The sequence below is a fragment of the Chiloscyllium plagiosum genome, unplaced genomic scaffold (assembly GCF_037043375.1).
Source record: "Chiloscyllium plagiosum isolate Xiang-an unplaced genomic scaffold, Cpla_swu_hap1 HiC_scaffold_4, whole genome shotgun sequence".
Taxonomy (NCBI): Eukaryota; Metazoa; Chordata; class Chondrichthyes; order Orectolobiformes; family Hemiscylliidae; genus Chiloscyllium; species Chiloscyllium plagiosum.
Window position 1 is genome coordinate 28,798,606 of NW_028270142.1, and position 71,905 is coordinate 28,870,510.

General features: G+C 42.2%; 1 protein-coding gene across 1 annotated transcript; it reads left to right on the forward strand.

The window, feature by feature from the left end:
* The first annotated feature begins 49,228 nt into the window (after positions 1–49,228).
* On the forward strand, positions 49,229–60,621 carry LOC122549514 (CCN family member 3-like). Its single transcript, XM_087985816.1, has 5 exons — positions 49,229–49,408; positions 49,604–49,823; positions 53,213–53,464; positions 57,143–57,339; positions 59,941–60,621. The coding sequence occupies exons 1-5, from the start codon at positions 49,229–49,231 to the stop codon at positions 60,220–60,222; spliced, it is 1,131 nt and encodes a 376-aa protein (XP_087841942.1). The 3' UTR covers positions 60,223–60,621.
* The last annotated feature ends 11,284 nt before the right edge of the window (positions 60,622–71,905 follow it).

Genomic DNA, 71,905 nt, shown 5'->3' on the forward strand with positions numbered 1-71,905 from the left:
TGTTATGCATATTTCAGCCTTATCTTTTGCACTGTGCCAGCGTCTCCCATCATTGGGGATGAGATATTTGTGGACCCTCCTCCCACTTCAGTCCTTGCACAGAGGGATGACAGTACAATGGGAATATTATTGGCTTAATAATCAAAACAGCCAGCTAAATGTTCGGCATACATGAATTGAAACCAGCCATGGGTGTTGGGGAGATTAAGTTCATGAATCTGGAGTAATTAGTCTCATTGATGATTATCACTAAACTATTAGATTGTTGTAAAATATCCCTCAGGGGAAAAAACCTGTCATCCTTATTTCACTGCAAGCTATCCAGTATAATGATCCAGAAATTGCAATCTATTCCTTAAAATAAGTAGGATATGTTAAGGGACGCAAGATTTCAAATTAAAGAGAGGTGATGACCTAGTGATAATGTCATTGGGCTAGGAATCTAGAACCCTGGGCTAATGTCCCTGGACATGGGTTTGAATCATAGCATTGCAGATGGTGAAATAAGAATACAATAAAATCTGGAATGAAAGTGCCAGGGAACCAGGTTCAATTCCAGCCTTGGGCAACTGTCTGTGTAGAGTTTGCACATTCTCCCTGTGCCTGCATGGGTATCCTCCAGGTGCTCCGGTTTCCTCCCACAGTCCAAAGATGTGCAGGCCAGGTGAATTGGCCATGCTAAATTGCCCATAGTGGTAGGTATATTAGTCAGAGAGAAATGGGTCTGGGTGGGTTACTCTTTGGAGAGTCGGTGTGGACTTGTTGGACCAAAGGGCCTGTTTTCACACTGCAGGAAATCTAATCTAATTTAATTAAATAAAACTGGATGAATTACCTAACCTTGACTGAGGCATGAACATGACAAAAGCAATCCCTGCCCAGTCGATGGTGCAAATTCTTACTAATAAACATCTTGGGGTCTATTCAAAAATTGGGAGAGCTATTCCACAAACTAGTCAAGTAACTGCCTGACTTAGCTGTCCTCACACATTCATACCTTAGAGCTGAAGTCCCATACTGCTCCACCTCTTGATATGTCAGAAATGATGACATGGTAATATAAAAACAGTAAAACCCCAACATTGGCTTATAGAGTCATAGAGTCATAGAGATGTACAGCATGGAAACAGACCCTTCGGTCCAACCCTTCCATGCCGACCAGATATCCCAACCCAATCTAGACCCACCTGCCAGCACCCGGCCCATATCCCTCCCAACCCTTCCTATTCATATACCCATCCAAGTGCCTCTTAAATGTTGCAATTGTATCAGCCTTCACCACATCCTCTGGCAGCTCATTCCATACACGTACCACCCTCTGTGTGAAAAAGCTGCCCCTTAGGTCTCTTTTATATCTTTCCCCTCTCACCCTAAGCCCTCTAGTTCTGGACTCACCGACCCCAGGGAAAAGACTTTGTCTATTTATCCTATCAATGCCCCTCATAATTTTGTAAACCTCTAAAAGGTCACCCTCAGCCTCCGACACTCCAGGGAAAACAGCCCCAGCCTGTTCAGCCTCTCCCTATAGCTCTAATCCTCCAACCCTGGCAACATCCTTGTAAATCTTTTCTGAACCCTTTCAAGTTTCACAACATCTTTCCGATAGGAAGGAGACCAGCATTGCACGCAATATTCCAACAGTGGCCTAACCAATGTCCTGTACAGCTGCAACATGATCTCCCAACCTCTGTACTCAATACTCTGACCAATAAAGGAAAGCATACCAAACACCTTCTTCACTATCCTATCTACCTGCAACTCCACTTTCAAGGAGCTATGAACCTGCACTCCAAGGTCTCTCTGTTCAGCAACACTCCCTAGGACCTTACCATTAAGTGTATAAGTCCTGCTAAGATTTGCTTTCCCAAAATGCAGCATCTCGCATTTATCTGAATTAAACTCCATCTGACACTTCTCAGCATTGGCCCATCTGGTCCAGATCCTGTTGTAATCTGAGATAACCCTCTTCGCTGTCCACTACACCTCCAATTTTGGTGTCATCTGCAAACTTACTAACTGTCCCTCTTATGCTCACATCCAAATCATTTATGTAAATGACAAAAAGTAGAGGACCGAGCACCGATCCTTGTGGCAATCCACTGGTCACAGGCCTCCAGTCTGAAAAACAACCCTCCACCACCACCCTCTGTCTTCTACCTTTGAGCCAGTTCTGTATCCAAATGGCTAGTTCTCCCTGTATTCCATGAGATCTAACCTTGCTAATCAATCTCCCAAGGGGAACCTTGTCGAACGCCTTACTGAAGTCCATATAGATCACATCTACTGCTCTGCCCTCATCAATCTTCTTTGTTACTTCTTCAAAAAACTCAATCAAGTTTAAGAGACATGATTTCCCACGCACAAAGCCATGTTGACTATCCCTAATCAGTCCTTGCCTTTCCAAATACATGTACATCCTGTCCCTCAGGATTCCCTCCAACAACTTGCCCACCACTGAGGTCAGGCTCACTGGTCTATAGTTCCCTGGCTTGTCTTTACCGCCCTACTTAAATAGTGGCACCATGTCTGCCAGCGTCCAGTCTTCCGGCACCTCCCCTGTGACTATCAATGTTACAAATATCTCAGCAAGAGGCTCAGCAATCACTTCTCTAATTTCCCACAGAGTTCTCGGGTACACCTGATCAGGTCCCAGGGATTTATCCACCTTTAACTGTTTCCGGACATCCAACACTTCCTCCTCTGTAATCTGGACATTTTGCAAGATGTCACTATTTCCCTACAGTCTATATCTTCCATATCCTTTTCCACAGTAAATACTGATGCAAAATATTCATTTAGTATCTCCCCCATTTTCTGTGGCTCCACACAAAGGCTGCCTTGCTGATCTTTGAGGAGCCCTATTCTCTCCCTAGTTACCCTTTTGTCCTTAATATATTTGTAAAAACCCTTTGGATTCTCCTTAATTCTATTTGCCAAAGCTATCTCAAGTCCCCGTTTTGCCCTCCTGATTTCCCTCTTAAGTATACTCCTATTTCCTTTATACTCTTCTAAGAGTTCACTCGATCTATCCTGTCTATACCTGACATATGCTTCCTTCTTTTTCTTAACCAAACCCTCAATTTCTTTAGTCATCCAGTATTCCCTATACCTACCAGCCTTCCCTTTCACCCTGACAGGAATATAGTTTCTCTGGATTCTTGTTATCTCATTTCTGAAGGCTTCCCATTTTCCAGCCGTTCCTTTATCTGCGAACATCTGTCTCCAATCAGCTTTTGAAAGTTCTTGCCTAACACCGTCAAAATTGCCTTTCTCCAATTTAAAACTTCAACTTTTAGATCTGGTCTATCCTTTTCCATCACTATTTTAAAACGAATAGAATTATGGTCGATGGCCCCAAAGTGCTCCACCACTGACACCTCAGTCACCTGCCCTGCCTTATTTCCCAAGAGTAGGTCAAGTTTTGCACCCATGTCGTTTCATGGCATCAAGTCAAACATGAGCAAAGAAAGCTCTTGCTGATTAAACTAAACCTTCTTCCTTTGATCTCATCTTTGTTATTCTAATTGTTACAGATGCTTTGTCCATGACAGTACTTGGTAGAAATAATTACCACATCTCCTGGTTGACATAAACTCTCTTTTTCACACCGAGAATACCATCAAGAGTAGGTCAAACCAGATAAGATTGGTAGTTTTCTTTCCCTAAAGGACCTTTATGAAACAAATGTGTTTTATGACAATTGACAGTAGTTTCACAGCTTTCATTCCAGATTTTATTGTATTCTTATTTCACCATCTGCAATGCTAAGAATCAAATCCATATCCACGGACATTAGCCCAGGGTTCTAGATTCCTAGTCCAATGACATTATCACTAGGTCATCACCTCTCTCCAATTTGAAATCTTGTGTACTTTTAGCATATCCTACTTATTTTAAGGAATAGACCACAATTTATTAAAACAAAATAAAAATTAATTAAGCCACCTTTGACTGGGGTATGCAGTGGAAAACCACAGAAATTAAAGACAGTAAGTTTGTTGAATGCACATGGAGCAAAATGCATTCGTTCTGTTTGCTACTGTAATGGTATATTTATTCCTAAATTTTAAAGATCATCTATACCTTCAAATTACCAGGAAACTGCAGTTACAGTGCAGATTCTGGAAAAATATTTGGAAATGCATTTGCCTGCTCATTTTGTTTGTTTTTAGTTGGTGTTTTGCAGGCATTTAGTGACATCTTTGTCATTATATATGTTATGAATGGAAATGTTTTCAAGAATTGAAATGTGTTTTAAGATATCACACAATTCTGTATTCATAGAAAAATCTTTATAAGCAGTTTTGAGGAGAATAAAGGACTGTTCCGATGATAATTATGTTTCTATGTCTGGTGTGACCATCCTTCTGAAGTTTAAAATGCAGATACATAAATCTTATCCTGACAGTGAGTTCAATGTTCTACTTGTATCAGACTAACTAATATTTTTCTGCAATTCTAAAGTCAACAAAAAATGGTGAACCCCAGGGCCCAGTTTTCAGTCCTGGGCTGGCTGCAGTGTGGGAGAAATCTTGACTGCATACAGCAAACAAAGTGCCTGCCTACACTTCCCCTTTTTGGGCCCAGGGAGATAGGCTGGATTGGGACTCAGACTGAGTGGTCCAGGAAGACCAAAGATATAGATTTAGATTTTCTTGTTACATGTACTGAAACAGTGAAAGGTGTACAAAATCACCACTCTCAGGTGTCATCTTGGGATACAAAAGACAGGATTAAAAACAGAAGCAGAAATGAAAGGAACAACCAAAAGAAAAAGAAACATCCAGATCAGTCCCCCGCCTCCACCATGAATCCTCACCACCAGAAAAACATAACCAAAAAGTCCATCACTCAGTCTGTAAATACTCAGGTGCCCTGAGTTCCCACATACCACTGCAACTGGAATGCCACCATCTCCTCTGTCAGGTACCCAGGCCCAGCCATACCCTGGTGCCATGCCACCACCACTCGAACTAGGTCGCCATTTGTCAGAAAGATTAGCCCAATAAAGCAGAGATCACAAAACACAGATCAAAGTGATATTAACTCGAGCTGAAAATCAAGGTTCTATCGGAATCTTGTACAATGATGTTAATTAAAAATAAGGAAACTGCAATGTATTAGATAATTAAGTAATCCAGTTATGATGGTGATAACTGCAAAGCTGTTATCAGAAGAATGTCCTGATTGTAGATACAATGTAGCATCCTGGCAGCATCAAACAGTTTTTAATGGGATCAGGAGATTCCAGCTCTCTTCAAGGGTAGGTGAGAATGTCCCTTTTAAAGCAGTAAGGTATTTCCAATGTTTCTCTCCTGTGAGTGAGGTATTCTGGTGCCTCTCCATCTGACCTGTCCTTCGTGTGGCTTTGGTATAACTTGGGTATGAGACAGCCCTTAGGGCTTTGGGACAGCTGTGTTGATCGGGTCCAGGAAGCTTATTGTTAGTTTGTCTTGGGAAGTGTATTCCCTGGTCTGCGAGTGACTATGGTCATGTCTGGTTTCTCTTGTCAGCCTGTTTGGTCAATGCTGAGGCATTCTGAGTTTTCCTTGTATGGTTTGAACAGGTTTGATTTCATGTTTTCCCTGTGGCCATGCTGTGGGTAGGCAGGGTGGCAGATCTTTTCCCACACCATTGTTCAGCGCCATCTTGCCTCCACCAATGTCATCACTGCCATGAGACCGCTGAACCTGTTGGTCCCAAACTCAAACCCAACACTTCGCACTGCGCAAGGAAAGCATGTCTGGAGACTCCAGCATATTTTTAATGTTTAAAAATAAAAATATAAACATAAAATGACCCTTTTGCTTGTACTCTTTAATCTCCAGGTCCCATCCATGTCAATCCCTGTCAATCTATGAGCCCCATAGCCCCTCATACCTATGTGACAGCTACTCTTATAACCTTCTATCCTCTGCCGCTATCTATACTATTCTACACCATTACCATGTCCTATCATGCCCACCCCCTTGTCATCTTAGTGCCTACTTCCACCAACCACCCTTTTCTGCTTCACCTACCATGCCAACTCATCCACAAGTCGCAGGTAGATAGGATAATGAAGAAGGCATTTGGTATGCTTTCCTTTCTTGGTCAGCGTATTGAGTATAGGAATTGGGAGGTCATGTTGTGACTGTACAGATCATAGGTTTGGCCATTTTTAGAATATTGTGCGCAATTCTGTCTCCCTCCTATCAGAAGGATGTTGTGAAATAGGGTTCAGAAAAGCTTTACAAGGATGCTGCCAGATTTGGAGGATTTGAGCCACAGGGAGAGGCTAAATAGGCTGGTGCTGTTTTCCATGGAGCATTGGAGGCTGAGGTTTTAAAATCATGAGGGGCATGGATAGGGTAAATAGACAAGGTCTTTTTCCTGGGGTGGGGGAGTCCAGAACTAGAGGGCATAGGTTTAAGGTGAGAGGGGAAAATTTTAAAAGGGACCTAACAAGTGACTTTTTCACGTAGAGTATGGTGCATGTATGGAATGAGCTGCCAGAGGAAGTGGTGGGGGCTGGTACAATTACAACATTTAAAAGACATCTGGATGGGTATATCAATAGGAAGGGTTTAGAGGGATTTGGGCCAAGTGCTAGCAAATGGGATTAGATTAGGATGGGATATCTAGTCAGCATGGACTAGTTGGACCGAAGGGTCTGTTTCCATGTTGTACATCTCTATAACTCTATGACTCTGCACAATAGGAGAAAAAATAGAGTTCAATTACTTAAACGTCTACATTGTAGTCTACACTGTGTTGAAAACAGCACTCTCATTCATATAAAACACATATTGCCACTTCCTAACATCTTTTGACAAATCAATACTTGTTAAGGCTTACAGGCATTCCTTGACAAGTCTTGACAAGTTAGACTGTTCCTAGAGGTTTATGTGTCTTTTACACACAATCTCCTCCTAGATTAAAAGTCCCAAAGATTACCTGACCCCTTTCAAAGGATCACTGGCCCTGGTACATGATACTCGCTGATGCCCCACTCCGAAAATATCCTGGTGCCACAGTGCAGGTCTACGTCAGCTCTTGAAACCAGTACCTTGGCTATCACATGAAAATGCACTGTGAATAGACCTGGTCTTACCTGCTCTAAATTCCACACTCTGGGTTCCAGATCCAAGGGACTCCAAAATTTGATTTGAACAGAAGTAACTAGTCTTTAAATAGCTGACTGCCTCTACAAGTCACGGATAAATAGCCTATGGACTGCTCACAATTCTGCTCCAGCAAAAATGAGAAATGTCAAGTTGAGTGTGGAATTTCAGATGCCATGCTTCTTCCAGCATTTTTGCCACAGCAAAGACACTCCTAATTTTAATTTCAATCTAAATTGACATATTTTGTTTCAACTATTTTCTTGAAAAATTGCACTTACCAATTCTTCTTTCATTTCCTTCTCCCTCTTATTTTTCCTCTTTCTCATTAATTTTTTGACAATGCTGCTCCTTTAACAAGGTTATGTTGTCCTTGGTTTTTTTTTCAGAGAGGTCATAAAAGACACAGACTCCACAGTTTGGATGGGCTTTAGGACCAGTTTGATTATAAGTAACAGATACTGCCTCAGACAAAAGGCTTTCAAGGTTTAAAAAAACACTTTTACAATGAAAGGGGAATAACCAGGTCTCCCAGCTCAGCTTTTCTCTGGTTTGGTTTGTTTTTAGCACAGCAGTGTTTTTGAACCTATTAGACCCAAAGAAGCAGGTCCATGATGGTACTCTCTCTCTCTCTGACATCTCTCCTATAAGACCCTGTGTTTGATTTTACCTTTTGTGCCAAGGGGTGTTTATGGCGATTGTTGCAAGCATTAGAACAGCATTGTTAAGTTGGGATGATCTGTTGGGTTTTCCGATGGGTTAAGTTATTTTAGATTCTGTTCTCTTTTGTTTGTGTTTCATTTGGTAACCTTGGAAATAAAATCTATTTTGTTTAAAGCTACGTGGTTTGACCCTCCTGAAATATCGCATTACACCTGCTTAAAACAAATAGCAAAGTTACAGTCTGGGCGTTTTCTTGAAATGTTTTGAGGGGGTCTGGTCTGGTCCATCACAACTTGATATACAAATCCTTCTCTCATTCCGTCTCTTTCTTTGAATCCCATTTCTATATACTCACATAATAGTGAATTAGTGTCATAGAGTTGTACAGCGTAGAAACAGACCCTTTGGTCCAAATTGTCCATGCTGACCAGATATCCTAAATTAATCATTTGTCAGCATTTAGCCCATATCCCTCTTCACTCTTCCTATTCAGGGACCCATCCAGATGCCTTTTAAATGTTGTAATTTTACCAACCTCCACCATTTCATTATTTGTGAACAATGCCTTGACTCCAGTACCATTTGATTTCTTTTCCATTGATGAGGGCTCACAGTATTTCCTCAATGTTTGTTACTTAAATGTTACGTTTAAAATTTCAATACAGATACCTCTTGGCATACAGAAGAATATTTACAATAAAAGAACTTATCATTGTGATAACTCAAAATAAAATGCGGCTGGGTCGGAACCGAAAGACTAGGTGCCGCGCCTCTCATGTTGAGAGTGAAAGGTAGACAAGTGCAAAGAACTGCACTTCAAGCACAAAAAAGCACATGCAGCTCCAACAATGCCTGTTATAAAGCCTTGCACAAAATTATTCATTTAATAATTCAAATAAATCACTTAAATATTAATACTGATTTTCACAAGTTTTGTATTCTTGTTTGAGGCTTTCATGGTTAAAGTAACCTATGATTTTGATATGTTGAAAGGTATATCAATTTATCAGGTTTTGTCTTAATATTTATATTTATGTACATTGTCTGCAAGATGGAGCTACAAAGGTAACGATAATTACTGAAAGATAATTGATTGGATTCATATTGACACTCTCAATTTGTCATTTTTTAAAATCAGACTAATGGTAATAGTTATGTAAAAACTGAAAGAACATCTCACAGTTACAGAGCAGACTTTAGGACTGTGCGGTTTATTATGTAACGTCTGTATTATACAGAATGGCACACATTAGTTCTGCAGTTGTTTTCCCAGTAGTTTCACTGGTAATACTATACTCCAGTTATGTTACACTTTTGAGACTGGAATGGCTCTGACAACTGCCAAAACACATTCCCAAAAGTCTATTGGAACAACCTTGGCAATGGAACAAATAAAACTGTTGGTTCTCTACCAATCTCCCACTGATGAAATGCAGTTTGCAGGCCAATTTCTGAACTGGATCCATCTACTGTGATCTATTATGCAGTAGTGTGCATGATGTCATCACGCTGTTCAATGTAATATGGATAGGATCATTGATTTACAGTACTTGAATAAGTCAAATACCACATTTATTGCATGCATTCAGGAGTTTTGCACTCTTTTGGGATCACGTTCCTTAATTCCATCTGTTTATAATTAAGGTCATTACTTTCTGGTGAATGAATGGAAAATTAGATAGGTGGTATAATGGCTAGACAATCACCTTGCACTGAAAACCCATGGAGACAATTTCTAATTTTATTTTGCAAGTGTCTCAGGTTCAAATTCTCTGATTTTGTCCACTTACCCTGAAAAACACAAACTACCTGTATCCTTGACAATAAAGTAATCCATTGGCATCTTAGTTGTTCATTATATTTGCCAAATGTGATTACTTTCAAGCCCAGAAGTGACTAACAAATTGCATTCTTGAACATGTAATCTTTAATACATATTGACCATGCATTTGGATGTGAATTCCAGTCTTGTTTGTGCCCTTGATCAGCTCTTGAAAGTGTGCTTGTAGTGTATTCAACACACAGACTGCCATTTTGGTTATCCTAGCACGAATTTCAATACCGTTAATGTAATTGTTGCATGACTGGCTGCCTTACGTCATATCAGATGTGCCTTGTATCATACCAGTTGAAAGGACTGATTTTTTTTATTGTTGGTGCTGTTAAAAACTGTGGACTCAAATGACAAAGAAATGTTTTAAAACAAATGTTTTGAAACGGTGCAACATGTTTTGGAAAGCAAGCAACATGACAACCATAGCAAGCATCATAAATGATTCAACAAAGCTGAATTGGAGCTTGAGTTGCAGATGACTTTGAGCTGAGGAATGTATACAGGTGTCACTTTCTGCTGGTAACAAGAAATTGATTTGGTCTATGGACCATGGGCCAGTTATCAGTGACAAAGATGCTTTTCTACCTGAAACAACTGTGTGATTGGTTCTCAGGTAACGGAACAGTTTGGAGCTAGGAACAAGCTGCAGAGACATGCGTTTTCAGTTCATCCCCACCTCAGGATAGGTTTCTCTGCACTCTATAGTCAAACCTCATTGTAAAACCTGAAGCAAATCAATTTATCTGTTCTACAACAGTTGTTGTAAGCTGTGACATTTAACTAATAAGAGACTTATTACTGAGCGAACCAGTTACCTTGCATCTCTTAGTATCTGGAGAAAGATGACTGAAGCAAGGTGCTAGCCACTAGTAGAGTCATTAGGATCATCTCAGCAATAGAACCTGGGAACAAAGATGACAGAACTGGCTTTCCAATCTTTCCCCACTGTTCATAACTATTTAAGTCTGTCTGTCTGTCGGTGTGCATGTAATGGGGGTTTTAGAGTATTAGAGTTTTAATTAGTAGTATTAAATGACAATGGTTTATTTTGTTTACCTGTAACTAGAGTTTAATTAATTGTAGTAAATAGTGATACTTGTTCAGTGCAGCAGCCTGGTTCATGCTTTCAATCTGAATCTGAAAATCAGTTAACTTGGGAAACTTTGCATACATTACAAATCATGATATGTACAAATGATGTAGATGAGAATGTGTGGGCAGGGGGAGATAATAAGTAAGTTTGTGGATGACACAAGGTTGGCTGGGTGGTTAACAGTGAGGAGGATAGTCTCAGATCATAGGAGGAGATGTTCCCTTCATCATAATGTAATTATGCCAGAAAATGTTGCAGTATGGAAAGTTCTGCTTTGGAGAAGTGATGAGACACACCTTGTTGCATAATTAAAGAGAAAAGTTGAGACAGCTTTGAAGTAGAGGACTATACAAAGCAAAAGGAAGGTGTGGAGCAGTTAAGTTAGTTTTGCATAGATCTAATAAAGTCAGTTATAGCTGTAGCAGTCTGAATGCCTTTTTGTGATTTGAAGTGTGTGCTTCTGAAATAACAAATTAAAGTTACCCACAGAATAGGAAAAATCTTGGTGTGGAACAAGGAAACTATAAAGCAAAATCAAGACATAAGATTTCTTAAAAAAAAGGCCAGTTAGTCAGAAAGGTCAGACAATTAATGTAGCAGAAACTGATGACTACAAAACACTTTCATTAATCATTCCTCTGTATATAGTATAAATAAATGAAACATTTTCGAAATAGCAGGGTAATATTTAATAGAAGTGATGGGGATTTTGCTCTTCAGCTGCAGAGCTGGTAGGAATCCTGCATTGCATCCTTTGGGATGGTCAACTAAAAGTATTGGTGCCTTCTCTGTGATCAATAACCCTGCGGATTGAGAGTTTAATTTAGTTTAATTTCTAGTTTAAGATACAAGTCAAGATTCATTGCCTAATATCCTAGTTGTTACTCATTATAGCAGTCTTAAGTCACAGAATAATGATATTCATATACATTGGTTAAATTCAGCAACACCAGTATATTAGTTAATGAAATAAACCGCTCCACATTACATGTTTCATACATCTGCATTGATGCTATGCATGGCATATGATCCTCATACACTATTATTGTCTCTGTATCAGCTTGAAATCAAAACTGGATGCTTGCAATTCTCAATGCTGAGATGTTGGGAATTGGGTTCAGAGACCTTTGTTGGAGCTTAAGATCTGAGAGCAACTCACAAGACTGATAGACATATAAATCTCCCAAAAGGGGGTATCCAGAAGTGGGTACAAAAGTTTATATTAAAGAATGCTTTAAATTAAAAGTATTAATCTACAGAGAGATTCGAAATCAGAATGGACATATTAAAATTGAGTTTTATTTATCTGTGTTTTGATTCATTGCCATAGTGCACTGGAATTCGAGGGCATAGCATAGCATCAAACAGTACAGAAGAGGTCCTTTGGTTCATCAAGTCTTTACCACTAAACCTACACAAAATTTACACTCATGCCATTTTCCAGCACTTTCCCATAGCCTTGAATGTTATGACATTTCAAGTGCTAATCCAAGTACGTTTTTAAGCTTGTGAGATGACCTATCTCTACTAACCCCCAGGCAGAGCATTCCAGATCCAACCATCCTCTTGGTGAAAAATGTTTTCCTCACCTCTCCCCTAAACCCCATGCCTTTCATCCTCAAAGTATGCCCCTTATTATCAACAATTTCAAACTAATGACCCCTTTTCAATGATTTGCCAATTCAAAGATAATTATTATTCCCTATCCACTCAGGAAAATTCTTCATAATTCACTAAATTTCCTCATACCTTCCCATGCTCCAGTAGAAACAATCCCAGTATCTCAGGTCTTTCTTTATAATCAGTTTCCCATTCCTGGCACCATTCTGATGCATGTGAAGATGTCATATGGTTTTAATGTCCTTTTACATAACAAGGTCTCCAAGATTACTTCCTGTGATCTGGCCAAAGCTTTATTTAAACAGAAGTTCTTCTATAAACTTCACTACATGCTGATGTAAATAGACAAATGACATATAAATTCATTTACACTTCCTGTTTATAAAACCAAACCCTATGTTGTTTTTTTGTCTATCTGAACTCTCACTTGCAGCAGATTATGCACTTGACCACCTATAGCTTATGTTCATATCCTTTAGTGGTTTTCTTTTTCCACTGAATGTACACTCACACTGCTTGTTTGTTTTCCATTACCTGTCTTTTAGCAATATTAAAATCTCATTCTGCTAGCCTGTCCGTGCCTTCCTGAAGTTCCTTAATCTTCTCCAAATTCTGATCTCTTCAGCATCAATAAGACCCAAGTACAGATTGATAGTTTTCCTAAATATCTCAATTTTGATCATAGTTATAATTCTGACTTATTTGTCACTCACCATTTTAATCCCTTCAAACCATTTCCAAGGTGTGACACCATAAAGATCTAAAATTTCTTATCAGGTGCTATAGGTACTATATTGGATTTTCCTACAACAACAAGCACAAATGGTGTCAATGAAATGTGTATTCTGCGTACAGGTGTTAGTATTCAATAGGTACCATATATTTATATTGAACATCCAAATACTAAGAATGAAAGCATTAGTTATATTTAACAAAAACTAATTTGATAAAAACTTGAAGAAAAAGGAACAATTTCGCGACATGCATGAAAATCATTTTGTCCTGTTACCTTGGTAAACAGCTTCCACCATATCATTTTTAAAAATGTCTCTTATTTTCATTTGGGCGCATAATTTTCTATTCCAATTCACTTGTCACATTGTTTAAAAATTGTTTAGGGTAACAAAACTCCTGATCAGGTCTGACCATGACCATATAACTTAAGCATCGCTTCTTCACTTATATATTCTAAGTCTTTTGAGTTAAATTCCAAAAGTTTCAAAAATTATTTTTGGAGTTGTCAGCCAACTTTTATTGATTGAATGACATGAAGAGAGCTAAATCCCAATGCTCCTCCAGCAGTAGAGACAGGCAGAATTTTAACATCAGTGTAGAGATCGTATTAAAGTGATCAAAGGACATAGTGCTGCAAAGGAAACCCTCTGAGGGTATTATTGGGTCTGCAGGCTGCCAGCACTGCCTTCCCTTCCTGTTGCCCTCTCTTTTTCACATCAGCACCCCAGCCGTCAGCAACCATGTTGCAAGATGTATGATCACCATTGCTCATCATGTATGAGCTATTTGATAGTTGTATTGCCTCCATACTCTTTCCTAATAAGGGCTTGCTTAGTATTGTGTGATAGGGGAAAACTACTTTGCAGCATTCTGCACCACACTGTAGCAAGCTAGCCAACTGAGCTAATTGGCCCCCCACTTGTTCTTCATCACTATGTAGTACTTTAGAAGGAGATGAAAAGTGATGGCACAACAGCTGGTATTGTCTACATTTAGACAATATTCTATTGGTTCTGAGAGCAGATAGCATGAACAGATCACTGTTCTCACATACGTTTTCCACATCTTTACAAGGCAGTGAAAGTGATTTGTAAAAGTGCACTAAATATTGATGCGAAATCCATGTGCTCTAACGAGTATCACAGTAAAACGCACATATGAATGCCCAACGTTACCACATGTACTACCTGCCTTGCCATATACTATAATCTTATCATTTCGACCAAGAAAAAGAAATTAGATAATAACAATGCATTTATGAGATAAGTTACAAAAGTGGTTCATCCGTTTGAATCTTTTTTTGTAGCTGTTCATACCATGGAGGAAAATGAATGCTATAGTGTATTGGGGATTCTTTGTGATGAGCATGTACATGTGGAATCCTTCAGCTTCTTCTTCAAGCAGTCTGGAATGTAGACAGGCAAGGGAATATGTATCTTATTAAATCTCCAATGTGTGTTTAATTGTATTTATACTTTCACATCCACTCAAAGAATTTGCACAGAGTTCCTGAGCTACACATCTGGATTGCAGTTATATCTGTGTCAAGACGTTTTGTCCATTTGCTCATTCCACACACAGCATTGGAGACATTAGTTCTTCAACAAATTGACACTTTCATTCACGGGTGGAAACACTGTCTATGTGCACCAGTGGACTTAATTTGTGCACATTTATAGGCTACAATTTTCCTACACACAGTGAATATCTTTTGCTTTCCAGAGCAACATTTAATAGATACATGAAATTTCAATGCTGTTCCTCTTCTATTTCTTTATGCCTCTGTAGCAGCACAGTCAGAGCAATGATGACCCCTACTCTGGATAGATCCATTGGTCAAGGTTCTGCTGAATCTGTGTTATATTTTCAGAAACAGAAGAGGTGCTTAGTAATGTGAGTAGCCATCACTGACACCACACAAGGATAGGATCTTGTTCCCCCTTCCCTCACCTGCTATACCACACAAGAATGGCAGCATTGCATGCAGAAACACATTGGTGAATACTTTCAGTTCAAGGTGAGAGGAAATCAGCTTGAGTGTGTAGCCTTGTACGGGTGTCACTTTTAAGATCAGCTGTGAATACTTTTTCTTCACAGAGACGACTATGATTGATAACATGATTAAGATTATTTGTTACTAGAATTTGTATCCTACACAGTTGGATATTTCTCCTTAACTTGATTGAGGACTACGCCCATTAGAATTTGAGATATGGTCAGTTGGTTGAAACTGATGTCATGTGTTTGTTATGTAAGCTGCTGATAGATGGTTCAGGTGTAAAACTAACGGAGGCATGTCCCCTCCATGAATGGCCATTACTGACAACCATGACAACCAGGCCTGGTTTGCAAGGCAAGACAGAACATCTGTGTACCTTTAAGTTCTGAAAGAAGCAGCAAAGGCCAAAAAGGCAAGGCAAAGGCAAGTCAGGGTAGAGAAACTGTCAGTATCCAAGTAGGCGCAGAGTAAGTGAGTGCTAAGAAAGCAAGCCAAGGAGTGCAGAGATGCTGATCTCATCCAGGAAAAAGATGCTTGACCCTGCTCACAAAATGCTGATGTGCTCTAGCGTGCAGCATTGAAGTGGAGAACTGGATTCTAAGTGGGTCGTACCTATGTCATGATAATGTGGTGAGGCCGATATGTGTCTGATGCCAACATCTGTGAATGAGTGGTGCAGTAGTCGCTGCCCATTGAGTATAACCTGATATATTGGAGACTTCTATCAAAATTGGAAGCAAGCAGCAATCTGGAGCCAGTAACTTTCATTTCGGGAATTGTGACCATCTTGTGGGAGATTAGGAAACTGCCTACCAATTGAGGCATGATTTAGCACAAGTGAGACATAAATATATGCAAATAGGTCTCTCACTACTGACTGTTGAAATTTTTATCTCCCTGTTCAAAACCTATTTTGAGATTGGGAATCTCATTTTTCCAGTCCCACTACATGTTTCCAACTCTTTCATATTACTGATATCATTCAAGGGCCGAGAAAATCCAGCTCATTGTCATTCAAGAGTAGATACAATACCAGCTTTTATATTATTGTAGAAATACTAATTTAAATGACAAGAATTTTAGGGAGGCAATGGTAATGCGAACCTCAAGGGGAGGGAGGTAGGTTCTCTTTCATTGGAAATTGTAATTGCCTGACAATTCTGCAGGACAAATGTTTCCCCTGCTTATCAGCCCTAACTTGCATGTTGCTGCATGTGAATATAGATTACTTCATCATCTATCCAGAGAGACAGTAGGAACAGATAGTGTTTGCAAATTGAGGTTATTTTTTGATAAAGGAATACTGAAGTAATTAGAACATAAAATATTGAACACTAGGATTATCCAGGATGTAAATTATCAAGATTGTTTTAATAAAAGACTTGACTTCAATAAGAAACAACATTAATGTGTAGATTAAAGACGGTTTGAGGGTTTGGTCATATGAGAACAACCTTCTGGGCATTCCATTCAGAAGCATTCATGGAAGGAGAAACTAAGGAAGATTAAATTCATGCGAAATAGACAATAACAAGAATAATTTGTCATAGAAATTGATCTTGATGACTGACGCCAGATATTTAGGAACAAAAGAGTAACTTCTTTTAATCCTATTGTTACTGCTTAGATAGAAATTTAGTACTAGTAGGAAATAGATTATAGTTTAATAGTTTTTTTTTTCAAATCATCTCCAGTCACCCATAGTGATCACTTTTTCTCATTCTCATTGCTAAGAGAATGAGAAACATCACTGTTCAGATTTTTTTCATAGAAATTGATGCAAATTTAAAGGTGGGCATAGCAACAATTTCTTACCCCTTTAAAAACAGAATGCAGTCATATTCCCACCTCAGGCCTATCTATAGCAATATGCCTTTCCGGTAAGTGATAGTTATCCACCCTCCAGCAATGGGAAGCAAATCAGACCAATTAAACTGCATATGAGGATACTCTTCACACTCCATCTGGATTTTCCAGAATCAAACTGACTCCCAATATAGCTGCAGCCTGTAACTGGAAATTGGTGGCCATCAGCAGGAATCAGTGACTCATCCTACAGAATAGTTCAGTGTGGGTCTGCTAAGTTCCAAGGGTCACAGCCTCCTGTGAGTGGAGGAGTGGGCACACTTCACTTTGCAAAATGTTCACCATGAGCTGCTCTTGCGGTCTCTCATTGGGACTGCTGATGTTCGAGAGCTGCTGCTTTCTGATTGGGCCCACAGCAATGAGAGCTTGCCCACTGTCTTCAACTGGGCAGTGAGTTTGGAGGTAGCCAATGAGGAGACTGCCTCCTGAAGACTGATGAGTCAACTGTGCTACAGAGCCCAGGCAAAAGTGACCACCACAGATGCTGGGGATCAGAGTCAAAGTGTGTGGTGCTGGAAAAGCACACCCAGTCAGACAGCATCCAAGCAGCAGTAGAGCCGACATTTTGGGCATTATCCCTTCATCAGGAATGAGGCTTGTGGGCCAGGGTGGCTGAGAGATAAATGGGAGGGGGAGGGGGAGGGGGCTGCGAGGAAGCTAGCTGGGAATGCAACAGGTAGATGAAAGTGAGGATGAAAGTGATAGGTCAAAGAGGAGGGTGGAGCAGATAGGTGGGAAGGAAGATGGATAGGTAAGACCGTTCAAGAGGGCGGTGCTGACTTGGAAGGCCAGGACTGGCATAAGGTGGGGGGAGGGGAGATGAGGAAACAAGTGAAATCCACATTGATCCTGTGTGGTTGGAGGGTCCCAAGGCAGAAGATGAGGTGTTCTTCCTCCAGGCATTGGGTGGTTTGGTGGTGGAGGAGGCCCAGAACCTGCATGTTGGTGATGAAGGAGGCCCAGGACCTACATGTTGGCAATTTTCTCCACTTCCCACACAATGAAACCCTCTAGCGCATCTCCTCTACTTCCTGCACCTCTGCCCTTGAACCCCACCCTTCCAATTGCTACATTGACAGAACCCTCCAGTCCTTAACTTCCACCCCACCAACCTCTGGATACATCGCATCATCCTCCACCATTTCCACCACCTACAAACAGACCCCACCACCAGAGATATATTTCCCGCCCCACCCCTATCTGCGTTTCAGAGAGACCATTCCTTCCCTGACTCTCTTGTCACGTCCACGCCCCCCACAAAGCCACCCTCCCCTCCAGGCACCTTCCCCTGCCATCACAATAAGTGCAAAAGCTGCGCCCACAACCCCCCCCCCCCCCACCACACCGCCCTCCCTCACCTCCATCCAAGGTTCCAAAGAATCCTTCCACATCAGACAGAAATTTACCTGTACTTTCACACACATCATCTACTGTAACTGTTGCACTTGATTTGGTCTCCTCTATATTGGGGAGACAGGACGCCAACATGAGTATCTTTTCAGAGAACATCTCTGGGACACCCACATTAATCAATCTCACCAGCCTGTGGCTGAACACTTTAACGTCCCCTCCCACTTCACCAGTGGCATGCAGGTCCTAGGCCTCCTCCATCGCCAAACAGTTAGCACCCGACACCTGGAGGAAGAATGCCTCATCTTCCACCTTGGCACCCTTCAACCACATGGATCAATGTGGATTTCATCAGTTTCCCCCTTTCCCCTCCCGCCACCTTAACCCAGTCCCAACCTTCCAACTTGGCACTGCCCTCTTGAACAGTCCTACCTATCCAACTTCCTTCCCACCTACCTGCTCCACCTTCCTCTCCGATCTATCACTTTCACCCCCCATCTCCATATACCTATCGCATTCCTAGCTACCTTCCCCCCAGCCCCACACCCCTCCCATTTATCTCTCAGCTCCCTGGGCCCACAAGGTTCATTTCTGATGAAGGGCTTATGCCCAAAACGTTGACTCTAATGATTCTCGGATGCTGCCTGATCAGCTGTGCTTTTCTAGCACAACACTCTTCAACCACAGAGCCCAAGCCCCTAATACTGGTGTCCCAGAAGCCCTGAGAAAACACAGCCCTTGCTAATAATTATACAAAAAAAAATGTATCCAGCCATTTAATATGCTGCTGTGACATGACGTTGGCATGTACATCCAATGACGCAGGTCAGGGCATTGCCTGAAGAATCCTGAGTATGATTTTTATTTCTAAAATAATGTTTTAAACATGAGGTCTTACAAGTCACTCCAAACAGGGATATACAAAATGAAAACATAAGCATTGGGATTTAGTGTCCAGTTAGTACTTATCTATTGTGTGATCAGGTGGAACCAGATGATGTCATAAAAACAAAATGGGGGGCTTTAAGAACAAGCTGTGCCCATATGTTTGTGTCCTCTAAGCTTCCGTCTGTAAATCCACCCAACTCTCCACTTATTTCTCTTTAAGAATGGGGCTCAGTGGTTCGCACTGCTGCCTCACAGCACCAGGGTCCAGGTTCGATTTCAGCCTTGGGCGACTGTCTGTGTGGAGTTTGCATATTCTCCCCGTGTCTGCGTGGGTTTCCACCGGGTGCTCCGGTTTCCTCTCACAGTCCAAAGATGTACAATTCAGGTGAATTGGCCATGCTAAATTGCCCATAGTGTTAGGTGCATTAGTCAGAGGGAAATGGGTCTGGGTGGGTTACTCTTCGGAGGGTCAGTGTGGACTTGTTTGGCCAAAGGGCCTGTTTCCACACTGTAGAGAATCTAATCTCTAATATCAACCCCTTTCAAACCATTTCTTTGACTAAGCTTTCTGTCATACCTCCACCTCCATGCCATTTTTTGCCTCTTACATGCCTGTGAACGGTCTTGAGACATTTTACCAAATTAAAGGCTTTGTATAAATATTGGGGTCAACAGCTAAAGGCACAAGTTTAAAGGTAATTAGTAAAAGAATTAGAGGAAAGTTGTGGAGATTTTTTATTCACCCAGTGGGTTCTGGCATACACAATTTGAAAGGATTGTAGAGACAAAAACACACATTACGTTTCAAAGGTGCTTAACATTCAATTGAAGTGCATAATAACAAGGCTACAGACTTGAGGCTGGAAGTGGGATTAGGCTGAACAGGTATTTATCAGTCATCACACACATGATGAGCCAAATACCATCCTTTCTGTGTGTAAGAAATGGGAAAATGTGTAGTTTTTGCAGATATAGAAAAGCAAGAGTGTGTATGTGCAGAAAAGGGGTATAGGGAAAAATATCAGCTAGGCAAGCATTAGGGAAATGTATCTTTATCTTTAATGAATAATTGTGGATAATTAAATACTTACTTTAGTGCAGAATTATTAACGCAAATAATTCTTTTAAATAATAGTCTCAGCAAAATAGCTGATTTGGGGGCTTGTCCAGGATCACAGCTCCGGTCGCTCGGCATTTTTGGGAAAACGGAGAAGGTGCACCTTGCTGATTTTGACGGTCTCTAGTTTCCCTCCTTGCCGCAGCGGCTCGGGCGAGCGTGATCCGGATTGAGACACCCTGGAAACAAGACGGGCAGATGCGGCGGGTTCGGTCGGGTGACTCTTGTGTGCACAAGACCCGGGTAAGAAAGATCTTAAAAGATTTATCCAGGCGACCGGGGTAGGCAGCGGTATTTGCTGCCAGTCGGATATATCCAGGGATCCAGGGAACCGGGTTAAGCAAATCTGGTCGACCAGGGTAGGCAGCGATAGTTACTGCTGCCAGTTGGATATATCCGGGGAATTGCTGCGGGACAGGGCACGCTGACACGCAGCGGGAGGTTTAGTAGGGTAAGCGACCAGGATAGGCAATGGTAGTGGTTGCCAGGTATTGCTGCGGGACGGGGCGCGCCGATTCGACCAGGTAACTCTTGTGCACAGACCAAGATATGAAAATGGACCTTTAAGTATTGCCTTGGTGGTTGGGTACGTACGAGAAGTACGGGGAATTGGCAACACATAAATTAAAGTATTTAACTGGCTAGATTAATCTGATGAGTAAGGTATCTACCTGATTTGAACACCCAGCCTTAGAGGGGAAGAGGGGAAATCCCCCACGCGAAGGTCAGGACCACGAAGTGGGTGTGGAAGAAGGTGACACTGGACCTCAGTAAGGTTAATTAAATTACATAAAGAAACGGCCGAGTATTAGTTGTTTAAGTGTCAAAGGAGACATGAGAGGGACGTCCGAGGACCACATCCCAACGGACAGTCCTTTAGGAAAAATGTTAAGAGATCGAAAGTACAATCCTCGGACGCGAGGAAATGATAAAAAAAATGGTAAAATGTCAATTGGAAACAGCCTTACAGTCAGGAGGAATCAGATTATGCTTTGTGTCAGAAGGGCTAGTAGCTGAAGGGCTACTGAGGGTACACTTTGTAACTAATTTATAGCCATACATCCAGAAAAATATACAAAAGCTATAGGATTCATTGCAGGAAGCTCAAAGTGTCTGTGAGATACGTTGTCTGTGTGTGTGCATGTGTGTATATGTGTATGTGTGAGAGAGAGAGAAAAAAAAGCTGTACAGGTAACAGAAAGTTTAACCCTTCGTGATTCGGTTTGAATGCACATTTGTTTGTTGGTGATTGAATGTTTGCGCTTTGTTCCCTGGAGCTTGAGATCCGGGACTGTTTTGAATCTGATTTCTATTATGGAAATTTTAACATGATTCTTTTAAGGTTAAGGATTTTACAGATTATGAAATAAAATGTTAACTCCTGCTCTTTTTACAGGTCATGACTGCCTTACTATCAGTTTCTAACCAATCCCTTTTATCCTTACATAAAAGCGATTTATGGAGGACAGTTGAAATTTTAACTTGAATAGACAAATCCTTTTTAAGGCAGCTCTGGTTATTTCATGACCTATAGCATTGTAATTGAGCAATGACTGGTCAGGACTACTTGGGAGGATTAGTTTTGGATTTGAATCGGGGGACTGGAACCGGGTGATTGTGGTGGACTTCAGAGTTGGGAACTGTGTGCATTTTGCATTTTGAATATTAAACACTGAATAAATGAATTTATAATATATAAATATATATTTACAAGTAAGATTCCAAAATGTATAGTTAGGAACAGGCTTTAAAGAAAAGCAAGCATAAATTGATAAATTGTATTTGAGATTACAGAGAGCAAGAAATATTGCAATATTTCTTTTAAAAAAAAATCAAGGTCTAAACAAAACATTGGGTGATGAGGAATGACCATGAGGTGGCCCTAAAGCTGTTCAGTTGGTTAAATCGGCTCTGGCAACGTAACATGAGAAGCAGAAACAGAAGGCAAAAATAATGATAGCCACAGTTGGTGAGGTAATAAAGAAAAGGACAAAACTTAAAGGTGAAGGAAACCGGAATGGTGGCGGGCAGCATGTTGAAAATAAAGGGAGGAGAAAGGATCGGGGAGGAGATGTTAAGGGGTCTGGTAAAGAGAAACAAGGATCAAAGTGGAAATCCCCACAGGCAGGATGTTATTACTGTGGAAAGACAGGTCACTTTAAGAGAGAGTGTCCAGATCCGAAAAAGGACGTAAAGGCAGCGCCATTTATGAACCTTGATGAAAAATAGGGGTGTCGGGAGTTCCTGCCCCCGGGACCCACCAGGAACCCACCAGGAACTCTTGATAAATTTAAAGGTGGGACCTTATAAAGAGGACGTAGTTTTCCTAGTCGATACGGGGGCAGCAAGGTCATCCTTAAATTTTAAGCCCAAGGGAGTGGGAACGAAAAAGTTAATTGGATTATGGCAACAGTTTTGTGATGAGAGGCACAAAGAAACAGTTTTGCGCTCATGACGAGTTATTGCCACCAAATTGGGGATTGAATTAACTGCAAATGGTGCTGTGAAACCTGTTGAGGTTCTTAAAAATGAATGTGCTCGAGCAAAACAATTACAGAAACAGAATGAGAAGTCACAAGTGACTGATAAACAAACAGAACTGCGCGATTACAGTTGTTAAAATGTTTTAGTCACTTGTTGCGTTTCCACCCTGAATTATATAATATATATAATTAATAATTAATGTTTATAATAAATCAATTGTGTTAGCCTGAATCAAATATTAATTAGCAGGATTCCTTCACACATTCTCAGTGACCTGTCATATTGATTTATGGTTAATTTAAAACATGACTGCATTAATTCATTGTTAATTAAAGAATGGAAAGCTACATTACTGGCCAGAGTGGGTGCAGGCAGTGGCAGCAACAGTCTTGTTGGTAGAGGAGAGTCGGAAACTTACTTTTGGGGGAGCCTTAATAGTCAGCACCCCACATCAGGTACAGACCATACTAAATCAGAAAGCAGGACGATGGCTCACAGACTCTAGGATCTTGAAATATGAGACAATCTTAATAAAACAGGATGACCTTGTGTTCGTCAGAGACAGTTGCTTGAATCCAGCTGCATTTCCGTGGCGGGGAGAGGGGGCGGCCCTTGGCAATCCAGAACACGGCTGCCTTGATATTACTGAATATCAGACTAAAGTGTGAATGGACTTAAGAGACGTACCGTTGCATGCGGGAGCTCGGTTGTTTATCGACGGGTCCTCCCCGATAATTAAGGGTAAAAGGCACAATGGATATGCTGTAGTAGACGGGACAGAGGGAAGCGTTATCAAGGCTGATAGACTGCCTAACGGCTGGTCAGCCCAAACCTGTGAACTCTATGTCCTAGAAAGAACTCTCAGAACCTTAGAAAACAAAAAGGAACGATATATACAGACTCCAAATATGCTTTTGGAGTGGTACATACCTTCGGAAAAATTTGGCAAGAAAGAGGACTGATAAATAGCAGAGGAAAAGAACTAGCTCATGAGAAATTGATAAAACAAGTGCTGGAATCCCTGTCACTCCCGAGAGAAATAGCGATAGTTACATCAGAAGGGGAATGAATCGGAAGTATGAGGTAGTTAAAGAAGCGACCCTGAATCCACAAGGAGCAGTGATATACTCCCTAATACCTACAATTTCAGATCTTCAGGGTTCCCCTGCAAAGGAGGAAAAAGGACTAAAAGATTTAGGAGCTGATGGGTGCTGGATGTTAAGAGATTATGGCTGTCCTACATCAGGCGAGTCACTGGGGAGCGCAAGCTATGTGTGACATAGTGTTAAGGAAGTACGGATGTAAAGGGATATACACCTTAACCAAGCAGGTATGCGCAGGATTCCCGACTTGCCAAAAGATTAATAAGAAAGTAACGAGAGGGGGGCCAAGAGGTGGAAGAAACCCTGGGGTAGGACCTTTTCAAAGAATACAGGTAGATTACACAGAATTACCCCCAGTAAGGAAACAAAAGTACTTATTAGTCCTAATGGATCACCTAACTGGGTGGGTGGAGGCATTTCCAATGTCCTCAGCTACCTCGAAGGGAGTAGTTAAAACTCTTTTAGAACATATAATTCCTCGGTATGGAGTGATGGAAAGTATAGATACAGACCAAGGTAGCCATTTTACTTCTAAGATCCTACAAGAAGTAATGGTGGGATTAGAAATCTCTTGGGAATTCCATACTCCTTGACACCCGCCTTCCTCTGGACGGGTGGAACGAATGAATCAAACCTTAAAGAAGCAATTGTCTAAGCTAGTCCTAGAGACTCGATTACCATGGACAAAATGTTTACCTATCACGTTGCTACGCCTTAGGACTGCGCCTAGATGTGATATAGGCCTCTCTCCTTATGAGATAATGTTTGGATTACCTTTCTTGGGTGGAAGAGGGGAATTACCAACTGTAGAGTTCAATGATAAGTTTTTAAAGAACTATATTGTAGCGCTCGGCTCTTCTTTGTCTGTCCTTAGGAAGAAGGGTCTGTTGACCCAGACACCTCCACTTGAGTTCGACAACCGGGTGATTGGGTCCTGATCAAGACCTGGAAAGATACCAAACTGCACCCTCCTGACTACTGAGACAGCTATCCGAACTGCTGAGAAAGGGTGGAGTCATCACACTCGCGTTAAAGGTCCTGAGAACGCTTCATTGGCGGAGTGGCATGCTCATCCTACAGACAACCCTCTGAAATTTAAGCTAAGAAAGAAGGAATGAACTGAGACAAAAGACTCTTTTAACGTTTGATGATATTTATTGTTATTAATTGTAAGGGCTGTGTGGACTCACCTCTCCCTGGCGCCTAAAAGATTAAGACAGATAGACAGGACGGTAGGCAGGGGTCAGAGATGGGCGGGTACTGGTTTGGTATTGTAACGTTAGTAGTATTAACTGTTCAAGGAGATGGAAAAATCACTTCACTGCACTATGTCAAAATTATGCTGAACAAGAGGGACTTGACGACTGTTGGGTCTGTGCATGGTGAATCTGGAATCCCCACCTCGGTAATACCGCTCACCAAAAGAGAAGTGTATGATGTATAACAATTTGACTCGGGCTCAAATGATACAAAGTGGAAATCTGACAGAAGTAAATATAACTTTGTGGGATGGTTCCCTCGACCAGCCCGAAAACCCTGGGTGCTATCGATGGCCTTAGAGTTTCCCCACTGAAAGGAGCAGTATATACCACCTGTTTCTGTAATCAGAATGATACCGCACCCTTCCATTTAGGAAAATCATCTTGTGTCTACACCAGCCAAGCCACTGCCACGACCATTCCCTGAATATTAAATGGAACATATTGGGTATGCGGCCTGAAGGCCTATCCATTTATTCCCAGGAAAAATACATTCGCACGACTGAATATATAGGAATGCATGCCTGTTATGATGTTGACGAAACACTGCCTCAAAGCCAGAAAGACTGGAGTGGCTGCTGTTACCTCACTTATATAGTTCCTCACCTCCGATTAAGAAAAACATGAGCACAACCTGAAAAAGGAGGGGGGAATAAGACGTAAGACCCGAGAGGTCTCTGAAGGAGACCGTCTGTTGTGGACACTATTCCCAAACTACAGCGCTGCAAGGGCAGGGGTAGAAATACAGAAACTGGCGGCTGCCCTTGAGAAGCTAATTAATGGTACCGCCGACGCAATGGGAGAAACTCAGTCCCAAATATCAGCCATAACCACCGAAATGATTGCCACAAGGCTAACAGCTTTACAGAATCAAATGGCTTTAGACTACCTCATGGCCGAAAAAGGGGGAACCTGTGCTCTGATTAGTAAAGAATGCTGCACTTTCATCCCAGACACCTCTTCCATAGTGGAAGATAAGGAAGAAAAAGATAAAAATTGGAGATGAACTTCGAAAAGATGAGGGATGGGGATGGGGCGACTGGGGACTGACTGGTTGGGGAAAATGGTTAGTCAATTTAGGCAGTTATATATTACTAATAATAGTAGGTCTATTGATAGGGTTTAATGTGTTAAAGTGGATAATGACTAAGCTGGTAATGTCTTTGGGAGGACAACAATCAATAATGGTCATGACAATAGCACAAGCGCAAGAAAGAGAGAGTAGCAGATTACTCCTAGAGTTTGAAAAAAGACAGACTTAGAAGGACAGAAATGGCAAGACTGTGAACCTCGCACCACAGGGTGAAAAGAGGGCAGAAAATAAAATTGCAAAAACAACAAATTGTAAAAAAAAGAAATGGGGGAGTTGTAAGAAATGGGGAAGTGTGTTGCTTTTGCAGATATAGAAAAGCAAGAGTGTGTATGTGCAGAAAAGGGGTATAGGGAAAAATATCAGCTAGGCAAGCATTAAGGAAATGTATCTTTATCTTTAATGAATAATTGTGGATAATTAAATACTAACTTTAGTGCAGAATTATTAAAGCAAATAATTCTTTTTAAATAATAGTCTCAGCAAGATAGTTGAGACAGCTGAAACGCATAAACCAAGCATGAAAAGATATATTGTTAAAACGTATGTTCAAGAATGGAATATACCTATGAACAATGGAAGATGTTACAAGCAAAGTAAAAGAACATCTAGATACAAGTTTAGCCTTATGTCAGCACTTACAGAGGGAAAGGTTGCCAACTTGGAGAAAAGGGGGCGATAAGAGCAGAATGCAGCTGAGTAGTGGTAGAATACAATAAGAAAGATTGGGTAATGTAAGAGTCGGGAGAGGTGACCTCACGCAGCTCAAAAGTATAACTGTGTACTAGTTTGAATGTTCATTGCTCAATTGCTTCTGCATTTGATGCCCTTTCTTGCAAGATCGTAGAATAAATTGTCTTGTTTCCAGTTTTAGTGGTCTCGTCTAAATTTTATTAAACTTGTTTCTAACATGTGCTATTCAGTTTCTATGCTTGTATGACTGGACCATTGTGGATCCTGCCTGATGTCCAGTCTCTCAGTGATAGGCTTGTCATTGGAAACTACACCACTAACTGAAGGCAGGCAGAAATCAACACACTTAAGGCTTCAATTCATGCCCAATTACAAAACCTGACAACTCTTCAGAGTCAGCTTTATGTGGGAGGTTAGAAAGCAATGAATGGTTGAGCTGCATATACTAGTAAAAATAGAGACTGAAAACATTATATCCAAGGCCAAATGTTTACTTGCAAGAGTGTTCCCCATCTACATGGATGATCCTGACATTTCTGGGCCTTCTTGTTACATACTTTGAAATTACCCATGGGTCTTCCACTGCCTGAGCAACACTCCATTGTCCCAATGGGGCCGTCGATCATGGGACGCTTTGAATTACCTTCCTGTGACTATTTGCTGCCATCATTCCTAATTGGATGGAAATACACAGGTAGATTGTTAATTGGGCATCTCCTTTGAGATTGTGGAGGCAGACAGAGTACTGACATAAAGTCGGGGCAGAATCTGTATATATGTTTATGTGGGACATTTAACTTCACAGGAGTGGTGTAAAATAATGTGTGGCATCAAGCCATATAAGAACGTATATGGTGAAATGACCAAACGTTTGGCTAAAATGGTAGGTTTTAAGGAATGTTGTAAAAGAGAAAAGTTAAGTAGGATGTGATGCTAGTTGTATGATTTGTATTTATTTACAGTTTACAATTTGGATCTAAACTAGTGGCTTGTGGATTTTGTTCTGCATGTCTGAAGGAGTTTGATGGTTAACTTGTAAATATTTCTGTAGCCAAGATAATTTATTTTAAAATACAGCATTAGAGAGACATCCTGATGTGCAATGAGGACTTGTTTACATTGCCGAAGTTTATGAGTGAACTGAATGGGAAACTATGGGAAAAACCCATAACTTAGAAAACAATCTTTTGGTTTCAGTTTGGCAGTTTTGCAAAAGTCTTGGCTGAAACTGGATGTGTGAAACAGTTACAGCTAAACAAGGGAGACTGTTTAGAACAGTTCGGAAGTAGATTATGTCAATATAAAAAGTCATTTTTTAAAGTTCCAGATCTGAAATATTTGGTTAAAATTCTGAAGGAGTTAATGTGTAGCTGAGAAAGTCTAAGCTCAGTTGTATGAAAACTCAAGAACGAAGTCATTAGATTCTCAAGACAGGAATTAAAGCACAATAGGTGTGAAGAGATGGAAATTTTCTCTGGTACAAGTATTAGAAATTATTGTTTTTGAGGATTAATTGGATTGTAGTTTACTCAGTGTTTCTAAATTTTTAAACTTGTGTTACATTAAAATAATTATTCTATTTTGTCATCATTTCCTTTGTATAATAATCTCCTAACATTGATCAGTAATTAACAGCAAAGCTCACCCATCCCCCACTGTGTATCCAATCCTAAGCCAACTAAACTACTAATTTACTAAAAGTTTTAAGACCTTTAAAAACTATCTGAATGTAGCAACTGATGTGGCAAAAAAGGAATGTGCCCTCTCTGCTGTTTTGCCATCGCTGTCCATGGACTGATGTATCATGGGATTGCTGCTGCAGCCATGGACAGGTAGACCCAGCTGTAGGGATATAAGAAAGTCCCTAGCCAGAAGATCTGACCTCATTTCAGGGCAGAAGGTTACATTCAACCCTCGTGTTTTCACACACTTGTAATTTGTTGTTTTAAACATTCTCTGCATAAAATAGAAAAGACGTGTTTAAATATGATGTATTACCCCTGTCCTTGGCAGGGTCACCTTTAAAAATAACAAGCACTGTATAAACAACAAAGGGAAAAAAATCAAACAATTTTAAGAAGTAGTATGCAGAAGCTAAAAAATTTTGACAGAGTGAAAATATAATTACTGATGCCAGATATTACAAGTCTTTATTGGCCAAATTGAGAATGAATCATGATTTGGAATATAAAGTGTACAAGTGTCCAAAGCAAATATTAGGCATTTTCACATCTAACTGCGTAAGGCTAGTTATTTCTGGCAAGAGATAATTGAGCAATACTTTGTTGTTGCAATTTATGAGAAGTGGAACTATTGACCGAATGCTTGAAAACATGTCTCTATAACTGGAGAAAGACTTCAAAATTACAATCAAATGTGACAACTAACACAACATTATATTAAATACAAAAGCAAAATACTACTTGAAATCTTTAATAAAACCAGAAAATACTACAAATACTCAGGAGGCCTGGCAGCATCTGTGGGGAGAGAAACAGAGTAATGGAACAAATCGATTAGTGGCAACTAAAGGTCATGTCAATAGGCCTGAAAGTGGAGGGGGCAGGTTTGCTTCAGTGAGGACCCTTGGCTTGTCAGTTACAGCCAATTAAGGACGAACATCTACTTCCAAGAGTTGCCAATCAGGCACAGGCCCTGGAGCTCAGCAGACTCAGCAATGCCACCTGGTGTGTTGGCCACTGCTCGGATCACTTCTGGAAGAAGGGGGCACACAGCAATGATGTGCCATCTCACAACTCGATAAGCAGGGGTATTAAAGCATGAAAGATAGGGATGTTGGCAGAGGATGCCTGCCTTCAAGAAGTTTTCCTCCTCTCTCTACAAGAATCTCAGGGAGTCCCTCTCCCACTGCAACTCCCAGGTCATTTCCTCTGCCCTGAAGCTCTTCAACCATGTCGTGAAACAAACGCGCTACCACAGCCACATCTGCTTCCTCAGTGCCTGCCTCGTAACCAACTCATCCCACACGGACTCCGGACCACCTTTAAACCGGCAGCGTTCGGACCCGAACAGGACAAACAGTACAGACTACAGATTCAAAAACACCAGCAACAGTTCTCCTTCAAGATCCTCCGCTCCATGCTCGCAGCAATGCGCCGGCACCTAACCTCTCTACAGTCTGCCCTGCCTCAGCTGAGGACCACACTCTCTCAGAATTGCAAAGGACCCACTCTGTACTACATCCTCAGGAAAATCCATACTCTCAACAAACAATATTTCAATTCCATCTCAAACATCAAAAACTGTAAGTACAACTTACTTTTATCCACCCACCTCCATAACCAGCGCTCCTCAAACATTCCAGAAGATTCTCCTGGCCTCGGAAACGCCATTAGCCACGTGGCTGATGCAGCTGCCACCCCCACGCTGAATGATGATGTCACTTCCGCCCCCATCATGGCCACTCCCACAGCCACTTCCGGCCCTCACATCATTGCCGATGCCACATGCTCAGTGACTTCCGCCACCCCTACTGCAGTGTCTGCCACCACTTCCGCCCCCACCAGCGGCACTCACCTGCATTCTGCTGACACGCCCCCCACAGACCCCACTGTCACTATCCCCACCCCCCAGAACCCCAAGGGGAGCACTACCCCTGCTCATGCCTCCACCCCCATTCCCCCCACCATCACACCCACTCCAGGTACTGGCTCCGACCCCACTCCCAGCTCCACACCCACACCAAATCCCAGCTCCCAGCCCTGCCGGGTTTTCACCATCCCCCTGGACCTCCCACTCACTGAGGACGAACGATCAGTCCTCAGCAAAGGACTCACATTCATCCCCCTCCGTCCACACATCAATGAATGTAATACACGCCGTGACATCGAACACTTCTTCCGTCGCCTCCGCCTCCGAGCTTACTTTCACAATCAGGACCCCCGCCCACCTTCCGAGGACCCCTTCGCACACCTCCAACACACTGCATCCACCTGGACACCCTGCGCTGGCCTATTACCTGCCCTCGACCTCTTCATTTCCAACTGCCGCCGGGACATTAACCGCCTCAACCTGTCTACCTCCCTCCCCCACTCCAACCTCTCACCCTCACAACGCGCAGCCCTCCAATCCCTCTGCTCTAATCCCAACCTCACCATCCAGCCAGTGGATAAAGGGGGCGCAGTGGTAGTCTGGCGCACTGACCTCTACACCAAACGCCAACTCGAGGACACCTCTTCCTACTGCCCACTCGACCATGACCCCACCCCCCATCACCAAACCATCATCTCCCAGACCATACAGAACCTCATCACCTCAGGAGATCTCCCACCCACAGCTTCCAACCCCATAGTCCGGGAACCCCACACTGCCCGGTTCTACCTCCTTCCCAAGATCCACAAGCCTGACCACCCTGGCCGACCCATTGTCTCAGCATGCTCCTGCCCCACTGAACTTATCTCTACCTACCTCGACACTGTCCTATCCCCCCTAGTCCAGGAACTCCCCACATACGTTCGAGACACCACCCACGCTCTCCACCTCCTCCAAGACTTCTGTTTCCCCAGCCCCCAACGCCTCATCTTCACCATGGATATCCAATCCCTCTACACCTCCATCCGCCATGACCAGGGCCTTCAAGCCCTCTCCAGACGTCCCCAACAGTACCCCTCCACCGACACTCTCATTCGTTTGGCTGAACCGGTCCTCACCCTTAACAATTTCTCCTTTGAATCCTCCCACTTCCTCCAGACCAAAGGGGTAGCCATGGGCACACGTATGGGCCCCAGCTATGCCTGTCTCTTTGTTGGCCACGTAGAGCAGTTGATCTTCCGTAATTACACCGGCACCACTCCCCACCTCTTCCTCCGCTACATTGATGACTGCATTGGCGCCACCTTGTGCTCCCGCGAGGAGGTTGAGCAATTCATCAACTTCACCAACACATTCCACCCTGACCTTAAATTTACCTGGACCATCTCTGGCGCCTCCCTCCCCTTCCTGGACCTCTCCATCTCCATTAGTGACGACCGACTTGACACTGACATTTTTTACGAACCCACCGACTCCCACAGCTACCTGGATTACACCTCTTCCCACCCTATCTCTTGCAAAACTGCCATCCCGTATTCCCAATTCCTCCGCCTCCGTCGTATCTGCTCCCAGGAGGACCAGTTCCACCACAGAACACACCAGATGGCCTTCTTCTTTAGAGACCGCAATTTCCCTTCCCACGTGGTTAAAGATACCCTCCAACGCATCTCGTCCACATCCCGCACCTCCGCCCTCAGACCCCATCCCTCCAACCGTAACAAGGACAGAACGTCCCTGGTGCTCACCTTCCACCCTACAAACCTCTGCATAAACCAAATCATCCGCCGACATTTCCGCCACCTCCAAAAAGACCCACCACCAGAGATATATTTCCCTCCCCACCCCTTTCCGCCTTCCGCAAAGACCGTTCCCTCCGTGACTACCTGGTCAGGTCCACGCCCCCCTACGACCTACCCTCACATCCTGGCACTTTCCCCTGCCACCGCAGGAACTGTAAAACCTGTGCCCACACCTCCTCTCTCACCTCTATCCAAGGCCCTAAAGGAGCCTTCCATATCCATCAAAATTTTACCTGCACATCCACTAATATCATTTATTGTATCCGTTGCTCCCGATGCGGTCTCCTCTACATTGGGGAGACTGGGCACCTCCTAGCAGAGCGCTTTAGGGAACATCTCCGAGACACCCGCACCAATCAACCAAACCACCCCGTGGCCCAACATTTCAACTCCCCCTCCCACTCTGCCAAGGACATGGAGGTCCTGGGCCTCCTTCACCGCCGCTCCCTCACCGCCAGACACCTGGAGGAAGAACGCCTCATCTTCCGCCTCGGAACACTTCAACCCCAGGGCATCAATGTGGACTTCAGCAGCTTCCTCATTTCCCCTTCCCCCACCTCATCCTAGTTTCAAACTTCCAGTCCCCTTGACTTGTCCGGACTTGTCCGACCTGTCTAGCTCCTTTTCCACCTGTCCACTCCACCCTCTCCTCCCTGACCTATCACCTTCATCTCCTCCCCCACTCACCCATTGTACTCTATGCTACTCTCTCCCCACCCCCACCCTCCTCTAGCTTATCTCTCCACGCTTCAGGCTCTCTGCCTTTATTCCTGATGAAGGGCTTTTGCCCGAAACGTCGATTTTGCTGAAGCTCCTCGACGCTGCCTGAACTGCTGTGCTCTTCCAGCACCATTGATCCAGATGTTGGCAGAGGAGTATAGCAGTGTCACCAGTGGGCAGATTTGTGTCCAAGAAAGAGGCTACCCATCCATCAGTAACATGGAGGCTGCCAGGGATTACGTGATAGCCTTCCAACTTGGAAGAAAATCCTCCCCTGCTCAAAATATGCCAGCAGCAGAAGGAACATCCTTAAATGGCAACATAAATGTCTCAATTGTTCTCTGGTGGAATATGGGGTGGGGGTCAACCATAACTTTCTGCAAAGTGGGGAGCAACAAGAAGACAACAAGAGCATAGGTGACTATTACTCTTACTCACTTTGTGAACTGTCTATATATTTGCTCCTCTATTTCCCACTGACTCTTTGGGGGGTTATAATACACTCCCAGTCATGTGACCTCCCCCCTTAACATTACTAGGTTCCACCTGCAAGTTTCGTTTGAAGATCCTTCCAGCTATCATCTCTCTTTATTGCAGGAATTAACTCCTTAATTAATTGTGCTACTCCACAACCGTTTTTATACCCTCCTGTGTCTTGCCTAAAGATTCTATGTCCTAGAGCGCTGACTTGCCCTTCCTCAACTATGTTTCTGTGATGGCAATAATATCACACTTCAATGCATCAGTCCCTGTTTCAATGTGTCAATCCACGTCTTTAACTCATCAGTCTTACCTAGTACGCTCCTAGCATTAAAGACCATCTATCCTTGCTTTACTCTCTTGAAACTCAACATGGCTGAACTCATTCTGACTTACTTCATTTACTGTAGCCAAATGAATTTCTATTTCATCAATATTCTGTGACCCCTTCCACCTGCCAAACTCCTGCCAACAGCAAACCTACCTGCAAAGATGTTGGCCCCAGTGTGGTTCAGGTGCAGACCATCCTGTTTATACATGTCCCTTTGCTCTTCAATTATAAGCTGTACTCTATACAAATCAGTCAAAGAATTACTTGCCAACAAAATGTTTGGCCATAATGGTAGGTTTTAAGGAATGTTGCAAAAGAGAAAAGTGAGGTAGGATGTGATGCAAGTTGTATGATTTGTATTTATTTACAGTTTACAATTTGGATTTAAACTCGTGGCTTGTGGATTTTGTTCTGCATGTCTGAAGGAGTTTGATGGTTAACTTGTAAATATTTCTGTAGCCAAGATCATTTATTTTAAAACACAGCATTAGGGAAAGATATCCTGATGTGCAATGAGGACTTGTTTACATTGCCGGAGTTTATGAGTGAACTGAATGGGAAACTATGGGAAAAACCCATAACTAGGAAAACAATCTTTTGGTTTCAGTTTGGCAGTTTTGCAAAAGTCTTGGTTGAAACTGGATGTGTGAAACAGTTACAGCTAAAGAAAGGAGATAGTTTAGAACAGTTAGGAAATAGATTAGGTCAGTGTAAAAAGTCATTTTTTTAAAGTTCAAGACCTAAAATTCTAAAGGAGTTAATGTATAGCTGAGAAAGTCTAAGCTCAGTTGTATGAAAACTCAAGAAAGAAGTCATTAGATTCTCAAGACAGGAATTAAAGCATAATAAGTATGAAGAGATGGAAATTTTCTTTGGTGCAAGTATTAGAAATTATTGTTTTAGGGGATTAATGGGATTCTATTTTACTCAGTGTTTCTAAATACTCAAACTTGTGTTACATGAAAATAATTATTCTAATTTGTCATCATTTCCTTTGTTCATTTCATCAATATTCTGTGACCCCTTCCAACTTCCAGTTTAAATTCCTCCCAACAGCAAACCTACCTGCAAGGATATTGACCCTAGTGTGGTTCAGGTGCAGACCATCCCATTTGTACATGTCCCTTTGCTCTTCAATTATAAGCTGTACTCTATACAAATCAGGTCAAAGAATTACTTGCCAAACAAAATGTTTGGCCAAAATGGTAGGTTTTAAGGAATGTTATAAAAGAGAAAAGTGAGGTAGGATGTGGCCTGCAAAGCTTCAATAATTGTGCAACTCAGTGCATTATCCTTCTCCTATGTTGATAGTTTGTGTTAATGGATTAAAAATAAATCTAGATTGATAGGGAATTTGAAGATATTGGAACAATATACCACTAATTAGACTTGTCCTTGCAGCTTATTTTAAAATTTGTCTGCCAAGTTATTGAGAGCTTGATAATATTGCAGCAGTGGAAACTTAGCATTTGGACTTGAATAACAAGGTAGTCTATGGTATATCTTCTTGATTAATCAGCTTGCATTGTGAAATAAACAGCATTAGGACTGAGAAGCAATTTTAACTTAATTGAATGAATTCAAGGTCAAATCAAGTGCAAAAAGTGAAATAAAGATGGAAAGGAAGAATGGATTAAAATGGTGGGAAGAAACAAAAAGAAAGGTATTTTACATGTTTTTTAGGTCAGCTTAGATTCATGCCGAGCACAAAGGAGGACGGTTGTGATTATTAGACACCAATCATCACAGTTCCAGGACATCACTGTAGCATCCTAGGCCCAGACACCCTCAGATGCTTCATCAGTGATCTTTCTTCCATCATAAAGTCAGAAGCTTCAATGTTTGCTGATGGTAGTACAGTGTTTTGCAACTTCTCATAAACTGAAGCAGCTTTTGTCCATATGCAGAAAGACCTGGACAACAAACAAGCTTGGTTTGATAAGTGACAAGTTACATTTGCACTGCATATGGGTCAGGCAATGACCATCACCAACAAGCAAAAATCTAATCTTTGCTATTTGACATTCAAAAGTACCACAATCGCTGAATACCTCATTATGAAAATCCTGGGTGTTAAACATTGACCAGAAAAATGAACTGAACTGTGACTAAAAGATCTGGTCAGAGGCTCAAAATTTTGTTCTTCACTGCCTACACTGCCTATACACCATCAACAAGGCACAGGTCAGGGATGTGGTAAAATACTTTCCTGAATGAGTACAGTTCCAACAACACTTAAGAAGCTCAACACCATTGAGGATAAAACAACTCATTCAGTAGGCACCATCACCTTCAACTATTAAACTCTTTCATCACAGAAGCAGAGTAGTAGAAATAAGAAGGGTTGCAAGCACCACTGACAACATGTTCCAAATCCACAATCTCTACCGTTTAGAAGGACAAGGGCAGTAGCTCCATAGAAGCACAACTGCAAATTCCCCTTTGAGCCACATAACATTCTGACTTTGAAATACATCACCACTCCTTCATTGTCAATGGTTAAAAGTCCTGGAACGCCCATCCTAACAGCACAGTAGGTGTACCTACATCACAAGGACTGCAACACTTCAAAAAGACGGTCAGCAACACCTTCTCAAGAGCAATTAGGGATTGGGAACAAATGTTGGCTGAGCTAGTATTGTCAACATCCCATGAATGAATAGCAATCACAAATCCTGAAGGAACGAAACTCAAGACTTTGAAAAATTCCAGTGTCACTGAAACGTAAAAAACACTTACTATGCAATTAAAAGTTTACCTTGATGAGATTGTCTTGAAATACCTTCAGTTATACATGCCAGTATTCAGGCCACATCTCAAATAATTTGTGTAGTTTTGGTCTCTTAATTTAAGGAAGGAGGTAAATGCATTGGAGGCAGTTCACAGGACCTGTCTGACCTGCTGTGCTTTTCCAGCACCACATTCTCGACTCTGATCTCCAGCATCTGCAGTCCTCACATTTTTCCTGTTTTCACTTTGTTTAGAAGATCCAGGAGTGCTATGACTGAAGTTATAAGATTCTGATCAGTCTTGACAAGGTGGACATGAAAATGTTGTTTGCACTTTTGGGTGAGTCAAGATTAGATTATGCTATGTAAAGTTAGGGGTCACCCATTTACGGCAGAGATCAAGGGATATTCTTTCCAGGCATCATGCAACTTTGTAACTCTATCCCAGAGGCAGTGAAGGTGGGGTTAGTGAATATTTTTAAGGTGGTGGTAGGTAGATTCTTGTTAGGCAAGAGAATCAAAGAATACTGGGGAGAGATAGGAATGCAGAGTCGAAACACCAATATATTAGCCATGAGCTTAATGAATGACGGAGCTGGCTTGAAGGTTGAGAAGGTAAATGGTTTATTTACACTTTTAACTTGTATGTGCATATGTATGTTTGGATATTTATTTTATGTGTTGAGGCTTCAATTTGTACAAATTCATTGTATTTCAGTGATGAACTAGATAGTGAGATCTTATTTTTGCAAAGCTAATGATACAGAGGTACAATTTGGATGGCCTCTTATATATGAATTGAATTCAACTGAATTAAATTTATTATCACGTATACCGAGGCACAGTGAGAAGCTTTGTCTTGTGAGCAGTACAGGCAGATCACAGCTTTAAGTAGCATAGATAATAAATAATAGGTAAACAGCAGCAAAAACAAAAACACAGATACAGGCAAATGTTAAGAGTTTGTGAGTCCATTCAGTATTCTAACAACAGTAAGCTAGAAACTGTTTTGAAACAGGCTGGTGTCTGTGTTCAGGCTTCTGTAACTTCTCCCTGATGGTAGAGGTTGTAGAAAAACATTGCCAGGGTGGGATGGATCTTTGAGAATGCTGGCAGCCTTTCCCTGACAGCAGGCCTAGTAGGTGGATTCTATAGATGGGAGGTTGGTCTTTGTGATTGTCCGGACCGAGTTCACCACTCTCTGTAACTGTCTCCGATCTTGAATGGTACAGTTGCCATATGTGATAATGATACATCCAGACAGAATGCTCTCGATGGTGCACCTATAAAGGTTGGCAAAGGTATTCGCTGTCATGCCAAATTTCCTCAGCTGCCTGAGGAAGAAGAGACATTGTTGGGCCTTTGGAACCAGTGCGTCCACAAGAAGAGTCCAAGAAAGCTTGTTGTGGATGACCACTCCTAGGAGCTTGACGCTCTCCACTCGTTCCAGCTCTGTGCTGTTAATGTGTAGGAGGGCGTAACTAACATCCAGCTGAAAATCATTAATGAGTTCCTTGTTAAAAATCACACAACGCCAGGTCATAGCCCAACAGGCTTAATTGGAAGCACTAGCTTTCGGAGCGCTGCTCCTTCATCAGGTGGTTGTGATGTAGTCAGGTGGTCAGTTCCTTAGTTTTGCCAGCATTGAGAGCTAGGTTGTTCTCAGTGCACCATTTTTCCACGTCATTCACCTCCCGCCTGTAATCTGTTTCGTCGCCATCTGAGATTCGACCGACTATGGTGGTGTCATCAGCGAACTTGTAAATGGCATTAGTCTAGTATTTGGCAACGCAGTCATGGGTATACAGTGAGTACAGTAGGGGGTTGAGTACGCACCCCTGGGAGGCACCAGTGTTAAGTGTCAGTGAGGATGAAATATTGTCCCCAATCTTCACTGATTGTGGCCTGTGGGTCAGGAAACTGAGGATTCAGTTGCAGAGAGTGCGGCTTAGTCCGAGATCATTAAGCTTAGTAACCAGTCTTGAGGGGATAAGTGTTGAAAGCTGAACTGTAGTCAATGAGTAGATTCTTACGTAGCTGTTGTTGGTGTCAAGATGTTCTAGGGAGGAGTGATGGGCAAATGATATGGTATCTGACGTTGATCTGTTGGTCTGTTAGGCAAATTGGAGTGTGTCAAGAGTATTGGGGATGCTGGAGTTTATTAATGCCATGACCAACCTTTCAAAGCATTTCATTACCACCGAAGTTAGGGCCACTGGGCAGTAGTCATTGAGACATGCTGCATGAGCCTTCTGAGGCACAGGGATGATGTTGGCCCTCTTGAAACAGGCAGGGACAGTGACCTGCTGCAGGGACAGGTTGAAGATGTCCGAGAAGACCTCTGCCAGTTGATCTGAGCATGCTCTGACTGCATGGTCTGGTCCTCCGTCTGGTCCCATCGCTTTCCTTGGATTCACACAAAGGAAAACTGATATGACATCTGATGCAGTGATTGGTGGGATAGGTTCATCAGGACTTGTCGGAATAGATGTTACCTCTCTGCCGAAATTCTGCTCAAAGCGAGCATAGAAGGCATTGAGATGATCTGGGAGGGAGCTTAACTTATTTTGAGCTTAACTCAAATCTGTCCTGCATTAAGTCAGTGTACCATTGCACATTAAAAACAGCTTGCATCATTAGTCTCACAATTATTTTGAGAACAAAATCTGATCAATTATTAGATTTAGAGCAACTGACAAGCCAGTTATATAGTGACATTTCATTTTGTATGCTTTTCTATAACTACATTGTTGATCATTTACAAACTAAGATCAAAAAATAATCTTTGGTGATCTTTTTGGTAGAAATTTTGTATGATTCAAATAATGAATCCCTGATTCATAAAAATAAACATAATCATGTTTGCAGAGGTTGTTTTTATGAGGGGGGAACAAATTATTTGCCCCGACAACCAAAATGTGACAGCACCACACTGATCTGCAGCTAAGAGCAGCCTTACTTTGGTCAGAGTAAGATTTTGCCCCATCTAGGAGCAACTCCCTCCCATTCGCAGCCCCAGCTGACCACCCAAGAGTTGCCAACCAATCTGATTGGCCAGCAGCATTGTACTTCCCGCAATGCTAAAATCGAAAAGTGGCCACTACTGAGACAACAAGCTTGTCTGAGACTTTCTGGCAAAGATGTCATGGATCCCTAACTTCAAGTAAATCCAAAAGCTTTGGATAGGTCTTCTTGGCAGACCTCAGTAAGATAGCATGGGTGATGTGGGTTGAGTTTCAGTGGACAGAGGGGTAAGCTTAAAAGAGATGATACTCTCCATTTTTCTGGGTTTGTGCACCTCCCATAATACTTAAGAAGCTTGAGATAACCGAGGACAACATAGCCCATTTGATTGGCATTACATCCACACCTTGCCAATCACTTCCTTCACCACCAGTGCACATGGCAATAATGTGTAGTATCTACTCAGCAAAGCAGCTCTGATGCTTCTTCCAAAACCATAACCCCCAACAGGACTAGGGTAGCAGATGCATGGCAAGTTTCCATCCCAGTCACATGCCATCCTAACTCAGTTTTATCAATGTTCCTTCACTGTCCCTTTGGTCAGAAAGCCAACTCTGGTTTTCTGCCATTGTGGTGAAAACAAAACCTCTGTACTCTTTTGCTTACCTCAAATAAATGCATATTCAGATAACTTTTCAATATGGTGGTAACTGTATTCCTATACGCTCGCCTACACATCCTTCTCAGAAGCAAGAGTCTTCTGAGAAATACCACTTGAAGATGGATAAGCCTTCTAAAGACACAATATTACATATACTCGTCCTCCACATTAGCAGATACCTTGTGTAGGTAGCGTATGACCTGCCAGAATCTAACATACTGTGAAGACTCAGTACAAATTCATATGAATAGGTACTCAGAGCAGAGACCGCCTTAATTCAATGCAAATTCAGATCAAGAGATATGTGCAACAGCTAACTTAGTGTTGTATTTTTGAGTACTGAGCATTAATGGCAGTCTAACAAAAGGATTTGAAAGACTAGATGAAGGGAAATTATTTTTTTCTTGTGCAACAGTAAAAACAAGCAAGTATTACTCAAAAATTGAGCTAGGCAGTTAAGATGTGATATCAGAAAGCAGTTCCTCATGCAGAGGGAATGGATATCTGGAATTCTCTGTGCCAACCTACTGCTGAGGCTACTTTAGTAGGAAATTTTAAAACTGAGACTGATAGATTTCCATTCACTAAAGTTGTTAAGGCTTTCAGAACAAAACACCCAACTATGGAGTTCAGATGTAAATCAGCGAGGATAAAGAACAAAGAACAATACAGCACAGGAACAGGCCCTTCAGCCCTCCACGCTTGTGCTGACAATAATTTGCCCTTCCATACTATAACTGTCTTCACTTACAGTATCCTTATCCCTCTGCTCCCTTCCTAATCATGTATTTGTCCAGGTGCTTCTTGAATACTACTATTATGCGTACTTGCACCACCACCTCTGGCAACACGATCCATAGATAGAACATAGAACAATACAGCACAGAACAGGCCCTTCGGCCCACGATGTTGTGCCGAACATTTGTCCTAGCTTAAGCACCTACCATGTACCTATCCAATTGCCACTTAAAGGTCACCAATGTTTCTGACTCTGCCACTCCCACAGGCAGCACATTCCATGCCCCCACCACTCTCAGGGTAAAGAACCTACCCCTGACATCCCCCCTATACCTTCCACCCTTCACCTTAAATTTATGTCCCCTTGTAACACTCTGTTGTACCCGGGGAAATAGTCTCTGACTGTCTACTCTATCTATTCCCCTGATCATCTTATAAACCTCTATCAAGTCACCCCTCATCCTTCGCCGTTCCAATGAGAAAAGGCCTAGTACTCTCAACCTATCCTCGTATGACCTATTCTCCATTCCAGGCAACATCCTGGTAAATCTCCTCTGCACCCTCTCCAAAGCTTCCACATCTTTCCTAAAATGAGGCGACCAGAACTGCACACAGTACTCCAAATGTGGCCTTACCAAGGTCCAATACAGCTGCAACATCACCTCACGACTCTTGAATTCAATCCCTCTGCTAATGAATGCTAATACACCATAGGCCTTCTTACAAGCTCTATCCACCTGAGTGGCAACTTTCAAAGATCTATGAACATAGACCCCAAGATCCCTCTGCTCCTCCACCTTACTAAGAACCCTACCGTTAACCCTATATTCTGCATTCTTATTTGTCCTTCCAAAATGGACAACCTCACACTTGACAGGGTTGAACTCCATCTGCCACTCCTCAGCCCAGCTCTGCATCATATCTAAGTCTCTTTGCAGCCGACAACAGCCCTCCTCACTATCCACAATTCCACCAATCTTAGTATCGTCTGCAAATTTACTGACCCACCCTTCGACTCCCTCTTTCAAATCATTAATAAAAATTACAAACAGCAGAGGACCCAGAACTGATCCCTGCGGAACTCCACTTGTAACTGGGCTCCAGGCTGAATATTTACCATCTACCACCACTCTCTGACTTCGACCGGTTAGCCAGTTCTCTATCCAACTGGCCAAACTTCCCACTATCCCATGCCTCCTGACTTTCCGCATAAGCCTACCATGGGGACCCTTATCAAATGCCTTACTAAAATCCATGTACACTACATCCACTGATCTGCCCTCATCCACATGCTTGGTCACTTCCTCAAAGAATTCAATAAAACTTGTAAGGCAAGACCTACCCCTCACAAATCCATGCTGGCTGTCCCTAATCAAGCAGTGTCTTTCTAGATACTCATAAATCCTATCCCTCAGTACCCTTTCCATTACTTTGCCTACCACCGAAGTAAGACTAACTGGCCTGTAATTCCCAGGGTTATCCCTATTCCCTTTTTTGAACAGGGGTACAACATTCGCCACTCTCCAGTCCCCTGGCACTACCCCCATTGGCAGTGAAGACGAAAAGATCTTTGCCAACGATTCTGCAATTTCCTCTCTTGCTTCCCACATAATCCTAGGATATATCCCGTCAGGCCCAGGGGACTTGTCTATCCTCAAGTTTTTCAAAATGCCCAACACATCTTCTTCCTAACAAGTATCTCCTCTAGCTTACCAGTCCGTTTCATACTCTCCTCTTCAACAATACGGTCCCTCTCATTTGTAAATACTGAAGAAAAGTACTCATTCAAGACCTCTCCTATCTCTTCCGACTCAATACACAGTCTCCCACTACTGTCCTTGATCGGACCTACCCTCGTTCTCGTCATTCTCATGTTTCTCACATATGCATAAAAGGCCTTGGGGTTATCCTTGATCCTACCTGCCAAAGATTTTTCATGCCCTCTCTTAGCTCTCCTAATCCCTTTCTTCAGCTCCCTCCTGGCTATTCTGTATCCCTCCAATGCTTTGTCTGAACCTTGTTTCCTCAACCTTATGTAAGCCTCCTTCTTCCTCCTTACAAGACATTCAACCTCCCTCGTCAACCAAAGTTCCCTCACACGACCATCTCTTTCCTGCCTGACAGGTACATACATATCAAGGACACATCGTATCTGTTCCTTGAGAAAGTTCCACATTTCAACGACATCCTTCCCTGACAGCCTATGCTCCCAATTTATGCTCCTCAGATCCTGTCTTGCAGCATCGTATTTACCCTTCCCCCAATTGTAAAACCTGCCCTGTTGCATGCACCTATCTCTCTCCATAACCAAGGTGAAAGTCACAGAATTGTGGTCACCATCACCAAAATGCTCACCCACTAACAAGCCCATCACTTGTCCCGGTTCGTTACCAAGTACCAAATCCAATATGGCCTCCCCTCTGGTCGGACAATCTACATATTGAGTTAGAAAAGCTTCCTGGACACACTGCACAAACACCGCCCCGTCCAATCTACTTGATCTAAAGAGCTTCCAATCAATATTTGGGAAGTTGAAATCGCCCATGACTACTACCTGTGGCTTCTGCACCTTTCCAAAATCTGTTTCCCAATCTGTTTCTCCACATCTCTGCTGCAATTGGGGGGCCTATAGTAAACACCCAACAAGGTGACTGCTCCTTTCCTATTTCTGACTTCAGCCCATACTACCTCCAAAGGCAGATCCCCCTTGAACTGCCTTTCTGCAGCCGTTATTACATTTCTAATTAGCAATGCCACCCCCCCTCCTTTTTTACCACCCCCCCCCCAATCTTACTGAACCTTTTGTAACCAGGAACCTCCAACAACCATTCCTGTCCCTCTTCTATCCATGTTTCCATGATGGCCACAACATCGTAGTCCCAAGTACCGATCCATGCCTTAAGTCCACCCACCTTATTTCTGATACTCCTTGCGTTGAAGTATACACACTTGAGCCCATCTCTGTGTCCGCAGGTATTCCCTGTCAGTGCTACCTTCTCCACGGCCTCCCTACATTCTTGGACATCCTGAAAAACAGCTAACCTACTTGCTGGACTACAAGTCCGGATCCCATCCCCCTGCTAAATTAGTTTAAACCCCCCCAAAGAGTGCGAGCAAACCTACCTCCCAGGATATTGGTGCCCTTCTGGTTCAGGTGCAACCCGTCCTGCTTGTACAGGTCCCACCTTCCCCAGAATGCAGTCCAATTGTCCAAATACCTGAAGCCCTCCCTCCTACACCATCCTTGCAGCCATGTGTTCAACTGCACTCTCTCCCTATTCCTTGCCTCACTGTCATGTGGCACCAGCAACAACCCAGAGATGATGACTCTGTCCGTCCTAGCTTTTAGCTTCCAGCCTAACTCCCTGAGCTCCTGAATAACCTCCCCACCCCTCTTCCTACCTATGTCGTTGGTGCCAATGTGCACCGCGACTTCTGGCTGCACACCCTCCCCCTTAAGGATTCTGAAGACATGGTCCGAGGCAACAAACCATCCAAGAGTCTCGCCCATGCCCACAGAACCGTCTGTGTGTCCCTCTGATATAGAGTCTCCTATAACTATCACTCTCCTCCTCTCCCCCTTTCCCTTCTGGGCCTCAGAGCCGGACCTCGTGCCAGAGACCCGGTCACTGCAGCTTACCCCTGCTAAGCCGTCCCCCCCAACAGTATCCAAAGCGGTATACTTATTGTTGAGAGGAACGACCACAGGGGATCCCTGCACTGCCTGCTTCCTCCCCTTCCCACCTCTAACTGTTATCCAGCTACCTCTGTTCTCTGGCGTAACTACATCCCTGTAGCTTCTATCTATCACCCTCTCAGCCTCTCGAATAATCCTCAGTTCATCCAACTCCAGCTCCAGTTCCCTAAAACGGTCTGTGAGGAGCTGGAGCTGGCTGCACTTCCTGCAGGTGAAGTCGGCAGGAGCATCGGTGGTCACCCCTACCTCAAACATCCTGCAGGAGGAATATTCCACTGCCTGCGCTGCCATAACTCTATACTTAGTCTCCAAAACAAGAACACTAAGTAGCTTACCTGTTCAGCCGACTGAGTCCTTTTGTTTTAGGTTAGAGGAGGAGGGAGGGTGGGAGACACTACACGTGTAGTGTCTCGGGTTCCTTCTCCACTCAAACTTCTTACCTTCCCAGAAGCCTCTGTTGACGACTTCTGGGTTCCCGCTCCTAGTTGAAAAAAAAAGACGGCGAAAAGAAAAACGTTAATTTAACTGGTGTCCGCTTACCTTCCGGCTCCCCTCTCTGTGCACCCGCTGTAGCACTGTAGGCACTCACTACCTTTAGTGTGAAAAACCTGTCTTGCACATCTCTTTTAAACCTTCGCCACCTGTACCTTGAACCTGTGTCGCTCCCCCTGGGAAAAAGCCTCATATTGTCCACTCTATCCATGCTATTCACAACCTTATAAACGTCTAAGAGGTTGCAACTCAAAGGTGTTTGGTATGCTTTCCTTTATTGTTCAGAGTATTGAGTACAGCAGTTGGGAGGTCATGTTGCAGCTATACAGGGAATTGGTTAGGTCACTGTTGGAATATTGCGTGCAGTTCTGGTCTCCTTCCTATTGGAAAGATGTTTTTAAACTTGAAAGGGTTCAGAAAAGATTTACAAGCACGTTGCCAGAATTGGAGGATTTGAGCTATAGGGAGAGGCTGAACAGGCTGGGGCTGTTTTCTGTGGAATGTCGGAGGCTGAGGGGTGACCTTATAGAGGTTTACAAAATTATGAGGGGCATGGATAGGATAAATAGACAAAGTCTTTTCCCTGGGGTCTGGGAGTCCAGAAGAGGAGGGCATAGGTTTAGGGAGAGAGGTGAAAGATATTAAAGAAACCTACGGGGCAACTTTTTCACGCAGAGGGTGGTACGTGTATGGAATGAGCTACCAGAGGAGGCTGGTACATTTGCAAATTTAAGAGGCATTTGAATAGGAGGGGTTTGGAGGGATATGGGTCGGGTGCTGGTAGGTCGGACTAGATTGGGTTGGGATATCTGGTCAGTATGGATGGGTTGGACCGAAGGGTCTGTTTTCATGCTGCACACCTCTATGACTCTATAACTCAATCTCCTGCATTCCAGTGTACTTGTATGGAATGAGCTGTCAAAGGAAGTGGTGGAGGCTAGTATAATTGCAACATTTAAAAGGCTTCTGGATAGGTATATGAATAGGAAGGGTTGGGATATCTGGTTCGCATGGACGAGTTGGACCGAAGGGTCTGTTTCCATGCTGTACATCTGTATGACTCTATGACTTATCTATCTTAATGCTTTTTAACACACACAACACCTCTTCCTTTTTAATAGCAACTTGGCTTAGAAGCTTGACACTTCCTTCCCTGAGATCATCCTCCACCAATTCCTTCTCTTTGTGAATATTGACACAATGTATTTGTTTAGGACCTCACCTACCTCTTTTGGCTCCACACACAGATTTCCTCCTTTATCTTTGAGTGGACCAACGCTTTCCCTGGCTACCCTCTTAATCCTTATATACTATATATAAAGGCCTTGGGATTCTCCTTAATCCTGTTTACTAATTACTTTTCATGACCCCTTTAGCCCTTCTAATTCCTTGTTTAAGTTCTATCCTACTTTCCTTATATACTTAAAGGACTTTGTCAGTTCCCAGTCTCCTAGACCTTACATATGCTTCTTTTTTTCTTTTTGATCAAGGTCATTACGTCCCTGTTCATCCAAGGTTCACATAACTTGCCTTAGCTATCCTTCATGCTCGCAGGAATGTGCCACTCCCGAATGCTTATCAATTGCCGTTTGAAGTCTTCCCACATGTCCAATGTAGATTTATCCTCAAACTGTCACCGCCAGTAAAAATTCTCTAGTTCTTGCCTAATATTATTATAGTTCACCTTCCCCGAATTTAACATCTTCACCTAAGGATTGCTGTTAACCCTATTCATGATTATCTTAAAACTCACGGTATTATGGTCACTACTCTTGAAATGCTCCCCCACTGGAATTTTACTCACCTGACCAGACTCATTTCCCAAAAGCAGATCCAGTATAATCCCTTCCTTGGTTGCACTGTTTACACACCATGTCAAGAAACCCTCCTGAATGGTCCTTACATATTCTGTCCCATCCAAGCCCTTAGCACTAAGTGAGTCCCAGTCAATATAGGGGAAGTTAAAATCACTCACCATAACCTGCTGTTTTTACATCTTTCTAAAATCTGCCTATATATTCTCTCCTCTACCTCCCACTGGCTGTTGGAAGGCATATAGAAAACCCTCAGCATTGTGATTTCACCTTTCCTTTTACTGAGTTCTACCCTATTGCCTCACAGCATGAATCCTCTGATCTATCCTCCCTCAGTACAGCTGTGAGATACTCCTTTACCAGTAATGAACTCCCCCACCCCATTTACATCCCTTTCTATCACACCTGAAACATCTAAATCCTGGGATATTCAGCTGCCAGTCCTGTCCTCTTTCAGCTAAGTCTACGTAATCACAATAATGCTAGAGTTCCGAGTACTAACCTAGGTTAGCTCTAGGTTCATCTACCTTGCCTATTATACTTCTCGTATTGAAACACATGCATTCCAGACCACCTCCCCTGCTCTTTTCAGCAGCATTTCCCTGCCTGATCGTGTTCTTAATGTGTATGCCTTAGTTTCTACATCTCCCTCAATTTCTGCATCTACTGCCCTACTCCTCAGATTCCCATCCCGTTGCCACTCTAGCTTAAACCTTACCCAACCATATTCTAAAAGCCAATGATCTACAAGCTTTACCTTCTACTTGTGTGTATACAGTTACTGCTTTCTTAGTGCTGTACCAACTCTGGCCTGATTGGTCTGAAAGTCTCAAACTAACTAATAGTTTGAATAATTGTAGTTCTTAAATATTAAGCCAATATTTATGGATAACAATAAATGCCAACTAAATTCAAAAGGAGCTGTCATCCATACACATAGAATCATAGAGTCATAGACATGTACAGCAGGGAAACAGATCCTTCAGTCTAACTCATCCATGCCGACCAGATATCCTAAACTAATCTAGTCCCATTTACCAACACTTTGCCCATATCCCTCTTAAACTCTTCCTATGTATATACCCATCCAGATGCATTTTAAATGTTGTAATTGTACCAGCATCCACCACTTCCTCTGGCAGCTCATTCGATACACGTACCACCCTCTGTGTGAAAAAGTTGCCCGTTACGACCCTTTTAAATTTTTCCCCTCTCATCCTAAACCTATGTCCTCTAGTTCTGGACTCCCCCATCTCAGAGAAGACTTTGTCTGTTTACCCTATCCAGGAGACCAGAATTGCACACAATGTTCCAACAGTGACCTAACCAACGTCCTGTACAGCCTCAACATGACTTCCCAACTCCTCTCCTCAATGCTCTAACCAATAAAGGAAAACATACCAAACGCCTTCTTCACTATCCTATGTACCTGCCACTCCACTTTCAAGGAACTATGAACTTGCACTCCATGGTCTCTTTGTTCAGCAACACTCTACATTTAGTGTATAAGTCCTGTCTTGATGGGAAAACCAGTCAGAAAATACTCCTAAAATTGGACTGATAAGGCTAGGTTTCTGTCAAACCTGCAGCCTGAGATGGAATAAAAACACACTCACCAAGCTTTCTGAATTAACAATTCAATTATTATCGTACAAGTTTATTAAAGTTGATTTTTAAAAGGGGATACATTTTGGACGGTATTTCAGAAAGTCAATCTACCTAATCGCTCCTGAACAGAATATTGCCCATTCATTCATTTATTTTACTTGCCTACCAGGAACTTGATTCTAATGAGTAATCATTTTGATAACTCAGTGTTATGACGGTTTGCAGGAGTCATTCGGTCTCCAAACAGTATTTGCAGAACATAACATCTTCTCATCTAGCACACCAGATGACATGCTGCTCGGAGTCCAACGTAAACAGTGTTGCACAGGACATTGCACTCCGGCTGTTTTGGCTGCTGTAAGACAGTTGTCTAACATCCAGGTGACACATTGCACAGGCCCCAATTCATTGATGTGCCACTAATGTTCTGGCTATCAGTCACGGTATCAATTCCACCCTCCCTTCTGGCCTATCATCTCCATCCCCACCCCCATTCACCTAATGTACTCTGTGCTACTTTCTCCCCACCCCCCTCTCATTTATCTCTCCACTCTGCAGGCACTCTGCCTCTATTCCTGATGAAGGGCTTTTGGCCGAAACATCGATTTTCCTGCTCCTCGGATGCTGCCTGACCTGCTATGCTTTTCCAGCACCACTGTAATCTAGACTCTGGTTTCCAGCATCTGCACTCCTTGTTTTTACCTCGCTCAACCTCCACGCCTACTCCTACTCCACGCGGTGTCGCCATGGCGACGGCATCATGGAAAGCTGTTGGCCAATCCCTGGGGAGTTGTCAAAGTAGCCAGAGAAGACGCTTGACTGTTACTTTCGTGGCCTCAGCCAATCAGAGCGGCGCTTCGGTAGAAAGGCGGCTGTATAAAATTCACGCGGCTAACATCCCTGGGCAGAGGCGGAAAGTTGTGAAAGTATGCAGGTCTTCATTGTGGTACTGGTGCCGCTACTTGTGCTTATACTTGAGGTGATTGCTCTTCACAGAATAAATGAAATGCAAATAAAAAGTTGTTTCTTAACCCCAAGGGGAACTGTGTGAGAGGAACACATGCAATTCTTTTCAGATTTGGTATTTCAAATTTTTTGTGTTCCGTCTTTCTATTTTACAGCGGGTCAACGGCCAGCAATGTTCCTCACTTTGTAAATGCCCAAAGGATCCACCAAAATGTACACCCGGAGTGCGGCTAGTCTTGGACAACTGCGCCTGCTGCCGAGTTTGTGCCAAGCAAGCAGGAGAAGTCTGCACCGTAAACGATATCTGTGATTCGCACCAAGGGCTGCAGTGCGATTACAGCGCCGATACACGACAAGGAGTCGGTATTTGCTTAGGTGAGTTCACAGCGTGCATGGTGAACCAACTTGCCTCACTATTTTCAAAGAAACATTTCAATTATCAACAATTCAATTAAGAAGCTTCATCTATGTTAGTACGCTTATCTTAGTCCGAGCAAGTCAACTAAGTTGTCATTGCAGGCTTCGAGAATTATATTTTTTAAAAATTAAGAATAATGAATCGTGACTAGAGAGCTCGTTCGAAACTGGTAACTATCGAAACTGTTCAATGATGTAAACTAAAGGAGGATAAAAACGTTGGGACCAACCGAGGCTGTTTGGATGTCAGGGGGAAAGCGGGTGGGCATAATAATCGAGGCTGTAGAAACAAAGGGACTGGGGTGTTTGACTATCCGACTCCGCTCTCCTACGCTGACTGCTCAGAGCAACTTTGTTGACGAAATTCTGAATCAATATAATATGCTATACTGTATCATTTTCCGATGTGTCTCTGTAACGTTTGTATGGGCAATCAAGTTCTGTGTGAATTTGCCCCTCGTTCAGCATTCAATTAGTAATGAACTTATTTATGCATTCGTTTCTGACAAATATGCTACAATATCTACCTACGTGCAAACCACGCTAGAAATTCTGCTGATAACTACTCGTTTGTTTATTGCTTATTATGCTAATATTTTGGAGTAAGTTGCAAGCATTGTTTATATTTTGCGGTTACTCGCCAGTTACTCTCCTAGGGAATCCTCGGCTATATATGTCTAGCTAAGGACTCGAGAATGTCCAGACAAGTCTTTCACAAGGGTAACGGGGCCAATCTGGGTAATTTGAAACCAATGAAAATTCAAAATTTTACATTTAAAGATTAAATAATTCACTCCTCGGTGAATAATTAAAGACAGCCAACCTACACCTCAGAAAGGAAGGTTGCCCTTGAAGATTTTTGAACAAACATGGAATGAGTCAGACTATAATATGGGATACAAAAGAGTTTGAGTATCTCGGGCAAAGCGAATATTGAAGATGTAAAATTTTAATTAGAGAAAACCTATCAGAAGCAAATAATTATAAGTTTAATGGCAGTTTCGCTGTGGTTGAAAGTGGTCAGTTGTGCCTAATTCAGGTTTGTGCTGTTTCTGTTTATTGTACATCAAATGGTTTGCTTGTAGGGTTAGAACGAGTGGCTTCCAAATGAACAAGTTAGAGAACATACAGGAAAAAAAATCGAAGGGATCTGCAAGGGAATATTGCTCCAAGTAAAATGAGCAAAAATGTGGCAAGTAGGTTTTACTGTAATTTTTTTTAAAAATGATACTTTCAGTGGGAAAAACTGAGTAATGTAGAGGAATTTAAGGTTTAGTTTCACAATCTATTTCAAATAGCGCGTTGAATAAATGGCCATAACAGCTGATGTAATACTGCATTTAGTGGCAAGCAATGTTGGAAAGCTGAAGTGTAATGACAGCTTTGCAAAACCCCATTAAAGTCACAATTAGAATATGACGTGAAATTGTGTATTACCCATTGTGTGAAGCGTGCCTGGTATAATATAGTATGTATTAACTAGTGCTGTCTAGTGTGAGGAGATGGAAATTATGAACTGTTTTTATTCGAACAAAGGACTTTTGAAAAATACGCAACATTTTAACTTAAATGAATTCTGCCTCTTTTTTTCTAAGTGATTCATCCTTGGATTAGATAGACATCTATAATGGAAAATGATGAATCATTGCTGCACGAATTGTAGTCATGATCCAACTGAAGGAATTGGCAATTCTTATGCAAAATAATACAAAAGAAATAAGTTCACTATAACTTGTGAAAGCTGTAAATTTAAAACTTTGATTCTGAACCAGTTGAATTAAAGGAAGGTAAATTTGCTGTTCACTAGGTACTGTAGCATTACTGATCATCTATAACGATATGCCCCTTGACAAGTAAGGTCAGGCAGCTAAGTAGAAATATAGTGCATCAGTTCCCTCACCACATCCACTTTGAAAATTGACCCAGCTATTAATTAATTAAATAGTTCAACCCAAATTGCATGTCGGCATTTTAATGGTAGTGATCCTTTCACTAATCATATTGATTTTGTTTCTTAAATAAATGTATGTGTCAATGTTTATTTGTGGAAACACAAATCAATTACAATTTTGGAATAGGCCATTTGGATACCATTTCCCCACTGATTTATTACTTCAAATAATAAAGGATATTTCAGCCTACAGTTGGAGAAACAGTCATACGAATTGACTAAACACTGACATTCTTGTCACTTGGACAACTACATTCATCAGAGAAATAAAAATGGGTATGTCTATTGATGATATTTGTAAATTATCTTCAATAATTTTTTATGATTAGTTCATGGGTATTGACATTGCTGACTGGTTTAGCATTTGTTGCCCGTCCCTGAATGTCTAGAGGGCAGTTAAGAGTTGCTATAATCCTGCAGATATGGAGTCACATGTGGGCCAAATCAGGTAAGGATGGTTTAAAATTCCCTAAAGGACATTTGAGGACCAGATGAAGTCTTACAACAATTGGCACTGGTTACATAGTCACCATTAGGTTAGTTTTTAACTTCAGATTTTTTTATTGAACTCAAATTTCACCATGTGCTACGATGGAATTCAAACACATGATTTCAGACCATAAGCCTCAGGTTCTGGGTTACTAGTCATGTGACATTACTGCTATATCACTGTTTCAGAGGAATTCTCACATGTAACATACAATTGACATGTTACACGCTGCCAATAATGCTGCAAGGTACAGTGTCACTGGGATGTGAAATTATTACTGCAAGCTCATGAGTATTTTCCCTGTTGAGTAAAACACCGGTCTGCAGTTTATGATGGTTTTTTTAAAAATTATTTATCGTCATGTGTATTCAATACAAAAGTGAAAAATTTAAACTGCCTCCATGAATCAGTGCCATTCTCATTAACTTAAAATAAAATTAAAAAAGAAAGATAGCTTGGACAGTGTCCGAATCTTCCTTCTCAGCAACTATAGTCCTACTCCGGGCTTCACTGGCCCATTCCATGCTACAGCCAGAGACCTGTTCCGGGCTTCATCAGTCCATGCCATTGCTGTCGCCAGAGTCCCTGGGCTACATCAGTTTAATGTACAAGTGATTGGTTACACTATATTCAATTTGTACAAATATTTCCTAAGAAATTTATTTTTTAAAAAGTTGAATTTATACTTCTGAAGAAATTTTCAAAGGTAGTATGTTGAACAAAATGGATTGTTCATCAACTAAATAAGTAAGAAAACAAGCATTTGTGAATCAAGTTTTTTTCACATTTCTTCCCACTATAATTTATCAAAAAATCTACTTGTCACTTAGATGTATATTTCTGTATTTGCTGGCACTCTTATTAAGAATAATATAAACTTAACACTCCTTATCTTTTGAATTCCAGCACATGAAGGTAATATTTGCATGTATGATGGAGTTGTCTATCGAAATGGTGAAACATTTCAGCCAAGCTGCAAATACCAGTGCTCCTGTAAAGATGGTCTGATCGGCTGTGTGCCACGTTGTAATCTGGATGTTCTTTTGCCTGGGCCTGATTGCCCATTTCCTAAACAAGTACAGATGCCAGGAGAGTGTTGTGAGCAATGGGTTTGTGACCACAAACAAGAAGCTCCTATTGAAGGATTTTTACTGGCAGGTAAAATATGATGTTTGTTTTTTTTTTAGCTATTATATACTGTGGATACTTTATTTTACACGCTCTACTGTATAAGTAATTCTAATGGACTGTCAGTTCCATAGCTCCAATCTTTCAGCTTCAGAGTGATGCTTTAATTTTATTCTAAACATGTTTTGAAATGTGTACATACTGTATTAACACTTTTATTCCAGCAGAGCATATCGGGAAATTGGGCATCCAGATATATTGTCAGTCAATAGTTAAAGTAAAAACACATAAACATTAATGCTTCTGGTGTATGCTGCTTTAAACAAAGAAATGGCTATCAAAAAAAAGGCATGTTACATAGAGTGGACACCTAAACCAGTGTCTCTCAATTCTTCCCAGAATCTACTGGTTATACTTATAATAAAAGTTCCTTAGTTTGGCAAATAAAAGTCTGAGCCATACAGCTAATGATTTCTAGATTCAAACCCTCATCTATATTGGATTTGTTAATTTCTTCATGGACAAATGCAGGTGCATTACAATTGGCCATTGTGTCCCACGTCATGAACAAGTAGTTTCTCATTTCCAGTCTTTTAAACCTAGCTGTTTCCTTTTTTACTCTTGATCTACAGTCACCCTACACATCAATCTTTCTCAGCCTGTTTCTTCACTTGAGCAGTTACCTACACAGTCTTTAGAAAATAGTGGAGCAATCTCTGGAGTAAAAGGCACTAGGTAACCTTTTCAGTTTTACACATTGATGTTGGTGGTATTTCCTTTGTTCATCTTGCTACAGATTATTTCATCATTTTAAGTGTTCACACTTCCACCATGTGATTGTGATCAATCTCTCAATCTTTAGTTTTCTTTTGGGTCTTCGCAATGGGTCAATATGGGCTGCTGATTCTGATGTTTATTCTGATTCTCAAAACTACTTGGGTTATATTTCTGCAGACACCAATCCTTGAGAACATTATTCTATCTCTTCAGAGTTTGCTTTAAGTGCATTCTCATATCCCTCTAAACCTTGCTATTCATATACCCATCCAAATGCCTTTTAAATGTTGGAATTGTACCAGCCTCCACCATTTCCTCCGGCAGCTCATTCCATATACATACAACCCTCTGCGTGAAAAAGTTGCCCCATAGGTCTCTTTTATATCTTTCCCCTCTCACCCTAAACCTATGCCCTCTAGTTCTGGACTCCCCGTCCCCAGGGAAAAGACTTTGCCTATTTACATTATCCATGCTCCTCATAATTTTGTAAAACCTCTATAAGGTCACCCCTCAGCTTCCGACGCTCCAGGGAAAACAGCCCCAGCCTGTTCAGCCTCTCCCTATAGCTCAAATCCTCCAACCCTGACAACATCCTTGTAAATCTTTTCTGAACCCTTTCAAGTTTCACAACATCTTTCCGATAGGAAGGAGACCAGAATTGTACGCAATATTCCAACAGTGGCCTAAATATTGTCTTGTACAACCGCAACATGACCTCCCAACTCCTGTACTTAATACTCTGACCAATAACAGAAAGTATACCAAATGCCGCCTTCACTATCCTATCTACCTATGACTCCACTTTCAAGGAGCTATGAACCTGCATTCCAAGGTCTCTTTGTTCAGTAACACTCCCTAGGACCTTACCATTTAGTGTATAAATCCTGCTAAGATTTGCTTTTGGCAGGTGGGATTAGATTGGGTTGGGATATCTGGTCAGCATGGACGGGTTGGACCGAAGGGTCTGTTTCCATGCTGTCCATCTCTATGACTCTATGCTACATCAGAACTTCCAAAAGCTCTTCTCAGCCAAGGGTTCCTCTCCAACATGACAACACCCAGCCTGCATTTGATTGTTGTTTGCCTTTTCTACCCTCTACTGCATTCACATTACAAACACACTATCCTCTTCTTCTTAACATTCCAAAATAAACAGTGCCTCTAGGACTTCCTACTTTGCTTTTTCCATTTACAACCAACACTTTTTTTTTTCTCTTTACTTTTGCAATGTCCATAACCTCAGCCAATCAGGAAAGCCCTGGCTGACCAGAAAATAAAAATAACTGGGAGATTTAGAATTTCCTTAGTTCAGAAGACTGACTCCAAGCTGGCTGGCCATAGCCAGTATACTGTACACAAATAAAGAAAAGATGATTTGGTCGTGGGATACCGGCCACTATGCCGATATTTCAATGTATTTATTATTCCAAAATACCTTTCTGCTTAATCTTCACTAAACAAAGAATGCAACCACAAGTTAGGTGGTTGCTACTCCAAGTTCCCTTTCACTTGTTCAATTAAAAATTGAAATGACATCTGCCCTTGGCCTTTTATACTGTTCTGATTAATCTTAAGTACGAGCACAGCATCCTCTAATAGGTGTTTTACAACTTTCTGGCCTTAAAATTAAATTCTGTATTAGAGTCAACTGCAGCTCTTATATCTCTTTAGCAGAATTTGTTGGTAAGTAGAAAGGCTTTCTAGGCTTTCCAGTATTTTCAGTGAATGGTGGGGTAGGGAGAATCTATTGGTACCTGGAGTAGTGACCCCTTTTAGAACACCACTGACAGGGTGATCTGCACCCTTAGCGTTCATCTAGATTTTTCTCCTTTTGGTGTTTGCTGCACCATGCCAGTTTCTAATATTTCCTTTGTAGTACTCTCGTGAGCTACTTACAAGTATCTTGTGAAAATCTGGTATTTCTTTGCTTTCTCCCATTTATGCTGCCTCTTTCTCTGTTGCTGACATCCCTTTGCTCACTTAACCATCTCTTGTTCTTGATCCATGCACTTAACGGGTAATTCTATTTATTTTCTTGTCATTTTCTTTCCACCTCCTCTGCCCTCTTTTTTTTCTTCTTCTGTTTTGAAATGTTGCTCAGCTTTAATGTCTTTCAATCCTGAGACAGGGTCTAAAGAACTGAAGCCTCAATGACTGACTCTTGTTCTTCAATAGATAACTTGCTTGACTGGCTGAGTTTTTTTAAACTGGTTATGTTTTTATTGTTTTCAGACTTACAAATCTATTATTAGTGTTGGAAAGAAAATTCAAAATGTCTAGTCAAGGTTGCATTCTCATGGACTAAAGTAGTTGGATTCCGTGGCTAGATTTGACAATTCTGTTCAAAATCAAATCTGAAAACTGATGCCTTAAGTGGTATGTAGTTTCACAGAACTGTCCAGTCGTGAAGTTACCAGATTCAGTACAGCATCTGATTGTGAAATAAATTAAACTAAAAGAGAATTAAAGTGCAAGTATGTGTATAAAAAATCGGAGAATGTACTCTCTTTTGTTGAACTTAAATGTTCCTGCATAAGTTTTTTTTTATTTGGGTGATTTTTCTCATGCTTAATGCCAGAAATCTGGATTGATTCCATGGTACAAAATTTATTTTTGCTAATCTTGAAAATAGGATAGTCTGGGTCAAGCAAACCTAGAGTTTTTTGGCTTGTAATTGCAACTATAAAGCTTCCCAGTCAAATTCCCCAATGTCCTTAATCTGTTCTCTTGGAGAGAAGGCCGATTTACTGAAATTGGATCTATAGCTTATTATGGTAAACACTAGTGAAAATTGAAACTGCAATTTTCCATGCATTCCAAGTTTCTAAGACACCAATCAAAGTGGTGATATTTTAATTTTGCTGTAATTGCAATAAATTTAATTATTTCAAAGTTTTTACACCGACTTGAGTAAGATTCTTTTCATTTCAGCTCACAGACAGGAGGCAGCCTATGAGTTGGATTCACTTAACTGTATACAGCAGACTACACAATGGAGCGCCTGCTCCAAAACCTGTGGCATAGGCATTTCTACTCGTGTAACTAATAAAAACCACCAGTGTGATATGATAAAGCAAACACGGATTTGTGAAGTTCGACCATGTGGTGATTACAAAGTCACTTTAAAAGTGAGTACAAACAACAGCGTTGAACTTTTGGCATTGTGAGTAGCATGTTAAGACACCAGGAGTTGGAACAACTTAAATTTGTAACACTTTTTTTGTGGAGAATTGTTCCAGGGTTGGAGAACTAGAGCAGGTTGCAAAGATAAAGGGCCAGGGAAGGATTTGCATTCAAACATGAGAATTTTAAAATTTTAAGCATCAATGGAACAGGAGCTAAAGTAGGTCAGTGAGCATGGTAATATTGAGTAATATACCTCCTCAGCACACTGTATGAATCTGGTAACTTAGCAAACATCAGGTATTGATCATGGGACAAAAGTGAAATTCTGTTTCAGTAGGGGTGTAAAAAAGATGGCAGAGAAGCCAGCTGATTTATTTTCCTGGATTAGTGGTGCTGGAAGAGCACAGCAGTTCAGGCAGCATCCAAGGAGCAGTGAAATCGACGTTCCGGGCAAAAGCCCTTCATCAGAAATAAAGGCAGTGAGCCTGAAGCGTGGAGAGATAAGCTAGAGGAGGGTGGGGGTGGGGAGAAAGTAGCATAGAGTACAATGAGTGAGTGGGGGAGGGGTTGAAGGTGGAGTGGATAGGTGAAAAAGGAGATAGGCAGGTAGGACAAGTCCGGACAAGTCATGGGGACAGTGCTGAGCTGGAAGTTTGGAACCAGGGTGAGGTGGGGGAAGGGGAAATGAGGAAACTGTTGAGCAAGTTTGTTTCAATCCTTCCTGTTTTAAGTCAATCGGATAAATAGAGCAATACGTGGCTGGTCTGTTACCATCCATTTCACACTGCCACTGAGATGAAATTTCTCTCCAGAATTTCCTTGCTTATTATTCTACAAGGCACAAGGCAATGCTTCTATAAGGATCTATCAACAGTATATATTTGTTTCCAAAGTGTTTTTTCTATCAATTGTTATGCATTTTCTAAACCAGGAATACAAATCTTTCTCCAATTTAAGGATCTGACCAATTTTAGATTTCATAAAATTTGGACAGGTTTAATGTGCTCAAGTAAATTACCAACAAATCATTCATGAGTACATAAGAATGAACTCTATAAAAGCACTTCAATCATGGAGGAAGAAAAACAATCTTGTGTTTAAGTAGCACCCTCCAGATCATTTAAGCAATCACTTCATAGACAATAAATTACTTCAGCTGTAGTCATTATTAAGTGGGCAAACATGGCACTGAATTCAAAAACAGCCAAACCTTTAAAATAGTAAATAAAAATTGACAAGAAACTTATATCCTACTGGCCTTAGTCGAAGGATAAATTTTAGGCTGGTACACCAGGAAAGCTCACCTGTTCTTCATTTATCCTCCACCATTTGAACATCCGTACCTTTAGATAAGGTATTGCTATATGAGTTTAAGATTAGGTTGTGATGAAGTTTGAACCCATGGTTCAGAATAACAGAAACAGACCATTTTACTCTTTGTTTCATGTTAACCAACCATGTTACAATGTCATCCATACACCAGAGCTCTAATTTGTGTAGTACCCTTTGTTGTGGCAGTTCTTTCAATGTCTTTTTAGAAGACCAAGTACATCAAACTGAGGATCTCCTTTATCCAATTTGCCTGTTATTTCTACAAAGGGCTCTAATTTAGTTAAGCATGATAATCTTTTGCAAAACCACATTGACTAACTCAATCTGATCCTATTGCAATTTAAGTATTCCACTATAAACCCCTTAATAATGAATTCTAGTAACTTCCCTGTTGCACAGTTTAAGTTAGCTGGTCTATGGTGTCTTGCTTTCTGTTTCCCTCCTTTCTTGAATAAAGATGATCCATTTCCCCATTTCCTATTCTCCATTCACTGGAACCTTTAGCAGAATCTAAGGAATTTTGGAAGTTTTCACAAGGCCCTGGTTTAATTCACGGTGAGAACTGGAATTTTACACAATTTGGATGGAGCTGTACAATGGTGTAACTCGACAATATAATCCGATCTGAACTGGAAATATGTGGCTCTTCAACCCTCTTGTTCTGCATTTGAAAACAAAACACTTGCTAAGTAAAGGCCAAATCAAAATCATGCGTGTTTTTCAGTGACAACAACTTTGTTTGAAAACCCACAGTATTTTTACTACTCAATTTCATCAATAATTAATGCAATTGTGAATTTACCAAGCAAACAAAGTTGAATCCCAAATTGTCTCTTCCTGTAAACTCAGACTGAAATTACCTTCTTTGAATTTCATAATTATGTCCTGTAACAACATTGATGTGCAAGTTAAGTTCTTTTGCATGTGTTATGGTATCAGAACCCAATATGCTGCCAATTTTTACATTAAAAATCACATAATTCCAGGTTATAGTCCAACAGGTTTATTTGGAAGCACTAGCTTTCGGAGTGCTGCTTCTTCATCAGGTGGTTGATGAAGGAGCAGTGCTCCAAAAGCTAGTGCTTCCAAATCAACCTGTTGGACTATAACCTAGTGTTGTATGATTTTTAACTTTGTACGCCCCAGTCCAGTACATACAAATCATGACTGCCATACTTTAAAGCTGTTAAACTATTGGGTTTTTTTTTAGATATTTAGTTTTAAAAGTACAATGTTTTAATTGGTTTGTCTTCTGCTTCCTGTTTTTAAAGAAAGGGAAAAAATGTGTTCGAACACCAAAAGCAACAAAACCTACAAGATTTGAATACGATGGCTGCCTAAGTGTCCAGTCATACAAACCTAAATATTGTGGAGTTTGCAATGATGGAAGATGCTGCACCCCTCACAGCACCAAAACAACCCAGCTGGATTTTAAATGTGCAGGAGGAATAATTGTTCAAAAACAAATGATGGTAATCATCACATGTGCCTGTCATTATAATTGCCCACAAGACAACACTGTATTCCAAGCAGACCAAATATCTGATTCCTAAGTATTTTATGGTTGAGAAGCCAACAGTGGTTACTGCAGCAGTATTTCTATGATTTAAGTGGGTTTTAACTACAGTTAACATGCTTTCAGTTTGCCCCTTGATTTTGAAGATACTTGAACATTTTTATTGAATTATGTATTTAAACAATGTTCTTGCCTCCTAGGTTGTAAATAGAAAACATACTTATTGGTATGAATCAACATGAGAATTGTACCTGTACAGTTGCATATTAAATGGTTGTTTAAAATATATTTTTTATAAAAACACCACGCATGTCTTGAGTTGCCATGTCTAATACAAATCTGAAATTATTGTGCAGGCTAAAGTCTGAAGAAACAATCAACTAAATTGGGATCTCTGGAATTGAGACCCTAGTGCATAAGTTGTCTATTATCCAACTTGCCTGTTATTTCTACAAAGAGCTCTAATTTAGTTAAGCATGATTATCTTTTGCAAAACCGCATTGACTGACTCTGTCTGATCCTATTGCAATATATACATCTCCAAATCCAATGATGCCAAATTTTCAGTGAGTTGGATGATTGTGTCCCTTTTTACTACTTAGTGGAAAATTTTATGCCAATATTTGGTTTGCTGATAAATGCTGTGGGAAGAAACCATGTGCTTCACCTTGGCATTTGCAAGACCTTATTTGAGGACTAGAAAATAACATTAGTGATAAAATGCAAAAGTAAATCAAGCTAGCTGATTTGTGTATCATACATACTCTCCATGTATCATTCAGATCGAATATTCATTTACTCCATATTGATAAACTATTTTAATTTCAGAATCACTCTTCCTAAAGATACATAATGTTAAACTATACACACAAACGTAAGCATACAGTAAATTTACCTGGACACCCTGACCTTAAATTTACCTGGACATCAACTTCACCAACACATTCCACCCTGACCTTAAATTTACCTGGACTATCTCTGACACTTCCCTCCCCTTCCTGGACCTCTCCATCTCCATTAATGACGACTGACTTGACACTGACATTTTTTACGAACCCACCGACTCCCACAGCTACCTGGATTACACCTCTTCCCACCCTACCTCTTGCAAAAATGCCGTCCCATATTCACAATTCCTCTGCCTTCGCCGTATCTGTTCCCAGGAGGACCAGTTCCACCCCAGAACACACCAGATGGCTGCCTCCTTTAGAGACCGCAATTTCCCTTCCCTCTGGAACTGCTCGGATGCCATTAGCCATGCGGCTGGTGCAGCTGCCACCCCTGCGCTGATTGATGATGTCACTTCCGCCCCCATCATGGGCACTCCCACAGCCACTTCCGCCCCTCACAATTCCTCATGCATCACACGTGACATCACTTCCGCCCCTCACATCATCACTGATGTCACACGCTCAGTGACTTCCGCCACCCCTTCTGCCGTGTCTGCCACCACTTCCGCCCCCACCAACGCCACGTACCTGCATTCTGCTGACACGCCCCCCCCCCCCCCACAGATACCACTGTCACCATTCCTTCCCCCAGAGCCCTGAGGGGAACACCACCTCTGCTCATGACTCCACCCCAATTCCCCCCACCATCACACCCACTCCAGTTACCGGCTCCGCCCCCACTCCCAGCTCCCAAACCTGCCAAGTTTTCACCATCCCTCCAGACCTCCCCCTCACTGAGGACGAACAATCAGTCCTCAGCAAAGGACTCACCTTCATCCCCCTCTGTCCACGCATCAATGAATTTAATACAGGCCGTGACATCGAACACTTCTTCCGTCGCCTCTGCCTCCGAGCTTACTTTCACAATCAGGACCCCCGCCCACCTTCCAAGGACCTCTTCGCCCACCTCCAACACACTGCATCCACCTAGACACCCTGCGCTGGCCTATTACCTGCCCTCGACCTCTTCATTTCCAACTGCCGCCGGGACATTAACCGCCTCAACCTGTCTACCTCCCTCCCCACTCCAACCTCTCACTCTCACAACGCGCAGCCATCCAATCCCTCTGCTCTAATCCCAACCTCACCATTAAGCCAGCGGATAAAGGGGGCGCAGTGGTAGTCCGGCGCACTGACCTCTACACCGCTGAAGCCAAACGCCAACTCGAGGACACCTCTTCCTACAGCCCCCTCAACCATGACCCCACCCCCCATCACCAAACCATCATCTCCCAGACCATACAGAACCTCATCACCTCAGGAGATCTCCCACCCACAGCTTCCAACCTCATAGTCCGGGAACCCCGCACTGCCCGGTTCTACCTCCTTCTCAAGATCCACAAGCCTGACCACCCTGGCCGACCCATTATCTCAGCATGCTCCTGCCCCACTTAACTAATTTCCACCTACCTCGACACTATCCTATCCCCCCTAGTCCAGGAACTCCCCACATATGTTCGAGACACCACCCACACCCTCCACCTCCTCCAAGACTTCTGTTTCCGCGGCCCCCAACGCCTCATCTTCACCATGGATATCCAATCCCTCTACACCTCCATCCGCCATGACCAGGGCCTCCAAGCCCTCTGTTTTTTCCTCTCCCAATGTCCCCAACAGTACCCTTCCACCGACACTCTCATTTGTTTGGCCAAGCTGGTCCTCGCCCTTAACAATTTCTCCTTCGAATCCTCCCACTTCCTCCAGACCAAAGGGGTAGCCATGGGCACACGTATGGGCCCCAGCTATGCCTGTCTCTTTGTTGGCTACGTAGAGCAGTTGATCTTCCGTAATTACACTGGCACCACTTCCCACCTCTTCCTCCGCTACATTGATGACTGCATTGACACCACCTTGTGCTCCCGCGAGGAGGTTGAGCGATTCATCAACTTCATCAACACATTCCACCCTGACCTTAAATTTACCTGGACCATCTCTGATACCTTCCTCCCCTTCATGGACCTCTCCACCTCCATTAATGACGACCGACTTGACACTGACATTTTTTACGAACCCACCGACTCCCACAGCTACCTGGATTACACCTCTTCCCATTCTACCTCTTGCAAAAATGCCATCCCGTATTCCCAATTCCTCCGCCTCTGCCGTATCTGCTCCCAGGAGGACCAGTTCCACCACAGAACACACCAGATGGCCTCCTTCTTTAGAGACCACAATTTCCGTTCCCACGTGGTGAAAGATGCCCTCCAACGCATCTCGTCCACATCCCACACCTCCACCCTCAGACCCCACCCCTCCAACCATGACAAGGACAGAACACCCCTGGTGCTCACCTTTCACCCTACCAACCTTCGCATAAAGCAAATCATCCGCTGACATTTCCGCCACCTCCAAAAAGACCCCACCACCAGGGATATATTTCCCTCCCCACCCCTTTCCGCCTTCCGCACAGACCGTTCCCTCCGTGACTACCTGGTCAGGTCCACACCCCCCTACAACCCACCCTCCCATCCTGGCACTTTCCCCTGCCACCGCAGGAATTGCAAAACCTGCACCCCCACCTCCTCCCTCACCTCCACCCAAGGCCCTAAAGGAGCCTTCCACATCCATCAAAGTTTTACCTGCACATCCACCAATATCGTTTATTGTATCCGTTGCTCCCGATGCGGTCTCCTCTACATTGGGGAGACTGAATGCCTCCTAGCAGAGCGCTTTAGGGAACATCTCCGGGACACCCGCACCAATCAATCAAACTGCCCCGTGGCCCAACATTTCAACTCCCCCTCCCACTCTGCCAAGGACATGGAGGTCCTGGGCCTCCTTCACCGCCGCTCCCTCACCACCAGACGCCTGGAGGAAGATCGCCTCATCTTCCGCCTCGGAACACTTCAACCCCAGGGCATCAATGTGGACTTCAACAGTTTCCTCATTTCCCCTTCCCCCACCTCACTCTAGTTCCAAACTTCCAGCTCAGCACTGTCCCCATGACTTGTCCGGACTTGTCCTACCTGCCTATCTTCTTTTCCACCTATCCACTCCACCCTCTCCTCCCTGATCGATCACCTTCATCCCCTCCCTCACTCACCTATTGTACTCTATGCTACTTTCTCCCCACCCCCACCCTCCTCTCACTTATCTCTCCATCCTTCAGACTCTCTGTCTTTATTCCTGATGAAGGGCTTTTGCCTGAAACATCGATTTTACTGCTCTTCGGATGCTGCCTGAACTGCTGTGCTCTTCCAGCATCACTAATCCAGAATCTGGTTTCCAGCATCTGCAGTCATTGTTTTTACCTATACAGTAAATCTGAATCAATAGGTGTGGGGAACACTGTTAGTCATATTGAAAATATCAGTATTCCATATGCTGTCAGTAACCTGCATTGTACTTAGGCAGTTGAAATATGCCACATTTAGAAGGAGATGGATGCAGTTTCTTTTCTTTGTGACATTGTACTCTACTCACCATAGTTCCACATAGATTTTGGCTCTATGGTTTGACAACTGTGGCTCTGTTAGGAGGTGTTTCATCATTTATTTTCTATGTTGCTGCAACTCGCCAGCTTGCCCCCTTTCTTTAAAACAAGACACAAACAGCAGGCAGTGAAAGTGTTTCATAATGCACTGACGTTTCCCAAAAATCAACTGTGTGTCAATTTCAGGGAATGTCGAGGAGGGGTTCTATCTGACTTCTCTTGCAATTCTCTGCTGCTTATCTTATTATGTAGGCAGCACACCTCTACAGTACTGTGATCTTGCTATCTTGAGCTTATCAGAGGCAGAAGTATTCACCATGGCCCAGACCTTTGAGGATTCAAGCCACCAGTGCCTCTCTTAAAGCCTAATTGTGTACCAGACCAAGATGCTGCCAGCCAGGAATAACCCTTCCCAATAGACTTAGTGAGAGGGAATGGAAAAGAATGTGGGCGGCACGGTGGCACAGTGGTTAGCACTGCTGCCTCACAGCGCCAGAGACCCGGGTTCAATTCCCGCCTCAGGCGACTGACTGTGTGGAGTTTGCACATTCTCCCGGTGTCTGCGTGGGTTTCCTCTGGGTGCTCCGGTTTCCTCCCACAGTCCAAAGATGTGCAGGTCAGGTGAATTGGCCATGCTAAATTGCCTGTAGTGTTAGGTAAGGGGTAAATGTAGGGGTATGGGTGGGTTGCGCTTCGACGGGGCAGTGTGGACTTGTTGGGCCGAAGGGCCTGTTTCCACACTGTAATGTAATCTAATCTAATCTAATGAGGTAATCTAATCTAATGATTCTGATGGTACACAGATTATACTTCATTGGAAATAGAGGCACACATTCATAAATGTATTGCCACTTTACATCATCCTTTGTCTAATTGACTGTCATTTGACTACAGTTACAAGAATTAAACTGCAGATTCTAACTGTCATTAGCACCATGCCATGTTAGAACACTGAAGAAGTGTTACTCTTTCCCTAACATCCAGCATAGCATCACAAATTGTCATTATTAAATGTGGGAGCATCACATGTTGTAACACTTCCAAAAGTTGTTAACAATACTTTTTATTAAATAGCAGGAAGAGTGAAGGAACAAATAAATAATCCCTATTTGCTACTAAGTCTAAAACAGGACTTTTCTTTTGACAAAAAAGCAAATTTACGGTCTGTGAACGTTAACTTCATCCAACTCAGATTGTATGGATGAATTAAATCCTCTTTGGCTTATTACAACGAACAGGCTAATGCTCTATTCCACTAAAGGTGATTTTCCTTCTGCTCAATATCCTATCTGCTTCCTCAAAAAACTGCTGCTATTCTCTTCAGCATCCATCACAAAGCCTCTTAGCCTGCTCTTCTTGTGCGGAATACAACTTGCAAGGATTATACAACATTCTCTCTCTAGACTGCACAACTGATACAAACATCAGAACTGCATGCTCAAAAGCCTATCATCTGGTCCATGATAGCCCTAGAAGAACAATGGGCTTCATTGTATCTACACGGGGCCTCAGTCAGGAGGATATGTTACAGAGTCAATAGTCATGGACACAGAGGGTACCCTAATTTCCCAACAGCTGTCCTTGTAAGGCAACCAGCCCTTGAAAAGAAGTGGAAACCTCAAAGTTATTCAGGATATAGACATCACGGCAACTTGCAGGGTACCTGGCACAAATGTGGGCCAATTATCACAGAATACCTTAATATTGATTGAGTGGATCCCTTTTTTATTGATGAATGATATGGCACTCTCAACAACTAAAGTTGTTCAGGTTACGGAACTGATCAAGTCATGCGGAAATGAGGTGAAGCAGTGTAATCCTACATAAACTGCAACTGTAATGTGCATTTGATAAATTTGTTGGTTGCAGGTTAAGAGATCCAACAGAGTCCCCACTAAATCCTTGGAAGCAGCAGTTGCATGAAAATTGAGGTCAACTGACAGCTTGAGAGCCAACCCCCTGTTCAGTTCACAAGTCCTCAAGCAGATGACACTCTACTGTTACAGTGCCCAGAGGCAATCTTTCTGTAGTAGCACTGTGCCCCATTCTCCCAGAGGAAAATGGCATCAAGGACTCTGGGATTTGTGTACCTCCTCACCATCCTGCCCCGAACTCTTTAACCACAACTGGAGGTTGCTGCTGGTACTGAGCTTGTTTTTTCCTCAGTGTATCTACGTGTTCATTGTACTGTGGCCACAGTGACAATCACCCCTGCTGTGACTGAATCCATTGATGATGGTTCAACTGAGCCTATGTGAGAAACAAAATACTTCTTAGGAATGTGAGCATCAACATTCACATAACTCACAAATTAAAGTTTACCTCAGTCCTCAATACAATGGGAAATGGAGGAATCCAGCAAGGTGGACCATAGAATGCCTTTAGATAGACCTTTGATGCAGTCAATCTTATTCTGAATTATGTAGCATAACTCCAAAAGATTGTAAATGTGGTAAGTTACTCACATTACTCCTTCAGACAGAAACAAAAACTTACTCCACCCACTCTGAGTAAGGTGGTTTTTCAGTTCCATTTTGCATGAGGATAGCAGGGAAGAAAGGTCAGACTTCACAGAGTGAGTTGCAGACTTAGCCTGTTATTCCAGTTGATCACCCAAGCCTTAATGTTCCTATCTGTCTTGCACTCCCTGTGAACTCCAAAATTACTAATCATCCAGACATTCCCACCCTACCCCTTCATGTAATTCCTAACCTTCCCACTTTACACCTTTAGACCTGCCAGGTCTACAGTCTAGTTATGCCAATCAGCATGATGCACTGTCCCTAGTGGCAGTCAGTCAGATTGATGGTGTCATGAAGATGTGGGTGTACTGTACCTTTAGGAGAGTTAAAAGCAACAGAATTACCTGACAGAACCAAGTGTTCTGAAAAAAAATATAATGAAAGGAAGCACACAGTGAGATCAGTGCAAGAGAGAGAGAGAGAAAGAAACCCACATTGCTAACTGACAGAGCAGTGAACCTGCATAATTACTGCCTTTGCTGTTTGAATTCATGTATCAGTGGACATCGGAGTGCATCTGGGAAAATTAACAAACAGTGAAATTCACAACTAATCTTGGAGGAATCTGTTTGGGAGAGGTCACAGCACAGAATATTTTAAGCGTGACCTTACAGTAAGTCTGCAGTAGTGAGTAGAGTGGGTTCTTTCATGATTGTATGTTTTATTGAGACATGTCTCTTGATTAAACTTTAAATATACGCCATAAGTATTAATTTAACTTGGAGCAGTGTTTTGTAGAGAAATAAGACAGTGCTAATTTCTGGGTCTGTAGACTGAAAGAAGCAAAAATGGTCTTTAGTAGAGTAATATGCTCTTCTTGTCGGATGTGGGAGTTGAGGGAAAGTTTATGGGTTACTGAGGATTATATCTGCAATAAATGCTGTTGGTTGCGAATCCTATCAGATCAAATGGATCGGTTGCAGAGGTAGTTAGAGGCAATGAGGAATTTATAAGAACAAAGGGATGTAATGGATGGCAGTTATAGGAAGGGGGAAAAGGATGGGTCAACTCCAGGAAAGGTAAGAGAGGTAGGCAGTTAGTGCAGGAGTTTTCTGCGGCTATCCCCATTTCAAACAAATATGCTGTTTTGGAAAATGTAGGGGGTGATGGATTTTTAGGGGAAGATAGCACAAACAGCCATATTTCTGGTATCGAGACTGGCTCTAATGCAATGAAGGGTATGTCAGGTTCCAAGAGATCAATTGTGTTAGGGTACTCTCTAGTCTGAGGCACAGACAGACGTTTCTGTGGCCAAAAGTGAAAAAAGCAGAATGGTATGTTGCTTCCCTGGTGCCAGGATCAAGATGTCTCAGAGAGGGTGCAGAATGTTCTCAAGGGGGAGAGGGGCCAGCAGGAGGTCATTGTCCACATTGGAACCAGCAACATAGAAAGGGAAAAGAATGAGATTCTGAAGGGAAATTACAGAGAGTTAGGCAGGAAGTTAAAAAATATGTCCTCGAGAGTTGAAATATCTGGATTACGCCCGGTGCTACGAGCTAGTGAGGGCAGGAATACGAGGTAAGAGCATATAAATGCATTGCTGAGGAGCTGGTGTATGGGAGAAGGGTTCAGATTTTTGGATCATTGGAAGATCTTTTGGGGTAGAACTGACCCTTACAAGAAGAACGGATCGCACCTGAATTGGAAGGGAACTAATATAGTGACAGGGAGATTTGCTAGAACAGCTCGGGGGGATTTAAACTAGTAAGGTTGGGGAGGGGGTGGGGGAGGATGGGTGTGGTGGGTCCCAGGGAGTTAGTGAGGAAAGAGATCAATCTGAGACTGGTACAGTTGAGAACAAAGGCGAGTCGAACAGTCAAGGCAGGCAGGGACAAAGAGAACAAGGTAAGACTAATAAATTAAATTGCATTTATTTCAATGTAAGTGGCCTAACAGGGAAGGCAGATGAACCCAGGACATGGTTAGGAACATGGGACTGGGATATCATAGCAATTACAGAAATATGGCTCAGGGATGGACAGGACTGGCATCTTAATGTTCCAGGATGCAAATGCTACAGGAAGGAAAGAAAGGGTGGCAGGGGGGATAGCATTACAGCTGTACTGAAGAAGGATATTCCCAGAATTACGTCCAGGCAAGTTATTTGGTTGGAACTCAGAAATAAGAAAGGGATGATCACCTTATCGGGATTGTATTATAGACCCCATAATAGTCAGAAGGAAATTGAGAAATAAATTTGTAAGGAGATCTCAGTTATCTGTAAGAATAATAGGGTGGTTATGGTAGGGGATTTTAACTTTCCAAACATAGACTGGGACTGCCATAGTGTTAAGGGTTTAGATGGAGAGGAATTTGTTAAGTGTGTACAAGAAAATTTTCTGATTCAGTATGTGGATGTACCTAAGAGAGAAGGTACAAAACCTGTCAGTAGGGGAACACTTTGGGGCCAGCGACCATAATTCTATTAGTTTTAAAATAGTGATGGAAAAGGATAGACCAGATCTAAAAGTTGGAGAAAAGCCAATTTTGACGGTATTAGTCAGGAACTTTTAAAAGTTGATTGGAGGCAGATGAGATAATGAGATAATGAGAACCAGAGGAAGTATATTCCTGTTAGGGTGAAAGGAAAGGCTAGTAGGTGTAGGGAATGCTGGATGACTAAAAAATTGAGGGTTTGGTTAAGAAAAAGAAGGAAGCATATGTCAGGTATAGACAGGATAGATCGAGTGAATCCTTAGTAGAGTATAAAGACAGAAGGAGTATACTTAAGAGGGAAATCAGGAGGGCAAAAAGGGGACAGGAAATAGCTTTGGCAAATAGAATTAAGAAGAATCCAAAGGGTTCTTACAAATACATTAAGGACAAAAGGATAACTAGGGAGAGAATAGGGCCCCTCAAAGATCAGCAAGGCGGCCTTTGTGTGGAGCCACAGAAACTGGGGGAGATACTAAATGTATATTTTGCATCAGTATTTACTGTGGAAAAGGATATGGAAGATATAGATTGTAGGGAAATAGATGGTGACATCTTGCAACATTCAAAATTTACCCTCCATCTCATAAGTGTACATTGATGGGTAGTTTGAGGGCCAGACATCAATGTGGGTCTTGGCTGCCTCACTGGCAGCAGCCATCAGGCAAGTCCCTGAATACAGTCTGTGGCAGGTTCTGTCCATCTGGCTAGTCCTGTAATCAGCTGTGAAATCAGGGGAAAGCCCCTGCTCCTCATAGCTCTGCAATGTTTTTTTCCTAATAAATCAGCTTTTACACTTAAATGGCATTGACCACTATAGGAGCAACTGAAGAATCTGCTGGGGCAGATCAGCTTATTACTGAATGATCTTGGAAAACATCCGTTAACAGACACTCAATAATATATTCAAGGGACTAATTCCTATCTTAGGCAGCTGCATAGAAAAAAGTCCACAAATTTGTCAATAGTCATCCCATTACTACAATGTTCTTCTTTGTGAACAATTTGCAGCTGAAAATCAATCACGATCCACACCAATTTCTGCAGGATTATTTATTATCAGGTAAATCATTTTATTTTAACATTACATCGCTTAAATGCAGAAAAGATTCTGAGATTGTAGTGGATATATCAGTTGGTGTGAATTCACAAAATTGAATCCATTACTGAAGCAGCTGTCTTCACATCAATATGCCATTGTGTATCTATGTGCCTGCAAGTAAACTAGGTTATATTACAGTCTAAGCTGAAAATGTGTTGCTGGAAAAGCGCAGCAGGTCAGGCAGCATCCAAGGAACAGGAGAATCGACGTTTCGGGCATAAGCCCTCATTCCTGAAGAAGGGCTTATGCCCGAAACGTCGATTCTCCTGTTCCTTGGATGCTGCCTGACCTGCTGCACTTTTCCAGCAACACATTTTCAGCTCTGATCTCCAGCATCTACAGTCCTCACTTTCTCCTATATTACAGTCTAACTTTATCGAGGTCCAACTACATTTTTGTCAGAGCTACAAAATCGAAGTACAAGAATATGTTACAGTTGAACTGGAGCTCCCCTAAGTGGAAAACTACAGTATTGCTTCATGCAAATTTCACACCATGTATGCTAAACCACAAATATAACGTTAAAAATAATTTTCTCAGTGCCTAATTACTCATTATTTTTGAATCATCTTCAAATTATTTAATTCTACAGCAGTCATAAGGTTCACTTTAACTCAGCATATTGTTTTATTAGGGCTGAATTTTCCAGATATTAGCTGAATGTCATTTGCATGCATTTCATGGAGGGTTTCACTCTGTGAGGTTGAGCAAGATTTCGAATGTCATTTTCCCAAATGCACCTCATTACCTATGCACTATACTCCTATGGTGCCAGGCCCATTATATTCTCCCAGCTGGCTCTTCATTGTTCATAAAAGTATGCAACCATACATCTATTGCTATTTAAGAACTAAGCTACACAGCTTACCCACCCTTAGTGTAATCCCATTTTATGAGTGTTTCTCAGGGAGTGCTGTTGTTTCCCCAATGCCCAGTGTAAACCAATATTTTCAATGGAGACTGTTAAACAATGGAAAACCTTCAAACAGTTCAAAATAGTAACTTTTATTCAGCAAAAACAAAAGCAAACAATAATTCACAGAAGTACAGAAATTCACCAACGATCCTCAGACAGAACCTTCCAAACCCACACCACTTCCACCTAGAATGATAAGGACAGCAGATACATGGGAATGCCACCATCTGCAAGTTCCTCTCCAAGCCATTCACCATCCTGATTTGGAAATATATTGCCGTTCCTTTACTGTCACTAGGTCAAAACGTTGGCATTCCCTTCCCAACGGCATTGTGAGTTAATCTAATGTATTTGGACTGCCATG

Bases quoted from the DNA above. Each gene is read 5' to 3' on its own strand.
- LOC122549514 (XM_087985816.1), top strand. From the start codon at position 49,229: ATGGCGACGGCATCATGGAAAGCTGTTGGCCAATCCCTGGGGAGTTGT. The intron at 49,824-53,212 runs GTGAGTTCACAG...TTTGAATTCCAG, and splicing joins AGGAGTCGGTATTTGCTTAG to CACATGAAGGTAATATTTGC. The intron at 53,465-57,142 runs GTAAAATATGAT...TTTTCATTTCAG, and splicing joins TGAAGGATTTTTACTGGCAG to CTCACAGACAGGAGGCAGCC.